At 42.9% G+C, this 72,089-nt stretch overlaps 1 protein-coding gene across 3 annotated transcripts; it reads left to right on the top strand.

The window, feature by feature from the left end:
• Positions 1–28,378: 28,378 nt before the first annotated feature.
• Positions 28,379–50,507, top strand: LOC139071706 (uncharacterized). Of its 3 annotated transcripts, XM_070554578.1 has the most exons (9): positions 28,379–28,444; positions 29,572–29,647; positions 29,731–29,779; positions 32,264–32,415; positions 32,831–33,901; positions 34,682–34,837; positions 34,921–35,013; positions 35,812–35,926; positions 50,378–50,507. In XM_070554578.1, exons 5-9 carry the CDS (start codon positions 32,849–32,851, stop codon positions 50,413–50,415), a joined length of 1,455 nt encoding a protein of 484 aa, XP_070410679.1. In that variant the 5' UTR covers positions 28,379–28,444; positions 29,572–29,647; positions 29,731–29,779; positions 32,264–32,415; positions 32,831–32,848; the 3' UTR covers positions 50,416–50,507. The 3 variants fall into 3 exon arrangements, with proteins under 3 accessions (XP_070410679.1, XP_070410677.1, XP_070410678.1); XM_070554576.1 differs by lacking the exon at positions 50,378–50,507 and having other exon boundaries at positions 35,812–36,207; XM_070554577.1 differs by lacking the exons at positions 28,379–28,444; positions 29,572–29,647; positions 29,731–29,779; positions 50,378–50,507 and having other exon boundaries at positions 32,222–32,415; positions 35,812–36,207.
• The last annotated feature ends 21,582 nt before the right edge of the window (positions 50,508–72,089 follow it).

Genomic DNA, 72,089 nt, shown 5'->3' with positions numbered 1-72,089 from the left:
TGCTGTCCTGACAATGTGCTTGCTAAAGGTTTTTTTAATTTGCTAGATTCATTCAATCTAACTCAATGGGTATTGTCCCCAACTCATGCCAGGGGTCACACCCTGGACCTGGTTCTCTCTTATGGTCTACCTGTCATGAACCTTGTGACTTTGCCTCCTGTGTTCTCTGACCACTCTCCAATACTCTGTGATGTTACGTTGCCATGTCCTGTCCCTGTGTGTGAAGCTCCAGCTACTAGGTTCAGAGCCCTGGATGCAGAAACTATTTCAAAGTTTGTGGACTGTATGTCTGTAAGGTTAGAGACCTTTAACCTGATCCGTCTAACGTTGATCACTATTCACAACACTTTGATGTACTTTGTAATCAGGTCCTGGACGTGGTTGCCCCTCTCAAACTGTGCAAGTCTCGGCCTAGGAGGGAGCCTTGGCTCTCTGATGTCACACGGGCTTGCAGGCGGGCGTGTAGATCCTCTGAGAGAAAATATATTATAAAATTATACGTTTTCTCCAGAACCAGAGAGGACACAACCTCAATACATCTCTTTTATTGTGAGGTAATAATTTCTCCGGGTTTTGCGGTTGCGGGCCGGAGTGTAACACACACATTGCGGTTGCGGACGATTGGTCAGCATGTGTAGCTGCGTGTCCAGACTGTCCACACACAGAGCAGTAGGGGCGGGGAAGAGGGAGGATCAGACTCAGACACACAGCAGAGCACATGTGGGAGGAGGGAGACGAGAGGGAATGAGGAGGAGCAAAAGAAGAGCGAGAGAGAGGAGATTGCGACAAAGACGGTGAGAAAATGAGCGCCAGCAGTCGGAAAGTTGAGATTTCTTAAAGTGTTCAGTTATTAAATCCATAGAAATGATAATAAATATTTGATATATTGCTTTTTTACATTAGTAAGTCATTTTATATATAGTTTAGCATTATTTTGGTTATAAATGTACTCGACGCAACAGAACATCTGAGGAGCCACTTGGGAGCCGAAAGAGCCGGCTCTCTAAAACAAGCCAGAATTCCCATCGCTAGTGCTTACATCAGGGTCAGAGTTTGCTCAAAGTTTTTCTTTGTAAATCACAACATTTTTCAAACCCTGTTTTTTTAAAGTCAATATCTGCTGCCTCTCATGATTTTAACTAAGCTAGCTTTAAGTAGCAAATAAAGAAAACTGTGTTTTCTTTATTAAGTCTTGAAAACAGCAGAGAGAGAGAGAGAGAGAGAGAGAGAGAGAGAGAGAGAGAGAGAGAGAGAGAGAGACAGAGAGAGAGAGAGAGAGAGAGAGAGAGAGAGAGAGAGAGAGAGAGAGAGAGAGAGAGAGAGAGAGAGACAGAGAGACAGAGAGAGAGAGAGAGAGAGAGAGAGAGAGAGAGAGAGAGAGAGAGAGAGAGAGAGAGAGAGAGAGAGAGAGAGAGAGAGAGAGAGAGAGAGAGAACTGCATGGTGGTCGTCTCATTTTGGGTTCACAAGGATTTTAGTTGTAGATAAATATCTGATCGTTATTTTACAAGGTTCCTTAAAATCAGTTAGATACGTATTAAGCTACCTGGTAAAAGTTCTTGTGTGGTCATTTGGTGCTCCAAGTATTTGTTGTGAGTGGGACTCAGCCACTGTAGCACCAAATTCTCACCCATCACCTCTCAAATGAGCTGAGTTCCAGTCGGTTGTGTGTAGGGGGGAGAACTGATACGCTTTTCTTTATCAGTGGCAACGGCATGGTCCATTCTAACCCTAACCCATAAATGTTCTCCTTTCTGCTCCTTGTGAAGGCAGAGTCATCTTCTGGTTTGGTGCAGTGTTGCTGTAGCTTTTGCAAGATGGTCAAAGTCTCACCACAGATCAGACGTTAGTCGCTGGTGTGGAGGTGTGTCTGAATGCCGCCAACATGATAGGCAGTAAGAGCTGATTCGTTACCTGCAGCATTAACAGGAGAGGACGTGCAAACACGACCACTACTGCTGCGTTGACTAGTCCGCCGTGGAACATTTACTTTAAATGATCACGTATTATGTGCGCCAATGCTTTAGCATATTTGTGGTGTTTCCTCCCTTTGATGGAATATGTACTTTGGAAGTATTGCAGGTCCCTGTTATCGCCCTTTCTCGTGAAGTATAACTACACCTTTGAGTCTTTGTGCCACTTAGACGCCATGTTTCCAGCTGAGGGAATACAGAAGCTCCGCAACGTCCATGGAGATGTCGCACGCACCGACTGGACTTGATCAGGGAATCGTTTGCAAAAATGGCGAACCACTCCTAGAAATGAAAACAGTGGGACCCAGTTCTAAACCAGAACTGGTTTTTGATTCCCACTCCTGGAAATGTGTTTGCTGATGTGGATCAGGCTGTTGGAGGTGCCACCACTTCCATTTTGGTGCTGCATCTTGATGAAACGCTTTAAAATATTGTTTAAGAATACCTGACTGAAATTTTAACTGAAGCGTCTGCAGAAGTTGTGACTTTGGTCAGATTTCTGTTTCCTTGCAGCCACTTGTGCTGCTGCATGCATACCGAGGTGTTTATCAACCCGTAAAGTTGATGGGAACCTGTGAATACATTCAGCTTATGGCGCCTGGTAAGTCCTCCAGAAAGCTGAATTAAAAAGGATTAAGGGCAGAGAGAGTGCCAGGGGGATTAAGGAGATGTTTCAGCTTCTCAGCCTAAATCCACAGTTAATGTGTGACTGGTGAGGGCTTCTGCAGCTCTATTAACACGGCCTCTGAGGTGTGGAGTCGGGCTCTTAGAGGAACCACCAACATGAACCCAGAAAGCAAACGGATCAGTTTACATTCTTGGTGTGTGTCCAGGGCCTCCTGTGAACCAGTAAAAACATTGAGATGACTTTTGAAACTTTAAGAACCAAAGTACAAAAACAAATCACAACCCGGGGCTGACATCCGGTACCGAGTTTAGAACAGGTGTGTAGTTTCCATCAGGAGGGAAGTTCTGGCATGTGTTTGGTTGCTGTGGAGACGGGGAATAACAGAAGTCTGGGTGTGTTCCTGGCAGCGCTGTGAGTGCCAGCCAGCTGTCCCAGGAAAGAGATCGGAGTTGGCGCCGGAATTACGGGTGGATTCATCCAAACTGGGCACTGCCTCGACGTCATGGACTCCATCTGACGTGCCTCAGCTTCAAACGCTCACACAAGCACAAACAACACAACTGGTTTCAAAGCTATTCCGGATGTCTTTGACCCCTTGTGCCCATCTCTGCCAGCATAGGTCACAGTAACCAGGGCGTCTTCAAGAGACACAGCGAGGGCTGTGCGGGGCTCCAGGAATGTGGGACAGACCCATAAATGACAGTAACAATAACGCACTTCCTGATTAATTCAAGAGAAAAACAACCCATAAGAGGTTTCTCCTGGTCGTAGCGACACCGTGAGATGTGGTAACAGACAGGCTAAACAGAAAGGACCATTTACACATAGAAGGAAAAGAGTTAAGTTTTCTGGATTTGGAGTAACAAAGGGGATATAATCATGTAAAATCGTAATGACATAAATACTATAGAATGTAAAAAATGTGTTTTACTAAAAAATCTCCATATTTGGAACATTTTCACTTTGGTAGTTTTAGAATTTCCTCCCTAGCTTCATGAAGCTGGCAAAGCTAGCCAACAGCTGTGTTTCCTCTGAGGGCTCAAGCAGGCAGGACTGGGGACCAAAGTCTCCAAGTCCTTCTTCAGACTTGTACTGGAGAGCACCCTGGCCTCGTGCATCACTGCGTGGTGTGGAGCCTGCCCTGCTGCAGACAGGAACGCTCTACAGTGTGTGGTCAAGAGCACACAGATGCTCAGCAGTCTGTCAGCACAGAAGGATGTCTACACCTCCAGGTGCCGGATCAGGGCTTCCAGCATCATGACAGACCCCATGCATCCAGCCCACGGCCAGTCCGAGCCCCTGCCAGCAGGTGGAAGGCTGCTTTGTTTAGTTACTTTAGTTGTGGAACCTCATTTCATTCCCGGACATGTAGAACGTGTCTATAATGATGATGTTTGAATCAGAGCACATTTGACTACAATAAGAACTGAAGCAGCAACCGTTTAGCGTGACAGGTAAAGGGTTAAACGTGGACAGCTTGGTCTGTGTTGAAGGGAAAAGGTCAAGCAAGTGAAAGAAAATGCTGAAAATGGTGAATGTGTGCAGCGCTGAGCATCGATCAGACCGACAGTTCATGAACCCTTAGAGATGCTGAATTAGCGTTGCTCTCCTCCCTCACTAATCAGCTGACTGGTCTGAACTGGATCTAATGATAATCGACACTGCAGCTGTGCCTTAAGCATCTCCTGATGGATTTATCTGCAATAAATGAGAAGAGCAATCCCTCGTCCATTACCTTTAATCACCCTCAGCACAATGACACGTTAAATGCTGCTGTGTGATGTCATCAGCAGAAACGGGGTGGATAGGACACACTGGTGTGATGTCAGCAGTTTCACTCTCACATGCTGCTTGTAATAACAGTCTAGCTAGTTTTATTTGCTAACATTCACACATTCTCCACGCTGCTCTGCATGCTCAGTCGTTTCTGGGAGCTTCTACTGCTGAGCCCGCCTCTTCCGTGCCACACTTAGTTCTGACCCTAGCGTGTCGACTCTGGCATTGGTCCTGAGCCAACACACTCTGCCACAAATAAACGGCTAACACATGTTGCATTTCATGAACACTAGGACCATCGTGAAATTGGGCTTGTAGAGATCGTAAAACCAGGCTCTGTTTCCATCTACACCAGGGGTATTCCATTCTGGGCCTGTAGGCCCGGTATCCAGCACGGTTTAGTTTTAACCCTGCCTCAACACACCTGGTTTCAATCAGCAGGTGATTAACATGCTTCTGCAGAGCTCGGTGAGCTGCTGCACAGGTGACTCAGCCAGGTGAATCAAGTGTTGGAGCAGATGAACCACTAAAACATGCTGGATACTGGTCCTCCGGGCCCTGATATGAATAATCCTGATCTACACCCTGCAACCTCAGCTCAAACGTTAGAAGAAGAAGAAGAAGAAGAAGAAGAAGAAGGAGATATCATTTCTATAGCGCCTCTCAAGATAAAAATCACGAGGCGCTTCACAAAAACAAAAAATATAAATATAAAAAAGCATTTTAGAAAATGTTTAAAAATATATTTAAAATGAGCAAAAATAGACAATTGTGATTAAAATGTAAAGAAAGAGAGAGAGAGAACAGGAAAGAGGGAAATCAGTGGATCCTGAGGAAGGTGGAATAGGTGGGAGAGCAGAATAAAGAGAGAGAGGTGAAGAAGGTCGTACAAAAGCCAGCTTGAACAAGTGAGTCTTCAGCTGCTTTTTAAAGGAGACCACTGAGTCCACTGGTCTCAGGCTCAGGGGGAGAGAGGTCCAGAGTCTGGGGGCCACAGCAGCAGATGATCTGTCACCTTTGACCTTTAGCCTGGTGCTGCACAACCAGTAGGCTTTGATCACTGGACCTCAGGGACCTGCTGGGGGTGTAGGGTCGCCACGGCTCCTCACCGCTCCCTCCCATCGCCTTTCTAACCTCCATCCACCCGAGAGTCCCAACACGATACTCTCATTTCCTCTTTTTAAGTTGACCTTTAGTATTATCCATGCCCTATGCTGAAGTCTGAGCTGTGCTCACACGGTCAGTGATCTAACATTTTCTGTCATCGTTCATGCCACATCTGTCCTCTCTCACATCAGATTAAAACTCCTCCTTCACCTTCAGTCACTTCGTTTTCAGCATTTCAGTTGGTCTGTCCTGTCTCAACAGTCAGAGTGGTGGCTGGGTGGAGGGTGTGGGTCATCAGGCTTTATCATCAACAATGAGATATCACCAAAGAAATTCAGGGACTTGAAAGAGTGTTTGTGTCATTTGGACGCAGGTGTTTGAAATGTTTTACGTGGTAAAATAAACCTGGCTAACTTTTCACGGTCTTCCTGCTTGGAGGCGTAACCACGGAGACCAAACATCGCCTCCTAGAGTTTCCCAGCCTTTGTGTGAGTGTGTTCTTTGCATTGTCCTTCTGGTAAGTTACAGATGTTATACGTTTCTTTTCAGTTAGGGTTGCACATACCGGGAGGCTCCTCTGCTACACTTCTCAGATGAGATGACAACTTAGATTATTTTACGATAAAAACCAGCAAAGGAAACGTTGACCTCTTATCTGGATGTTTACATCCGCTCACACCACAAACAAGGTACCCAAAAACGATTGTCATGCAGAGCTGCAGCAGCAACAAGTGTTCGTTGGTGCTCCAGTCTTGGTTTTTTTTTCATATGGATCCAAATAGTTGATAATGCTGATTTTGTCCACATACCAGTTCCTGCTTTCTTATTTAACAAATCCCTGTAAATCCTGTCCTTTCTGGTATTTTAACATGTTGTCTCCATTCTTGTTATATTCTTAGTGAAGCTTAAGTAAAATCATTAATAATCAGTAATAATAATAGTAAATCATTTACAAGGATTACGCTCTAATGTCCAGCCATCACATGCACACATTAGCACTGAGCTGGTAGCTGTCAGTTTGAGCTGCAGCATCATGTTATAGTTTTATTTTGATAAAAGCTCTGAGTGCATATGTGGTCTGAGGTTAACAGCAGAAGACAGCTGACACGACAGGCTAAAGCTCATCCTGTGGGGATTGTGAAGGTGTTGACGTTTGCACAAAGACACGCAGGAATGCTTCTTTGCAGTAATTATCTGGGTAGGCTTCAGCACGTTGCGGTTATTTTCATGTTGCTCTGTAATCTGGGCAGACCCTGGGTTACCGTCAGCACGGTTCATTTTCTTCAGTATTCATCTTTTTGCCTTTTTCCATTTTGTGTTCCCCGAACATGTTTCCTTTGCAGTGTCTGTCTAAGTCCTTAGGAATAAGATGAGGTCCAACATCGGGCAAGAGCTTAATGTAGAGCTGCTGCTCCTCCTCATCAAAATAGTCTACTGAGGTGCTTCAAGCATCCAGTTAGAATGCCTTCTCTAGATACTGGTGGGGTGACCAGACGCACCACTTTGTGCGGGACACTCTCACGTTTTCATTACTCTAAACACAGTCCCGCATTGTTGACAGTTCCTGTTTCGTGTCGAGATACGAGCATGTTGGAGAAAATGCTGTTACAATAAAGACTTGTGGGTTAAAGATGATGAGGGCGACTTGGACAGTCTTGTATTTGTCAGAGTAGTTTGTTCGTGTCATGGAGAGGAGTACGATATGAAACAGTGCAGAAAATCTGAGTCACAAAAACATGCAGGTTTCCTCATAGCCTAGAAATCTAGACAAACGATCGCAGAAGCTATAGTATTTTGCTCTGCATGTCAGTCTGGCCACGCCCCATTAGAGTCTCAGAAGGTCTACCATTGGCCCAGTCAGTTTTGGGTCTTGCCAATTACAGCGCTGTATCAGTTTGGTGGATGGAGAGGAACAACTCTGGCCCAGTCTCAGTTATTTTATTACTGTTTATGAAAATCATCATAAATGATCACTTGGTTCAGTATAAAGGTATTTTAATTACATGAAATGGATTATTATGCTTTGGATAATAATGATTAATTATAATAATGATTATGATGACAGTAAAAGATGTGTTCACCTTATCCATCTAACACAGAGTCCAGATAAACGATAACTGCAACACATGTTTTTGACGCATGACCAAAGCTTTCTTGGAGAGAGAGTGGGAGTGTCCTGAGAGCTTTGTAAACTGTAACCATCACCAGCTTCACGTCAGTTCTTGAACCAACACCACGGAGGAAGGGAACGGCCATCCTTAAACCTCCACCTGCTGTTTCTGTCACGCCGACAAGAAAAGCTAAGAACAAATGAAACTGTAACCAGCTAACGAAGACTCTACCCAGAGTCATTGATTTCTGAGTAAAGTTAAGACGAGAACACCTGTGTACCTGGCAACATCTCTGGACCAGATGATCGGACACTCGTGTCTCCCCTGCCGGACCGAGTGTCATCTTGGATGAACAACATCCTCCTGATCTCCGGACCCACAAGAGGGTCTCCATTTGGGTGAGGTAGAACACGGGAATGCGTTTGATGCTGTTTTTTCTAAGTTAAAAGACTCAGTTAGCCGCAAAACATCATTTTCATCCAGAACGCTTCCTCTCTCTCTGAAAGAAACCTTCTAATAATTTCATTCACGCATTCAAACTCGTATTTCCAATTCAGCTTCCATCCAGCCACAGGTTTGCTTTTAAAACAAGTTTAATATCAAAGCTGTTGTCATTAAATTGTCATCCATGATTTGTCGTTCATGAATGTCATTTCAAATCTTTAACTTTAACATTGTTAGTAATAAAATTCTTCATTTTTAAACTTGCCTCATTATTGAAACGAAACACAGAAAATGTATAATATTTCTGGTTATTAGAAAGCAAAGATCCTAGCTTCTGATTCAAAAATAAACTTTTGCTATAAATTTAATTATTGAAATTAAACATTAATCCTTGGATTAAAATTAGACCAATCAGGTTGGTGTATGAACTTAGATCATGTATAATTATCCGGGATAGTTAAACATGATCTAAGCCTCATAGCTTAATCTGATTGGTCATTTTCAGAATCTAACAACTGATAGCAAACAGAGTTGATTCTAGTGTGTAGTAATCTCTGAACTAGGATGTACCGTTTGGCGGGTCCGTAATTCATCACAACTTTCGTAGTGGTGTGTGTGTGTGTGTGTGTCAGGAGTTTGTACTGGTGTGTGTGTGTGTGTGTGTGTGCGTGTGTGTGTGTGTGTGTGTGTGTGTGTGTGTGTGTGTGTGTCAGGAGTTTGTAGTGGTGTGTGTGTGTGTGTGTGTGTGTGTGTGTGTCAGGAGTTTGTAGTGGTGTGTGTGTGTGTGTGTGTGTGTGTGTGTGTCAGGAGTTTGTAGTGGTGTGTGTGTGTGTGTCAGGAGTTTGTAGTGGTGTGTGTGTGTGTGTGTGTGTGTGTGTGTGTCAGGAGTTTGTACTGGTGTGTGTGTGTGTGTGTGTGTGTGTGTGTGTGTGTGTGTGTGTGTGTGTGTGTGTGTCAGGAGTTTGTACTGGTGTGTGTGTGTGTGTGTGTGTGTGTGTGTCAGGAGTTTGTAGTGGTGTGTGTGTGTGTGTGTGTGTGTGTGTGTGTGTGTGTGTGTGTGTGTGTGTGTGTGTGTGTGTGTGTGTGTGTGTGTGTGTGTGTGTAGGACTTGTTCGTCTACACGTATTATTCCGAAAAAGCACAAGAAAAAGTCGAAAGACTGGGACTACAAAGAACTACAATTTGCAGGAAAATGATGTCAAAGCAGGTGATTGGGTGGGTGATAATCATGTGACACTTTGCGTTGACAACGTGAGGACGTTTATTCAGGCATGTGAAGCCCTGTGAGCTGCGGATCAGAACGACAGCGTCAGTGTCTGAATGAAAACACTTTTGTTATTTACGCTTTTGGTTGTTTTTTGCTAAATCATTAGCAGAAATACGCAGCACTCTGCGACATATTCAGTGTGTGAACTATCCATATCCTTCGGTTTATTATGCAAAACAAATTCTATCCTATATAGTTTCAGTTCTACAAGCTTTTGAACACAGATATGCAAATGGGAGTGCCAGCACTCCCGCCGGTCTTAAAGGGTTAAATTAGGAATAATAAAAACCCTTCGGCTAGACAGATTACCCGTAGGTATCGTGGCTCTCGTCTTTAATTGCCGGTATAACGTGCGCTCACGGAACCAGACATTGTGGCTGCTCATCCAGATGTAAAGCTTGAATGCTGTTGTTAGCTTAGCTTTCACAGGTATAATGGCATGTGCCACTGGTCCGGTCCAACAGAACCAACAGAACCAGCATCAGATGGGAAGTCTGAAAGTCAAATCGTAAGATGAGTTCGCTTCACCGGAATTATGCATCAGCGGAATAACATGGCTCAGTTAGGATTTTAGCTTTTTGGTAACGTCAGATTTAGAGCTTCTCTTTATGACCAGTCACCAAACAGAAACAGAAACAAACACGTTCACTCCCTTTTGAAGGTAAAATAATCTTGTAAGCAAGGCATTTGGACCATGCCCATCTGGACCCGGGCCGACCCGGGTGATTCCTCACTTTCCTCACGTCCCTGCTCCGGAATGCGGGCGTGACTCTCATCAAACACTGGTCTAACCAACCAGACCAGCGTGTCCAGTAACATATTAATGTTAAACTTGTAGGCTAGGAACATTTCACCTGCCGTGGCCCGACCGCTTCTGCTCCACATAAACTTTGTGCGTGATCAAATGTCTCTACAGGTGCTTTCTGAGCTGAAGAGGCTATTCTGCCTCAGACTGGATGCGTCATGCGTCTCCATATTAGAGACGGGAACAAGCGCTGTTCAGCCAAAGTTTCATAATCAGAGAACATTTTTCCAGGTGACACATCCCTCAGAGAGACCGGGTTTCCAGACCGCTTCAGTGGGAGGAAATCTTATCGCATGCACCGTGGTTCTGCACTGCGCTGCGAACCCCTCTACAGATCTTCAGCTCACTGTCCACCGTGGGCGCTCCGAGCCGCGCTGAACACAGTGTCCAGTATTTGCCTTCTTGTGAAGATTGTTGCAAAGAGAAACAACTAAACCTGATTAACCCCAGAGCCACGCGCACTGCGCTGTACTTCTGACTGTAAATGAGGGGGAAACTATTTAATCGGATCTTTTTCTTTTCAACATGGTTTAATGTAAAGTTTCATTCAGTACAAACTTTAGTTACACCGATCTAACGAGACAGAGCCTGGATTTGTATTCTGAACAGTTTAAACATGTTTAAAACGGAGACATGCGTGACGCGTCTAAAATTCACACCTGCTCCGCTGTTATGGAAATTAAACTAACAAGGTGAATAACATCAAATTATTTTAGGCACAGACAACATCCCCCACACTTGTGAAAAGCTTGCAACGCGCCTGGTCGCTCGTGTACGTCAAAGTTATCTTTCATAAGACGATAATCAATAAAACGATTTATATAACATGGATCCAGAAGTTGTAGCCCGTCTCTGCCTTCAATTTTTGGTATTTTTCACCCTGTTGGTGGTTTTACTGAGCAGGTGCCACTTTTGTCCTACGTTTCTTTTTAAAACGCTGCGAGCACAAGCGTGACGCGTCAACCCGGTCTCACAGTAAGACCGGGTTGGACCTGTTCAGGTTTACACAGACAATCTTTACATTTAGAATTAGCTTACAGATGTAAAATTAATGCAGTAAAATATAAAGCATTTTATTTAAATATCCATTCATTATTTTACAAGCACAGAGAGCCGCATCAGATGGATGGAAGAGCCGCATGCGGTTCCAGAGCCGCGGGGTGCCGACCCCTGTGCTAGCCTACTTTATTGTCTCCAGCAATTTTTAAACCCCACTCAAGTGTATGGTTATTGTCCCCAGCAATTCTGACAACAAACTGATGCCCTTGGTCACAAGACTCACTGAAGACAGTTAAATGTTATAGGGAGCACAAGTCTCCCTCCCTAGCATAGCTGCTACTTACCTCACGGCCATATTTATGGTGGTTCTTTCCTCCCGAAGGAAGGATTTGTAGTTCACTGAACTTATAGCCATTTTCCCTCTCCATGTCTGTTCGATGACATCGCTTTCGTGGAGCGCATTTGTAGTCCTGGACTTATTTTCACACAAAACCTAAAATAGCATTTCCCCTCATTCGAAAATAAACACGTTCTTGGTGTCAAAATACATCTTTAAAATTCATGGGCATCAAATGTGAAATCCATGGCACATTACAAGAAGGATTCAAAAATAGCATTTTTTGCCCCATTGACTTGCATTTATGTTTTTGTTCTCCCAGGGACCCATGGTCTGGAAGTAGATGGGCATGACTTAGGCTCCCCATACCTTCATGAAAGAATCATATTCTCTTTTATACAATGATTTTCTCACTTTACAGATTAATTACAATCATAGACCAATGAATGTTTTATCTAAAGTGAATTCAAAACTTGTTTGCTTTACAGTAATGATGAATCAAAAAGAACTTTATTGTTGAAATGCATTCTTTCATATCTTAAATATACCAAACAAATCTACTTGATGAGTTAATGATGATTATTATCAGTCATATCACATTTTAATATCACTATATTAACAATGTATCATCAAGGAGCGGCTGCGTATTTAACAGATGATCAATCAGATGTGATAATTACATAAAAATTTGCCATATCGACCTAATTGATCTTTGAATGTTTAATCAGAAGATTATAGTTACTTTACTTATTCAGGGACCATAAACACACAAACACACTTTACTGCACGAACAATCACTAACCACAGCTCAACTTCTATCCTAACTACACATATGTATTTATGCCCATTGTGACTGCATCCATTCATCTACCACTTATCTAGGGTCAGGACGTGGGAGCAGCAGCCTAAGCAAGGAGGCCAGGACTTGCTAAGACTCTCCAGCCACTTAGGCCAGCTCCTCCCGGGGAACACTAAGACGTTCTCTGACCAGAAAAGAGAAATAATCATGTCTGGTCGTGTCCTGGTCTTCCTTCAGGTCTTTTCCTGGTTGGATGTGCCCAGAAAACTTTAACAGGGAGGAATCCAGGAGGCATCCTAACTACATGCCAGAGCCACCTCATCTGGCTCCCTCGATGAGGAGGAGCAGAGGGTCTACTCCAAGCCCCTCTTGGATGATCGAGCTTCTCATCCTATCTCTAAGGGAGAGTCCAGCCACCTTGCGGAGAAAACGCATGTTGGCTGCGCCTATCCACGATCTAATTCTTTTGGTCACTACACAAAACCCGGGACCATAGGTGAAGGTTGGAACACAGATCGACCAGTAAATTAGGAGCTTAGCCTTCCAGCTTATCTCTCTTCACCACAACAGATCAGTATTACACCCGCATCTCTACAGAAGAAGCACCATCACGTTACATCTTTACCCTGAGATACTTAAACTCCTACACTTGAGGCAGGACCTCATCCCTGACTTGGAGAAGGCATTCTAACGTTACCAACTCAAGACCATGGTCTAGGATTTAGAGGAGCTCATTCTCATCCCAGCTACTTCACACTTGTCTGCGAACCACTCCAGTGAAAGCCGGAATCAGAGGACTCCAAAGCGCTTCACACTACCGTGTATTACTCATTCATTCACACGCACATTCTGATGATCACTGATGGTGATGAGCTACAGTGTAGCCACAGCTGCCCTCGTGCACACTGACAGAACTGGAGTGGCTGAGCACAGGCACCATCAGTCCCTCTGACCACCACCAGCAGGCACAGTAGGTCTAGTGTCTTGACCAAGGACTGGGATCAAACCTGCATTCTTCTGATTACTGGACAACCTGCTCAACCTCCTGAGCTACTGCTGCCCCAAGAAGTGCCAGTGGGATTGAGGAGGTCTTTGAAGTACTCAGTCCACTGATCCACAACGTTCCTATTAACAATGTTGGTAGCACACTGCTTCCACCATCTGCGGCACCGGATGGTGGACCAGAATCTCATCAAAGCAGTATAGAAGTCTTGCTCCATGGCCTCACTGAACTCCTCCCACGCTTGGGATTTTGCCTTCCTGACCATCCGAGCCTCATTCCGCTTGGCCTGCCGTTACCCATCCCTTGCTTCTGGAGTCCCACAGGCCAAAAAAACCCAATATGACTCTTTCTTCAGCTTCACCACATCTCTAACCATCTGCGTACACCAGCAGGTTAGGGGATTGCCGCCACGACAGGCACCGACGACCTTAAGGCCGCAGCTCCAGTTGGCAGCCTTGACAATAGAAGCACGGAACATGGGCCACTCAAACTCAAAGTCCCCTGCATCCCTTGGAAAAATTTGGAAGTTCTGTCGAAGGTGGGAATTGAAACTTCTTCAGCCAAGAGTTTCAGTCAAATGTTCCCAGCAGACCGTCACAATACATTTGGGCCTGCCAGGTATGACGGGCATTCTCCCCCACCCTTGTATTGGTCAGTTGACAGCTTCGCCCTTCTCTTCACCCGAGCGTCCAAGACATGCGGCTGCAGATCAGATGAGATGACCAAAAAGTTGATCATCGAGCTGCAGCCTGAGGTATCCATGTGCCAAGAGCACATAAGGACACCTTTATGTCATGACTCCCATCCTTTACCCTCATCTGCCTTATCATTTCCTCCTCATTCAGCTCACCTTGTCCTCTCACCAAGCTCCAGCCAAGCCCTGCTTTCCCCAGCAACCTCTGTCAGCTTCAATCAGCTCCATTCATTCCACCTGCTCCTGTAATCAGCCTCATCCCATACACCTGCTTCCCCTGCTATAAAAGAACCAGCCATCCAGTCAACCGGTGCCAGATTATTACAGCCTTGCCAGTAGTTCTCCAGCCATCCACCCTGCCTGATCTTTGTCTCCAGACCTTGTTTTTTCTCCTGACCCCTGCCTTGCTCGCTGCCTGCCATTTGGACCTTGCCTGTCTCTGACCCTGCCTCAGCCTCGCCCTACGCTGGTAACTCTGCATCAAAATAAAGACTTTTAAAGGAGCTTTTCAGTGTTGGCGTCTTCACGGGTCCTTCTGAGTTCTGTTCATGACACTTTATGTCTGAACATGGTGTTCATTATGGACAATGGAGGTGGGGCATGTGAGAAAGTGCCTGATGGCCAGGTTTTCACCCATGGAGTCAGGCTGGGCACAGCCTAATGAGGAAATGTGAGTCCCCCTTCCCATGGGTTTACCACTAGTGGGAGGGGACACAGGGGTTGGGTCTAATGTGTGATGGGTGGTAGCCAAAGGCGGGGACCTAGGTGGTCTAATCCTCGGCTATAGAAGCTGTTTCTTGGTACGTGGAATGTCACCTATCTGGTAGGGAAGGAGCCGGAGTGATGTGCGAGGTTGAGAGGATTCGACTAGATGAAATTCCAGTGCCATATCTATGAAATTCACCCCACTTGCTCGCCCTCATGGGAGATGCACAGAAGCTAAACGGTCGCCAAGGAGACATTCCACCCTATCGCCACTGAAGCGATGGAAGACTAAATACAGAATGTATTTCTATGATCGGGCATGTTTCTCTTTAAGGATAAAACTGAGCTCACACATAATTGATTTTATGCTACTAAAATTCCTTTCTGCAAAAGGAACAGCTGGAGTTTGTTTTTTCTCTTAAGAGTCTGGATTTTGTAGTTCAGGTTACTCTTGGTCAAAGCTTCAAGGATCAAAGGTCACAGGTAGGACGGGAGTTGGTGACCCCTGCACTAGAGGGTCCTTCTGGGCTAGAAACACCTTGGGATACCCCAAAGACCTGTTACCCCTCCTGATTAAAATCAAGTGTGTTAAAGCAGTGAGAACATGCAAGACTGTGGTGTTAGAGGACCAGGATCGAACACCACCGGGTTAAAGCAATACTGTTGCTGGAGTCCGAGTCGAAACAGTCTGAGAACAGCTTTAATGCTTTTCTTTAAAAGATGACAGTTGTGACCTGCCATCTTTCCTTTAAACACAAAGGTAAACGTGACTGCACCTATATCAAAATCTTTCACAGCCAAGTGGCTGTAGGTGAGAGGGGATCCATCATAGCCTGAGCACGTTGGGCCGCGTAGATCATACGGATGTTGAATTTATGGTCATCACCCTCTCTGTGCTTCCGCTCTCCACTTCCTCTTTCCTCTCTGACCAGTAGCACTGCAAAGCAGAATGCCAGCGTGTGTGTGTGTGTGTGGGAAGGAGGGGGGTCCGTGCATTAGCCTGTAAGATGAATGATCCATTCACCTACTAATCTTATTACATTGTCTCATTACATTTTGGTTTTAACTCATTAAAAAATAATGTATAATACTACTAATAATAATAATGATAAAACTGACCTGTGCCACCTACAGCTCCTCCACCAGGGGGCAGTAGACACATATAGAAGTGGCTTTGGCAACTTTCTTATGAAAGTGCTAATCCTAATGCTCAGGTAGTCTGATGACAACTTTTAATATTAGTCCTCAATAGTAACGTCTTATAAAACGTTTACTTGTATTCATTTTAATTTAACTAAAACATAAAGCAAGGTTGCTAATTATGTTTACATTGAATTTTTTTCTATGTGCTCTCTTGCTTTATTTATTTATTTATTTACATCAAACTGGTTGTATAATTTGTTATGACTGTTATCTAGATCCCACATTTTAATTCCTATGTGTCACTGAATGTGAAGGAAGTAACAGAAGCAGACAAAATGGACGGTAACCTCCTTGTGAGACGAGCCAGCGTAAAGAAAAACAATGGCCTACAGTTTATAGAGTTGGTGTCTGATGAAGGAATCAGTGTCGTTGTTAATGTCTTGTGTCTGATGTGGTTCAACTGAAGACAGTAATGCTGTTAAATGTTTTTATTTTCAAACGGATTTTTTCAATCAGTTAGAAAATCCACCCGGAGTTATTTTGATTCAACACTGTAAACACGAGTCACCATTTTTCTGGACCTGGCCTCCCATCGGCAGCTGCCTGGATGATCTACTGGCTTGGCTTTGTGAGTGAGCTGTTTTTAGATGGAGGGTGTGTTACTGGATTCATGTGGCCAATGCCAAAACAGCTGCTGCCACGAATAGCTGAATGAACCGTCATAGTTAATGTCCACATCCAGATCAGTGTCAACAGGAATTGCTGGAGGCCGAGGGTCACACAGGAGAAAGTGCACACAGATTGTATTAAGGACAGGATACAGTTGTCATCTTGACACTCTTAAAAATCAGATATTCAGATTTTATCCCGATAACACGTCCAACACACACATTCAGATACACACATCACTTTCCTCTGCATGCAAACTGGCGTTGATCCCATTTGACTTCGTTGTGAGACCAATCCCAGTTCTGCCACAGGCTTCCACTTAATTGTGTGTGTGTGTGTGTGTGTGTGTGTGTGTGTGTGTGTGTGTGTGTGTGTGTGTGTGTGTGTGTGTGTTCTCCAATGGGAGCGTCTTCCTGTGGAGGACCAGCTTCTTGGCACAGTTGCTTACATTTCCACATTCAGCTCCATCCACACACCTCCCAGTTTCCCATTCACACCACCAAAGTACCTCAGACACATTTACAGGTTAGTGTGTCAGTGGGAGCTGCTGCCACTAGAAGGTGGCTGAGGGTGGAGCTGGTGGGTGAGGCGTGGAAGAGAACATGATGTGTGTACACTGTGTGTATGCCTCTTTGTGAATACGCTTTGTGTCACTGAAAAGAAAAAACAAAAACATAAAAAACAAAATTAGAAAAGGCAACTTGACATTCAACTTACCTTAAGCACGTGTTGCCAAACCTAAAAATTGACTGGAAAAAATATCCCTATCCCATAAAACTACTTTTTCCACACTTGCAATGATCTTATTAACCATAGCAGACAAAAGCAAATCACCCCCAAATCAATGTTTTTGCTGATAAACTGATAAAACCGTGCCAGGAGGCATAGAGTGGCATGGCCAAGTGTGGGAAATTTCCATCCTGGGAGTTAAGGGGGAGTGGGAGGAGACTGTGCCAATGACCTGAAATTGTTCCAGCCCCAGTCAGTCACAAATTTAAAATGCAGTAGCCACTGTTCTGCCACAAGGGGCAGCACTAAGACGTCTTTAGGCCTAGATTCTAGATTAAATCAAGTTTACGCAAACATGTCAAAAATGCACACAAACAGAAAGACTGCATTTGTAAAGACTCAATAATATAGTTTAAAAGCCAAAAAAAGTTATTTTGGGGTTTAGTTACTCTTTAATAAAGGTTTTTGAAAAAAGTATCACAGCGACCAGAATAACGGCATGTGTTGCAATCGATGAGGCATTGCTCCCTGTGTCAATTCTGCAATTATTTGCACTTGTGTACTACGCACTCAAGCCTTACAGCGCACTTTCTCCAAGTGCACTTTGCTGAAGTCCACAGGGCGCAGTGTGAGTACTGAGATTGGGCCATAGGGAGAGAGGCCTGCTGCAAGCTGCTCCAGCTGCAGATCATCTAGCAACACTGGTGTCTTCTTCAGGAGGAGTTTCCCAAACAATCAGGGGAAGGCTATCGACTTAACATTAGTGTCGGAAGATATTGCAGATGTTTGTTCTTGGGAAATTGATAATGAGTCCACGATGGGTAGTGATCACTACCCGATTTTAATTAAATTGGGACTTCGTTGGGAGGAACAGTATGTAGATGGTGTTGGGAAATGGTTTTATGATGAAGTTAATTGGGATACATTTGGATTTGTTTGTGAAAGAGAAATGGAAAATGCATAATGAGGCAACCAAAGACAAAACATTTACAGTGGGGGTTCAGCTATGTCACAAGTGGCGGGGAAAAGTATTCCAACTGACTCATTAAGTGTGTTTCCGTTCACAGACTCAATTCACTTTACTTCAAATGTGTTCAGAAAAGCACCAGTGAAGTGTAACTGTGTACTATCCAGTTTAAAATTTGGGCCATACAATTAAAATCTGGATAAATATTCATAGTTTCGTGATTACTGTGGTCATTTTCTGTATTAATGTATATAAATCACACAAATACAAGTTGTGGCTTAGAACTCCAGAAATATATTGCTGCTTTTCTGAGATTCTGCTTAGAAAAAAAGAATATATACAATTTGAATAATTTCTGTTATTTTTAAACTATAGTCTACAACTTTTAAAATACTCATCAACTTAGCCAATTACCATGTTTCAAAAAATACTTAACTGTTGATAACTGGTCTGGGTTAGGTTTAACTCATCACATTTACTCTAGCCAACACTGAAGAATGGAGACGTCAAATGAAATGAGATGTTAAATTATTATAATATAGTTATAAATATCACTCAATATAATTTTGACTAGTTGATATCTTTATTTTTCTAAATGAACCTTCTTTCACTGGATTGTTCTAATATTACTGTAAAGTTACTCCTGTCACTAACATAATCTGACTTGTTTACTTCTCTGCATTTGGATCTCAGACTTGATGATTGAACCAGATTTAAACCTTTGGCTGCAAATTATTTCCTACCAGTTCTGCAGATGGGCGAGCCTATGTCCTGAATGAATATCTCCTGTAGCATCTCTGGGGATTTACAGTATTCCCTCACATGTGACTTTGAACACCATAGGCAATAACAAAGCAGTCGCCTGTTGCCTCTGCCGTGATTAGCATGCGTTCGTTGCTGTCGCGCTTCTGTTTTTGTGTGTGTGGGTCGCGTGCTATCTTTGCTTTTAGCGGTGTTTAAGTAGTCTAATGGTGGGTTTAACTATGGTGTGACGCTGCTAGCCTAGAATCTAGATCGTTTTTGTCGACAAGATGGCTTGCCATGGTAACTGCAGTTAACCCGGTTAAATGCTTTAAAGTTGCACCAAAAACGTTTTTACTATAAATCTTGCAAAAGTCTAGTCACATTTCAAGAAAGAAATGTTACGAAATCACTTACATGAAGGAAAAATGTTCAAATATTGTTCATTGTGTCACACCCTGTCCTGTCTCCTGTTTAATTCAGCTCTGTCTCGTTAGTTTTGTGTCCGGTGTGGAGTCATTGTTTCAGTGTCCAGCGTGTGTGTTTAATAAATCGATGTCCGAAATCCTCACCTGTCTGCCTGTCTTCCTCCCCGCGTGTGGATCCTTGCCTCACCTCCGCTCACCTCGCCACACGTCGTGACAGAATGACTCCACCTCCCAGTAGTGGATCCAGCGGGGAGATTCTCCCGTGGAGTTGCCTTCTCCAGTGGCTCACGTCCGACCACCGGCCAGCTTCACCATCTCCTTCTGCTCCAGATCCGCCTCACCGCAGACGACGGCACCGACCTGCACCTTCGGCTATCCTCGCCGCCCTCCCGGAACCGGATGGGAGTTTGGACTGGGATACACTCCAGGATCGCTACAGCTATGAGGGCACGAGGCTGGCTATCTGCTCCCCCGGAGTCGGTCCACGGCGTGGAGAAAGACGCCGGACTCCACCACCATCCGGGGTCTCCAGACGGAGCTGTGAGCTCGCTTTTGCCCCTGCCCGGCACGGCTGTTCGGATACGCCCACGGCCAGACCACCAGTCCTGTCTCCTGCCGAACCGGCACCTCCGTTGTCTGCAGGGGGAGGAGCAGCAATCGCAGCCCCGGCTGATAGAGCTCCAGGCAGAGCTCGGCCGGTTCCGCGAGCTCATCAGCCGCCAGGAGTCTCACCTGGACGCTCTATCCTCCTCGTCTGAGGGCCAGAGGAGCGAGCCCGGGGTTCACCCAGCGGAGCTCGCCGGTCAGCGGGCTGAGCTGGTCCAGCTCCGTCGGACACTCAGCCTCAGGGAGCTACAGCTGGACGAGCTGACCTCCCTCCTCTCCTCATCGTTCCAAGCTCTCCCAGCAGCGGCTCTGCCACTGGCCCAGAAGCTGACGGTTTGGGTCCAGAAGCAGACGGTACCGGCCCAGAAGCCGACGGAGCGGGCCCAGAGGCAGAGGGTACCGACCCGGAAGCAGACGTTACCGGATCCGGTCCAAAAGTCGGCGGTCCAGAAGTCGAGGGACCAGAAGCCTACTCCTCCGGGCCAGAAGCAGACGGTTCCGGTTCCGGTCCAGGGACCAGCGGTCCAGAGGTCGACGGTCCGAAAATCGAAGGGCCAGAAGTCGACACCCCCGGACCAGAAGTCGATGGTGGTCGACGCCCGATCCGGTCCTGTGGTTGATGCCCCTTCCTGTTCTGAAGTCGACGCCAGTTCCTGTTCCGAAGTCGTCTCCTCTGAAGTCGACGTGTCTGAAGTCGTCTCCTCTGAAGTCGACGTGTCCGACGTCGGCTCGTCTGATGACGTCGCCTCCTCCTCTGAAGTCGGCTCGTCTGATGACGTCGCCTCCTCCTCTGAAGTCGGCTCGTCTGACGACGTCGCCTCCTCCTCCGAAGACTGCTCGTCTGACGACGTCGCCTCCTCCCCCGAAGTCGGCTCGTCTGACGACGTCGCCGCCCCCTCCGAAGTCGGCTCCTCTGACGCCGTCGCCGCCCCCTCCGAAGTCGGCTCGTCTGACGACGTCGCCGCCCCCTCCGAAGTCGGCTCGTCTGACGACGTCGCCTCCCCTCCGAAGTCGGCTCGTCTGACGACGTCGCCTCCTCCTCTGAAGTCGGCTCGTCTGACGACGTCGCCTCCTCCTCTGAAGTCGGCTCGTCTGACGACGTCGCCTCCTCCTCCGAAGTCGGCTCGTCTGACGACGTCGCCTCCTCCTCCGAAGTCGGCTCGTCTGACGACGTCGCCTCCTCCTCCGAAGTCGGCTCGTCTGACGACGTCGCCGCCCCCTCTGAAGTCGGCTCCTCTGACGCCGTCCCCTCCGAAGTCGGCTCGTCTGACGACGTCGCCGCCCCCTCCGAAGTCGGCTCGTCTGACGACGTCACCGCCCCCTCCGAAGTCGGCTCGTCTGACGACGTCCCCGCCCCCTCCGAAGTCGGCTCGTCTGACGACGTCGCCTCCCCTCCGAAATCGGCTCGTCTGACGACGTCGCCTCCCCCTCCGAAGTCGGCTTGTCTGACAACGTCGCCTCCTCCTCCGAAGTCGGCTCGTCTGACGACGTCGCCTCCTCTTCCGAAGTCGGCTCGTCTGAGGATGCTCTCTGCACTCAAGAGGTCGACGCTTCGTCCAGTCCAACGTCTCCACAGTCTCCGGTTCCGATGGTGGTTTTGAGGGCCGCTCCAGCCCAGCCTGCGGGGACTTTGTCGCCGGCCCAGCCTGCGGGGACTTTGTCGCCGGCCCAGCCTGCAGAGACTTTGTCGCCGGCCCAGCCTGCAGAGACTATGTCACCGGCCCAGCTTGCAGAGCTCCTGTATCGTGGACGCAGGCCCCCAAGGGTCCTTCCTCGTCTCCTCCTCTGCCGCAAGCGCTGGCCTCCAGAGGTCCGTCGCCTCCTCTTCTGCCGCAGGCGCCGGCCTCCAAGGGCCTGTCGCCCCCTCATCTGCCGCGGGCGCCGGCCTCCAGAGACCCGTCGCCCCCTCATCTGCCGCGGGCGCGGGCCTCCAGAGGCCCGTCGCCTCCTCATCTGCCGCGGGCGCCGGCCTCCAAGGGCCCGTCGCCTCCTCATCTGCCGCGGGCGCCGGCCTCCAAGGGCCCGTCGCCTCCTCATCTGCCGCAGGCGCCGGCCTCCAAGGGCCCGTCGCCTCATCTGCCACAGGCGCAGGCCCCCGGACTCTGCTGATCCCTGCCGCCTCTCCATCAGTCCCTCGGTTCCTCTGGGCCCTCCCTCCGGGCCCCCCTCCTCCCGCCCTGCTCCTTGTTCCTGTGGGCATCTGGGATCCGCCCTTTGGGGGGGGGGGGGGGTACTGTCACACCCTGTCCTGTCTCCCTGTTTAATTCAGCTCTGTCTCGTTAATTACCCCCACCTGCCTCTTGTTTCCCAATCACCTTAGCTCCCGGTCCTCCTGTATTTAAACCCCGTCTGTTTTGTGTCCTGTGTGGCGTCATTGTTTCAGTGTCCAGCGTGTGTGTTTAATAAATCGATGTCCGAAATCCTCACCTGTCTGCCTGTCTTCCTCCCCGCGTGTGGATCCTTGCCTCACCTCCGCTCACTTCGCCACACGTCGTGACACATTGAGTGTATGTTATCCACAGTTATCCACTAGCTCGTCTTCTCCAGGAACCTTCTTCTTTGGGTAATCTGTAGGCCTCCTCGTCCTCCTTCTTCTTCTTAGAACTCTACTGTAGCAGGTGGTCATCCACTTCTTGGCTAATTACCGCCACCAACTGGAATGAAGTGGGAATGAACCAGGACTCCAAATACAATTAATTTTAAAAATACAAGATAGTAAAGAATAATAAAATAAAATTAATAAGATAATGTTGAATATGCATGCTGCATCTTACTCTTTTGGAATTTATAATTCAAAAACGTTTGTGGAAAATGTAAAGTCAAGTTAAATGGAGCTCAGTGTTGGTGGCACTTGGGGTGGCCAATCAGATTCCGGGGTGGCATGTGCCACCTCAGGTCACGCCCTGGACACGCCCCTACTGCAGTTCTGTCAGCAGACATCTGAGCAACCCGTTCTCTGTCTTCCTCACTAATGCGTCCTGCTCTAGCTCTTCTTCCTTTAGCCTGGCTTCTTTCTAGTAAACACACCTCCTCCGCTTGGCATTTCCAGAACATGTTTGATTTTGTCCCTCTTTTATGTTGAATTTATTTCACAGTTTTCATTGGTTCACTCTATCCATTGTTTCACACATTTGTCCTGTACCAGAATGTTTCACCTATTTTGTAATTTGTATTTTGTAATTTGAATTTCTTTTATTTTTAATTTATTCAATATATTTACCTTCAACTGTACCATGTTCAGCGCTTTGGGCTTCCTGACAGGGTTGCGGAAGGTGCTTTATAAATAAAGCTTTGATTGATTGATTGATTGATAAATGGCCTGTACTTGTCAATTAGCAACCAGTAATGTGCTTATTAGCTACCAGTGGAATTATTTTGTTATTACAATAGGGCCAACGTTTATGCATACTAAGTGCACTAGTATTTTTTCCTCCATCAAACATAATTTATTCATATATTGGTATTATTTAGCTTCCTCACTCTACTCATTTTGCTATGCATGCACCTATCACAACCTGGAAAATATGCAGTCCAAATTGATTTGGTCTAAATATATTATATTACATTTATTACCTCTGTCGAAGTCATGCCGGCAAACCTGTAAATTACACCGTTACCGGACTGACTCAGCTGTTTTTGTTCAGGAGTGTGCACATACAGCATGCGCGCCTCGCGCCTACTATTGAAGCTGCAGTTATGCTTTTGGCCTGAGGGGGCAATCGCGAGCATAAAAATTCAAAAGTCTGAAAAGTCCCTTTAAGGAGGGAAACAAACAAGTCACTTGGTAAAATTTACGTTCCTGGGAGAAAATGTAGGAGATAGCCAGATGTTCGAACTGCAGGCCAGTTTCAATTTCCCCTTTTTGTTTTCTTCTGCTAAATGTGAGAGGAAAAACTTTGTGAAAATAATTATGTTCTACTCCGTGTAAATCCTAACAAAGTTAATCTGAGGATATAAAATTTGGATTTCCGCTACATATCCCCCCCGTTGGAGATATTTCCAGATGAAAGATGGGGAATATTTCCAAAATGATGATAATCCACTATTGTAGGAGATCAGGTTCCTACCATTAGTTGGATATGGTAAGGCAGGGATCCCCTAAGTGTGGGTGCGCGAGCTGCTGCTAGGGGGTGCGCGAGGTGAAAAGTGTAATGGCTGCGGAGCTCAGAGAAGTCTGTCATATGTCACCATTAGCGTAGCCAGAAACTCATTTGTGGGTGGGCCTAAGAAAAAGTAAGTGGGCCCAATAAATGTAATTGAAAACAAGTATATTTTGCTTGTGTGTGTGTGTGTGTGTGTCTTCCGCATGTGCCCTAGCTTCATAATAATAATGCGCTCCGAGCTTCAGCACTCTGGCCTGCGCACGCTGTCAACAGCAAGATGTGTTCCGTATTTGATCATTTTTAACGGTGTTGGAGAAATCTGAAGGTGGCGAGTCATTCTGGCAGATTGTACTTAACACCTGTCTCATGCAGGTGTTCTGACATTGTAAACCTCACACACAGAACATTGTGGATGTAACTAAATAAATCAAGAAATGATTCCCATCTGAGCATTTTAGCATTATTATTATATTAGCACACTGACTAATTCCTTACCAGCTTGGTGGGCTTCCAAACGCAAGGTTTTGAAAAGCGAGAAGGACATGATAGTAATATCTGAAGCATTGTCCAATAACGCTTCATGCGTTAACGCATTCTCGAGTTTATTTTTTTAGATATTTCATTTTTCATTTATTGACATTAAAATAAAAATACAGAAAAAAATTGCTACAAGCCAAAATGAAAAAGGGGACAGAAAGAAGAAAAACTTATGTTATCTGCCCCTTTTAACTAAAATAACATTAATACAAATGAAACAATCATATGATTCTTAAAAAAAAAAAAAAAAAAAAAACATTGAACAATATAGTTCCTGGACTGGTTGGCCCTAACAATCTCAACCCATGAATCGAAAAAAAGAGAAAACGAGTTACACAGAGAGAAGCATAAAGTTATAGACCTCTTATACATACATATATACACAAATGAATACATAGACTTGTTTCCTTTTTTTTTTCATCCCCCCAACCCCCTTCCCTCACACATTTATGAAACAGATCTATAAAGGTTAATCATTTCTTTTTTTTATCTCTTTTTGAAAGTCAATATTGTTTTTGCATTTTTGATTTCAGTATTTAATTTATTCCACAATTTAACTCCATATATGGACACACAACGTTCCTTTATGAGTATCCGATGTCTAGGTATGTTAAATAATTCATGTCCTTTTAGATCATATTTGCTATGTCTTTTTGAAAATCTTTTGATTAATCCTGCAGGTACGTTCCTTTTGTTTGCATTTTACATAAATTTTAAAATATTGTAGTCCACCAGATCATAGAATTTTAGTTTTTTTAATTTAATAAATAATGGATTGGACGGATCTCTGTAGTTGCTCCTTGTGATTATTCTTATTGCTTTTTTCTGTAAGATGTAAATGGAATTTGTGTAAGTTTTATATGTTGTTCCCCAGATTTCAATGCAGTAGTTCAGGTATGGTATGATCAGTGAGTTATATAACAAATATAGGGAATTATTATCAAGCAACCCTTTTGCTCTATGTAACAGTGCAACAGTTTTAGATATATTAGTTTTGACACTGTTTATATGCAGTTTCCATGACATTTTTTCATCAATGATGACTCCCAGATACTTGACTTCTTTAACTCTTTTAATATTAATCTCATCTATATTTAATAAAATTTCATCATTTGAATATGTATTACTAAATATCATAAAACAGGATTTATCACTGTTTAATGATAGTTTGTTTCCATCAAACCACAGTTTAATATTTTTCATCTCTGTTTGTATCACTTCTATCATCTGCTCAACATTATCTCCTGAATAGTAAAAAGTTGTATCATCTGCAAATAAGGTGCATTTTAATATATTGGATGCCTCAACAATGTCATTTATATGAATGATAAATAGTTTAGGGCCCAATACCGACCCTTGTGGTACACCACAAGTAATGTTATTTATATGTGATTTTGTGTTGTTTATTTGAACATATTGCTGCCTATCGGTAAGATAACCTATTATCCATTTTAGGGCCATCCCTGTGATGTCATATTTACAAAGTTTTTTAATAAGAATGTTATGATCCACTGTATCGAATGCTTTTTTTAAATCAATAAAGATACTTATGAGATGAGTTTTTTTGTCAATGGCTTCCGATATTTCTTCTGTTAATTCCATTAATGCCATGGATGTTGAATGATTTGTTCTAAAACCATACTGACTGTCATTTAATATCTCTTCTTTGTCCAGGAATCGGTCCAGCCAAGCAATATATAATTTTTCTAATATTTTTGAGAATTGTGACAATAAAGATATTGGTCTATAGTTGGAAAATATATGTTTGTCTGCACTTTTATGAAGTGGTATGACTTTTGCAATTTTCATCCCGTTAGGAAATGTTCCTGTTGCAAAAGATAAAGTACATATGTAAGTCAATGGATGAATAATACTTTCTATAGTATTTTTTTAATGTTACCACCTAACCATCACAGTCAGTACTTCTTTTGTTGATGCATTTATTGGTAATATTTCTTATTTCATCACTAGTTACTGGACTTAAATATATACTGTTTTTATTGCTTTTGATATTCTCGCCTATACTATAATTTGTTCTTTTTGGAATGTTTTTTGCCAGGTCAGGTCCCACATTAGTAAAAAAAAAATTGTTAAATTTTTTTACTATTTTACTGGTTTCGCTAATTTCAGACTGTACGTTTTCAAAATAATTTGGAACAGTTGAAGCTATTTTATTTCTTTTTATGACATTATTTATTATTTCCCAAGTTGCTCTAATATTATTTTTGTTTTCTTCTAATAAATTGATATAATAATCCTTTTTTTGTCTTTTTATTATAGAAACTAATTTATTCTTATATTTTTTGTATTTCCTTTCTGCTTCACTTGTTCTTAGTTTTAAAAAACATCTATATAATGTATTTTTTTCTTACAGGCGTTCAGCAGCCCTTTTGTCATCCATGATTTGTTCATCCTCCCTCTTTGTGTTTGAGTTTTTGTTTTACAGTTTTTGTCATATTGACTACATAATATTCCTATAAAAGAATTGTAGGCCAAGTTTACATCATCAACATATACTTCTTCCCAGTTTTGTTGTTCCAGATCTCTTTTTAGTGCGTCTATACACTCAAAAAACAGATTCAGGTCCTTCTTTCAAAGAACACATACAAATTTTGTTAGTTGTTCATAAATGTAATTAAAAAATACCAAATTAATTTGATTTTCTTTGTGCAAACCTAAAATTATTCTAAACCAGCAGAGGCTGATTCTGAACACAAAATGAATGAGTTTGTTGGGGCACTGGCAGTAGGGGGAGTACATTTTTGCACTTGGGCATTTGTAAACTCAAAGAAAAAAATTCGAGCCCCTCTTTAAGCTTAAACATTTTTTTTAATCGCACTCAACTCAAATGTAGCACTCCAGCTTTACTGCAATTATTATTCGCGTGGTGAACCTAAATTATTTTCTCTCAAAGCAGTCTTTGTTACAAGAACACAAAGTTATTGAGTTACACAACGGTCCGCCCTCTTCGAACATTTTGCGCTCTTTCAGGATCACCTAAATGAATGCAGCTGCTCTTGGCCTCTGTACTTTTTGGATAAAACTACACTTTCAGGTAAGGTAACATATTATTTTTTTCATATATCCAATTGTGTACTTCTTTATGAGCTGAATGTATGGCAATGCTATTTATCATAGAAGCTTGTAACAGTTGTTTTTTGAACTTTGGGTGGTGCTACCATTCTCTTCTCTGCTTGAATACTACTTTTTTGACAATATAGACAGGTCTTTTCAAAAGTGCCTTGTTTTAGAGGAGAAATTGTGTAGCTGCCAACTTTATTTACTCGGAGCCTGTGCTTGTAGCTGCCAACTTTATTTACTCGGAGCCTGTGCTAGCTTATTAGCAGCTAGCAAGCGGCCATGTGCTCAATGAAAGATGATGTCCTATAGCTAACTTCTTTCTTACTGTTTTCTTTTTATAATCTAGTAATGTGGTATTCTGCGTTATTATTATATAATGCCATTTTCTAGTAGAAAGTATTGTTTTGAGGTGTCTTTAAAAGCACTGCATAGTTTACTGAGGGTGCTAACCATGTGGCCGGAAGTGTAACTGCAGCCAGCACAATGCGCACTCCCGGGAGGTTCAAACCTATGTATTATTATATAAGATTACGGCTACGGCCACACTTATGGGTAGTTTTGAAAACGGAGATTTTCCGTTTTCATTTAAAAAATAATCCCGTTCACAGGTAAACGCAAAAATGAAGTAAAACGCTGCTAGGAACATCCCAAAGCAACAGGTGGCGATATATTCCTAACCGTGTAGAAATGTTGGCCAATCAGAAGTCTAGAAGACTCGGCTTGAAATAGTAAACAAAGATGGCGAATAGCAGTAGAACCGAGTCGTATGTGTGGAGGGACAGTAACTGTATATGTAAGCATTTAAACACTGCATAGAGTACACAGAGTAACAGTATTTTGTGCCCCATTGTAGGAATTCATTTAACCGAAACAATAACGTGGCGCACAGTGTGATGTCAAAAAACGCGCACACCTTTGATGCTGCGTTTCCTCCGTTTTCCTCGTCCACACGTAAATGCAAAAACTGAGTGGCATTTTTAAAAATCTCCGTTTTCAGTGACCGAAAACGCCGTTTACGTGTGGACGAAAGGTGCAAACGCATAGAAAAATCTCCGTTTTCAAAAATACCCGGGTACGTGTGGACGTAGCCTTCATTATTTATTACTTGATACCGCCTAGATTATCAGAAAATGCTGTGTCAGGGGGAAGCGTTGGAAGGAGAGGCGGATGACAGTTTGTAGGGGAGAGCACTGTAGAACCAGTGAAGTATGGCGGGCCATCGCGGAAAGTTATTCCCCAGGACAGTGAGCCCATATCGGATTGCCCTCGGAAGTTTCCCCCGCTCCTTATACTGGTGCTCAAAAAGATGGCTATGCAGGCCGGTATTATTGAACGACTCAGTGTAGAACTACGATGACGTGCCGCCTAACAAATGCAGAGAGAAGGAGCGTTTATGGTCAGAAACGTTTCCAGCCCCTAACTTAACTTATAGCTAATTGAAGAAAAACACGGCTTCGTGAACGCGCATATGTCGCGGCATGCGCTCTCATAAGGTGAAATAAATCTAACTGATACCTCTTCATGGATAATTACTGCCTTTTTTACCCACCTTTTTTGTTGAAATTGTTGCATTCCAAACGTAACCTTTCATGAAAAAGGTAACGTAGGGGGATATATTTGTTTTAATTACATATGTTTCTCATTTACACATTATCATTAGTGAAACCTTTCACAAATCGCCACTTGTTGACATTCTTCTCATGGTCTCTTTAAACTAGAAAATCTAAACATGCCTACTAATAACTGTTCTGTCTGACTGTATTGAACCTCTGCCACTTCTATCTGTGTCCAAAGCTTTTATTGTTGCCTATATTAGGGAAATATTCATGATGTTATTATGGGAACACTGTAAGGGACAAGTAAAAAAAATCATGAAATTATTCTTTTACCAATTAAAATGTTTTCTGATTTATTTTACAGCGTGATCTATTTTGAAGCGTGACCATCATTTTTACATCATTAAGTCACCAAGTTATCTGGCAACTTTTAATTGTTGGTAAGTAACACATTTCCCTTGTGTAAAACAGTTTTGGAATTGTATAAACTTATTTTTCACTGATATCATCTTTTTTCTTTCAGGTACTTGGATGTGGACATGTAAAAGCTGCAGTTTAGAATTATCTAGCAGGTATTTGTTGTTGAAACATTTTAGACAGGCTCATGGGCATATAAGAGGTGTTAATCGCTTTCCCTGTCCGTACTCCGATTGTCCATGTAGCTTTACTACATGGACTAAATTGTTAAATCACACGTACAAAAATCATTCAGAACAAACAACACAAAACAAATCAGAACAATCTATTTTTCAGTGTCCTATTTGCTCACGCAGAGAATATATTTCAGAGAGAAATTTTTTCCAACACATAAATACACATCTCAGGCGTCACCAAACTGTCCAATGTTTGTTTAAAAATTGTGAATTTGAAACTAATATATACAGTACATTTCAGACACACAAATACAGAAAACACAACAAATACTCCCTTCATGATTTTAGAGATAATATTTGTATACGTAATCATTTGATTCAGTCAGGGAGTTCTGAAGATGATTTGTTTAAGGCTGGGACAACAGATACTCTTCAAGAAAAAGTAGATTGTCATGAACCGGTAGAATTAGTTACTTCAGATTACTTTGAAGAAAGAATTGCTTGCCTTTTACTGAAGTTAGAAAATGTCATTCATGTCCCAACAACAGTTGTTGATGAACTGTTGTCTGACCTCGATTTCTTATTGAGTACGGCATCTTTACATGCCACAAAAACAGTTATTTCTGGTGTATTTCAAAATAATCAGCTACAAATTGAAGAGTCTTTAATTGATGAGATTTCCTCTATTGTTTGCAGATCTAGTCCTGTTTGCGTAGCCATTGCAAGTGACGGCCCTCTTGCTACTGCATATAAAAGAAAACAGTATTACTGTTCACATTTTGGTATTATAGAGCCAATAGAGTACATACTAGATGCTCAGAGGAATCGGACCTATCAGTACATTCCTTTATTACGATCTCTGCAGCAGTTGCTTTCTCAGAAAGATGTTCTTGAACTTCTTGTAGCCCAGAAGGGTCAAAACACGCAATTGACTTCTAAAGAATACAGAACAGTTAGAGATGGTGAGTACTACAAGCAGAACAGTTTTTTCTGTGGTGAAGAGTTAAGAATTGCTGTAAATCTTTACATTGATGATTTTGAGATTTGTAACCCGCTTGGGACATCTCGTAAAAAGCATAAACTCTGTGGTGTCTATTGGGTTTTGGGGAATTTACCACCAGGTTCCCATTCAGCACTAACTTCAATTTATTTAGCTGTACTTTGCAAGTCAGATGACACAAAAGCTTTTGGTTTCGTGAAAGTATTGGAGCCTCTCATTCAAGACTTGACCATTTTAGAAAAGCATGGTGTCTTTGTGTCTCAGCTTGGTAAATTTGTAAAAGGCTCTGTCCAATGTGTAATAGCAGACAATCTTTCAGCTCATGGTATTGGTGGATTTGTTGAAAGTTTTTCTGGTGGATCCATTTGTAGGTTTTGTACTGGAGACAAATCAGAATTTCAGAATCAGGATGTAATGTCAGGGATTTTCCAACTTCGAACCAAAGAGGTCCATGAAATTCATGTCCGCTGTGCTCAAGAAAAGGCAGCTGCTGTTTGTGTTGTAAAAAAACAGTGTGTGTTGACAGAGAATCTCTCACATTTTCATGTCAGCACTGGATATCCCCCAGATATTGTCCACGATATCTTTGAAGGTATTGTTCCCACGGAACTGGCACGTTGTATTAGCTTATTAATCACCAAAAAATACTTCACACTTGACAAACTTAACACCTTGATCCAGAAATTTCCATACAAATTTGGTGACAAAACAAATCGACCTCATGCCATACCACATACTTATTCTTCAAAAAACACAATAGGGGGCAATGCTCATGAAAATTGGTCCTTGCTGAGGTTGCTTCCTTTAATCATAGGGCCACTTTTGCCAGTTGATGAGCCAGCATGGCAGGTAATTCTACATCTTAAAGATATAGTTGAGTTGGTTGTTGCCCATGTCCACACAGATGAAACCATAGCTTATCTTGAGGCCAAGATCTGTGATCATAGGCAGCTCTATCTTGATCTCTTTCCACATGTAAATCTGTTGCCAAAGCATCATTATTTGGAGCACTATCCACAAATGATTAAATGCTTTGGACCTCTCATTTCTCTATGGACCATGCGATTCGAGGCAAAGCATAGTTTTTTCAAGCAGGTTGCACGACATACAAACTGCTTCAAAAACATACCTTTCTCATTAGCTGTTAAACATCAGTTCATGATTGCCCATCAGACACATTCCTCTAATTACAAGAAGTCTTCCTTGGAAGTTAGAAATGCCTCTGTTATGCCCATTGAGGTTCTTAATGACAGAGTAGTGTCTGCTTTGATGGAAAGATACCCATCTATTTCTGAAGTTGCTCTGTTGAAGAAGGTATCCTGCAATGGTATGCATTACAGTCAAGGCATGCTTATTGTTCACGGAACTGTAAATGGGCTGCCAAAATTTAATGAGATCATTCAGCTGTGCATAGTTGAGAAGAAACTGTGTTTCATAGTTAGGGAACTATGTTCTTGGTACAGGGAGCATTATGGTGGATTTGAGCTGTCTACCCCATCCACTAGAGAGCTGGCCATAATTGAGCTTGGTGACTTGGAAGACCCATATCCCCTTGCGGACTACATTGTGGAGGGACTACGCTTGGTGATGTTAAAGAGATTCATCATCGTGAAGGGTAAGTTTTCTTCAATAACATAGCTTTTAAGATTTCTTAAATTTAGATTGTAAAGATTCTTAAAAGAACAACCCCTCTGCTGGAGGATGCCTGACAATAAGCTCTGGAAAGCAAACTCTTTGAAGGTTTTGCTTATAGTTGTGTCCGGCATGAAACAGCCAGACTCTCCATTGTCGTCCTGGAAGCTTCTTTCAGCTCTGGGAGACCCAGCAGCACACTTTCTTAGGTGACACTGAAAAGTTAATAAAAATAACACTGCTGGGTTAGCATACCAGAAGAATCATATAAAGGTTTTAGAAATGTATGTGGTTTCAGAGCGTGATGTTAATAAACCTAACTGGAATAAAAATCCCTCTAGAGCTGTATTTATGTTGATTAAACATGCCATCATTTGGCTGTGCTTTTTCCGTTCCAGAGTAAAGGTTGTCCCATAATGGCAAGCCCTGTTCTCAGAATCATCTTTGGGGATGTGTCAGACTCCAGGAAAATGCATCTGGACTCTGGAATTCCAGCAACATTATCAGAACTCCATATGTTGGTAAAGACATTCTTCGATTTGAAAGAAGACTTCCGTTTGCAGTACATGGATGAAGACTTTAATGCATTTATGAACTTAACTTCAGTGTCTGATGTAAAAGATAAAGGCACACTGAAAGTGATATACAATCCTAAACCCACACTTGAGGAACAATTCATCACTTTGTACCCAGTTGAGACATCCACAAACAGCAGTGTTTACACTTGCCAAGGAACTTCCAGCCCTGGGCCTTCTTTAGTTTCATCCTGCAGTGATGATACCCTATACACATCAACCCCTCATTCATCACCAGATGTTCAACCGACAAGACAGTTTTCCTGGCCCAATGTGTTTGTGGTCCCTAAATTCACATATGACGTGGAATTGGAACTCCAGCAGAAAAATGCAGAATATGAAGCAAATGGCACACTCTTCAAGCCTGGCATAAAACTGAAGGGAGTCATCCTTGATGGATTAGCTCAAGAAATGCTGAAATACACAAAATATCCTAAAGACTATCAATGTGAAGAGGTGGCAGCAGCACTGACAAGGACCCATCCTTGTTTAGGGCAGCTAGGATCTAAGACTGGATTTTGGGGATGGAAACAATCTCTGAAGTACAAAATGCAAAACTATCGAACAAAGCTTGGGCGGCTTGGTGATCCTGAAATCCGTGTGAATTCCTTAAAGCACAAACGGGAAGGCCAAGGAAAAACTGCTGCCAACATCAAAAAACCAAGAAAGGCAGAGGTCTATTATGTCCCTTTACCCCCAAAAGGTGAAAGCACTGAAAGCTTGGAAACTGAAAGAGTGGCTCTACTCTCAGAAATCAAAAAGCGAGACAATGAAGCAGTGATAAAAGCAAAAATGGAAAGAACCTTCTCCCATAGACGACTAGAGATTGTGGAACAGAGGCCGATGATCAGAGATTTCATGAACAGATGGCCTGCCCTTTTCAAGGAAAGTGAAGTAAGTTAAATGCTTGTGTATCAACAAATTTAAGTATTGTTTGTTTTGTAAGTGCTTTTAACTATATTACTGAATATTTTTCTGTAGATGGACTGAAGATTTGAGCAAAAAAACCTTTTGTCTGTATTTTAGCCAAATTATAATAAATTTAAACTAAACTTTAGTGAAAAACGTAGTGGTCCTAGTGGTAAGGGTGGTGACTTGAAGCCCTTTTTCCAGCAGCACTACTCAGCCAAAACAGCTCAGTACAGTGTGGGTTAACACAGCTCACATCAGTATAGTTGGTTTTCCCTGACAAATCTGTGAAGAAAAAAAAAACACTAGTTAAGTGACATTAGTTGCAGTCATTATCTTTATTGGAGACAGAAGTAACACTAGGTAAACAGTAAACAGTGTGAAGTATAATTTAGGAGCACTACAGCACAATAATGGGGGTGATGTTCAACATGAACCACAATGAAGCAGGTACTAAAAATTTTGGGGAAAATAGCGAATTATGCAGTTGGAAAAGGCTGTCTAACCAAACCACAACCATTTGAGTCATGCTGAGTAGTGCTGTTGGGAAACCCCTATAACAGTATTGTAAGAAAAGGTTAAATTAACTTTGAATGCTGTTGTCATGAAAAAGGACACATGTCAAACTTAGAACTCCGCTACAATCAGTTTAGGTCTTGACAAACTTCACTGATGGTTCAAATGTTTAGCAACTTTCAGTTTGTTGATTCAGCAGTCTGTATTTAAATATAGTAAACAAGAAGTTTATGTATGTTTTATTTCCAGGTGAATGCAGAGTTCCTGCGGATCACTACAAAACCCCTGCAGGCAAAGTTCTTGGCTCAGCTGGACAATTTAACAGACAAGCTGATGAAAATTTTTGAGGGGAGCAAAGGATCAAAGGGCCAAAAGATCAAGGATATCATGGCGATCAGTAGTTTGGTCAGTACTAATAATAAACCCATCAATTAAATACAATCAATCAATTACATTTTTTTCAGCCTTTTTTTTCACCCTTGCATTAGTGTGATGACATCGACATAAAGAGGGAGCATACTCTTAAAAGCCTGGTGATCTACTTTAATGAAGACCCAGACCTACTGTTCAAGGAGTATCTGGTACGCTTATCACACTTTATTTTATAGCTTCAATTTGAGTTAGGTTCATCGCACGCAAAATGCTCATATATTCAAATAAGACAATATAATTGTGAAATATGTATTATTCTTAATAGTCATTGTTGAAACATGTACTGGAGAGCACCTTTTAAGGGGACAGATTATGTCTACTGCCTCTATAAACGGTAAATGTGAAGAAAACATTCATCCATTTTCTGTCAGTGTTTAAATTCAGTTTATTTATATAGCGGTATATCACAACAACAGTCATCTCAAGGCACTTAATAAAGTAAACACTCCAATGAAGTCTTCTATATAAGGAACCCAGCAGATTGCATCGAGACACTGACTAGTGTCACTGGCGTTACAGCAATCTTCTGGTTTCCAGAATAATGTGCCTAAAACAAGCTGTTTCAAAAGGTTCCCACTTGTCATGAAATAAGGGAAATTGACCCAGCACACACACACACACACACACACACACACACACACACACACACACACACACACACACACACACACACACACACACACACACACACACACACACACACACACACCTATAGACACTTAAGAAGCTGCTGCTCTTATTTCAAGCCCCTCCCAAGGGGAGGCACATAATACCTAAACCCAAACTATTGATAGAAAAAAGATTGATGGGTTTTATTCATGTTTGGAGTGTTTATAGAGGCAGTAGAGACCCATGTTTCAGCACAAAAGGATACAAAGCTGAGTTTTGCATAATATGTCCCCTTCCAAGTGACAGAGCCCTTAAACCTGAAACATCCTGTTTTTCAGACCTCCTCCACTGAGGATGAACGGTTGCGATCCACTGCAGCAACTGTCATGGGCATTTACACCATCCGAAGAGAAGGCGTTCAGGAGCCAGAGGATGTTGGAGTTGTCATTGAAGGTACTACAGTTATGAACAACCTCGGTAGTGTCATCATGGCATTCATCGTCCTCAGGGCTGGACTGGGACAAAAATTCAGCCCGGGCATTTTGACTGGAGACCGGCCCATCACCTGTTTTTTTTGGAAAAGACATTAAGCCTTACGCTGTTTCTGACACACACCAACGTACACTTTCTTATTGGTAATATTTATGTATCAATCTAATAAACGTAAACCTACACCATCCTTCCTATCCTGGTATTCTAAAAAAGTAGGGTTGGGGGTAAATGATTATTTTTAAAATGATTATTCTGACGATTATTTTATCGAATAGTCAACTATTCTAATGACTATTTAGATGATTAATCTAGCGATTATTTTTCTATTGCACAATTAATAAAAACCAAAAAATCTTAAATAAATTCCTCCAAAAAATTGATAAGTTGTTACTGTAAGAGAATAAACACTACAGGCCTTCCATTTTGTATAACACTGCTTTTATTGTGTTGCGGTTGTTTATGTTCTGGTGATGTGTAGAACTTGGGAGTGCAGGCTGCTGCCTGAGAGGTGGTTGGAGACGGAGTGTCTCCATGCTGCTTTGATTTGGTCACTTATGTGCATGAGGCAAGTGGTGTTACGACCCTTCCTGGGGAGTCACGTGTAAAGGGTTAAATTTACCTAAATATTGCCTTATTTATTATCTCTTGATGTTATTAGTCCCTATTTCTGTGGTTAATTGACAATAGTTTCCTGAAATGTTTCTCCTATTTTAACTGTAAATCCTTCTAGCTGTTATATTTATAACAAGAAACAGATATTCGGACGGAATATTTTCATGTTTATTCGAATATGATTGTGGAACACACCCAGCATCATAATAAATGAAGTAATATTTATGCCAATTTAAGCCTTTATGGGTGACCAGGACACTGATCAATTTTTGGCAAGGGAAATGATCATTTGTTGCCATTTTTGAGGTGTTTATGAATGTGGAAGACACCCAGCATCCTGTGATGGCACTAATAACATCAAGAGATAATAAATAAGGTAATATTTAGGTAAATGTAACCCTTTACAGGTGACCAGGACACTGTAATGAATTTTTGGCAAGGGAAATGATCATTTGTTACCATTTTTGAGGTGTTTATGGAGACCCAGCAACCTGTGATGGCACTAATAACATCAAGAGATAATAAATAAGGTAATATTTAGGTAAATGTAACCCTTTACACGTGACCAGGACACTGTAATCAATTTTTGGCAAGGGAAATTATCTTTTTTTTTTTTGTGTGCCATTTTTGGGGTGTTTATGATGACACAGTAGGCAGTATGAGTACAGTAACATCAACAGATAATACATAAAACCCTTATTTGGTCAATTTTAGCCTCCATGAAAATCTGAGCGATTCAATCACTTTTTGGCAAGTAAAATGCCATTTTAGTTGTCTACAATTAAATCATCAATAAAGAATTTAAAGATATTTTGAGGCATTTCTTATAGGTAAACGGGAGGGTGTAGTCTATTTGGCAAGTGACAATCTTAATTTTATGTGCTGAAGTGCTTTTATCTTGTTACTTTTAAATAGAGCAACGTAATGTATAGATAGTAACCTACACAGTGTCATTAAAGCCAAAGCTTGATCAGTTTAAATACTATTTTTCAAGTAAAAATGTGCCCCAAACTAGTTAACTGTGGCTCCATGTCAAGTGGACTAAAGAAAGGAAGGGGAAAAAATTAAATCGCTGGAGAATTGTTTATTTACATTTATACAACGTTTACATTCAATACAGGGTGCCATTTTACATTGTTTATTTATTTTTTTAGTATCAAGGCTGTAACATAAAGAAAGCCAGTTCTTACCACAAACCATCTTTCAATCGCAAATATTGCAAAAAGGATTAATATATCCTCATTGTGAACGTTTAAGACAAATAGCAACACTTAAAACAACTTCCGAACTGGAAAAACTAATGTGGCAAGGTGGATAAACGACGGCCCGGATTGTATTCGATCCCTAGACTTTCGGGGTGAGAGTCATACGCTCTAACCAGTCAGCCAAAGGAACATCCCCTTGACCAACTATACAGGGTGCAAGATCAATCAAGACATTGTGACAGGATGCTCACGCAGCCACATCTTCCTCCCTCTTTCCACAAGCACGTCCTCGTGCTCCCGCGCAGGGTGCCACCAACACTGCCACACTAATATCCGCGATAAACATCTGTTTAAGTACCGGAAGAGGTTATCTTTGCTTTCTGAATGTCCATATTGCTAGATATGCTGAGTTTTAGGGCGAAATCCTGGGGAATTTTGTCTAGAAATGCAATTACCTAACCGTGCGCGATCCCGCGGTGGCTAATCATTTTTTGGCAGCGAGTCAATTTATGGCACAACACCGGCTCGGGTTTCTCCTCCTCCTCCCTCTTCTTCTCCAACCTGTCGCTGGGCTGAGGCTCCATCACTTCCTAAATTGATTTTACTTGAACCTTCACTACCAAACAACTGTGAGATTTTAACACATGTGCCAGCATCAGCCTGAAGGGCCAGTTTCTTTTTTAGTCGAATTTTCTCCGCTCCTCCTTTCCGTTTTTTGTTCTCCATTTTGTTAAGCTCGTCTGTCTGTTTACTGAGATTCACAAACAACTGGCGGGTGCATCAGACCTCTGGCTATTGGTCCAGCCCAGAGTGTATTATTACCAATTGGCCAATCCACCAACTTTTACGAGGCGTCGCGTGGGGCGGCGCGGACAAGTTGTCTGCAACAACTAGAGACTAGGAAAAAAAACAGACACCGGCCCATAAAAGATGAAAGGGTCGGCCCAGCGGGCAGTTGCCCGCTATGCCCTATGGTCAGTCCAGCAGTGATCGTCCTCTTTGGACTGATTTATGCACTTGATCTGAGCTATCCAAATGACCTCAAGTACACTTTCGAGTTTTGTCAGAAGATTTTAATGAATCTGGATGGACAAAGGCTCAGTACAAAGATGCAGCAAATGAAATTGAAGATGCTTGCTTAGGCAAACAAGACCCCAGCACAAAAGTTGATTTTGGCCTTTGTATCTCTTTTGTTCAAACTGTGACCTTTTTTTTTTCTTTTTTGAAAAATGGAAGTTGTCTATTTTTGTCTGATGTTCTGTTGTGAGTGATGTAACCCTTAATCTATACTACTATAGATAGATAAAAGGACTGTGGGAATTTAGCTCCAAAAAAGTTTAATGGTTTTAACCAGCATTTTCTTTTTAATTGCTTTTGGGATTTTCAAAGAGACAAAACAAATGTTGACGAGTTTGTCTTCCAGTGTTTTAAAGTTGGTGTTCCTGTTCTTATAAGCTTGTAAAAGTTTGAATGTAATTGGTTTTAGAGAAGTAAAGTTGAAAGTTTTTTTTTTTTTATTATTAAAATACCTCCCCTTTGGTAACACAAATGTTCTTAATGGAAAAATAAATAAATATATATATATATATTTGTATTTAAGTATTTTTGGGTTATTTAAAATGTTCAGTGGCATAATATGGTGTGGATTGCAATGTTTATTATAGGTTATCATTGTGAATTTGCTGAAAACCTACCTGCAAGTGACACTATAAATATATACACAATGATTCTTATGTGAAATCGGATTTTACAAATTCCAGTTTGTTTTCAGTCTTACCTAGTAATACAAAAGGTGTGTGCTATTCAGATTTGATATTCATTTCAAATGTAAGGCACTTTTTTGTGAGCACTTTGATTTTGTTAATGTTAATGTGACCATGTGACATGTATGTTTATTCACAAAATATTCTGTTTCTGCTTTTAATTCAAGTGAATAAAACTGAGTTGAAAAAACAAATTTATTTTGTCATTATTTTAATAATTAAATTAGTTTTCGGGTGATTAAAATTATGATTTAGTTGAACTTAACATAATCATTTCAATTCGAAAGAAAATCTAGCTCAAATGAATGACACTGTATTGAGTTGAACCAACAAAAACCTTTCACATCTTATTAATGTAATATTTTTCCTTTTAAATGTGTTTAAAAAATTGTGTTTTACTGACTCAATTTAATTAAATTGTCTTGATGTATGTAGATTTGGCTGAACCAAAATAAATGTATTATGTGGAAAACCTGCCATCAATCAAATTGAGTTCATTCAATGACTAATTTTTATGAGTGTAGCGTTTTGTGACCTGTCCCTTATAAGTTTTTCCATTTTTTGTAGATTTTTGATCTGGTGATTTTTATAGACTGTGAAAATCGGCAGATGATCACTGATATCAGTCGTCACTATTCCACTTCTCTCTATCCCCTCTGAAGCATTAGTAAATATATTATCTATAATTGTTGAGCTATGCGCATCAATTCTTGTTGGTTTGGTTATCAGTGGAAACAGACCTAGTAGATACATTGAATTTATGAAGTCGGTTGCTGTCTTTGAATTGTTTACATTTTCCAGATCAACATTAAAGTCCCCACAGAGAAATACATCCTACCCAACATCTCAGTAATTGTATTTGTACATGTTTCTACACAAGATCCAGGCGCTCTATAGATACAACTTATTATTATGTTTTTTGTCTTTTCAGAGATTATTTCAATAGTGATCATTTCCATGACATCTTGGATGGCTGTTGACATGTTATGAATGACTTTACTTTTTAAATTGTGACATACATACAGTGCAACACCACCTCCTCTTTTATTATTCCGATTCATAAAGTACATTTCATACCCCTCTATTTGTACCTCCTCCTCATCTCCTTCTTTTAACCATGTTTCTGTTATAGCAATGATTTGAAATGGTTTTTTATTTTGTGTTAAATAATCCAATATTCTAGAGTAATTGCAATACAAACTTCTACTATTGAAGTGAATGATCGAGAGGGTACCTTCTGTCAAAACTGAATCACGTAGTTCTTGTTCACTAAAATATTCACATTTATTATTCCTATGTGTGTACAAATTATTTTCTAGTTCCTTTCCAGGGTCATATGTCTTGTATTCTAGTTCCTCATAAGTATTTGTTGTTATGTCCATATGCTTGTGTTGTGGTTTACTTGTATCTTATTTATGTGATGTTGTATGAGATTTTACTTTATTCCCTCTTCCAATTTTCAGTGTTTATTAAATTTTTCCAGTTCTCCCAGTTCCTTTATTATCTTACCCTGAGACCCTTCTTGTTCTCTGATCCATACACTCCCGTTCCTCGTCCATGTAGCTACAATTTTTTTCTGCTTTTTTAGCATCCGTGCCCCTCTGGCTATTGTCCCATTATTTTTGGTTAAATGTTCATTTATGTACACATTGGTGCCTCTAAGCTTGTTTCCTTGTAACAGAACGCTGTTTCTTTGTTTTCTGCTGGTGAACCTTACGATAATAGTTGGTTTAGCTTTCTCATTTTTTTTAGGCAGTGCATGACATATTGAAATAGCATCTCTTTGAATGATTATGTTCTTGCTGTGCAGAAAAGTAACAACTTGCTGTTCTAGTGTCTCAAGTTCTTGGTCTGAAGCCTCTTCTGCTGCGTTGTGAGTTGCTACTGCTTTTGCGTAGCTTCTGTATCGGGTTTCTAGTCCCATTATCACCAAATCCTCTTGTCTTGTATATTGTTCAAGTTCATCAACTCCTTGCTCTAAGGCCGAAATCTTCTTATCTTTTTCGGTTAACAGTATTTTAAGCTCTTTCACCTCCTCCATCAGTCTCAGTAACCGATCCTGCTGTAATGTTACTTTTGACAGTTCACCTGACATAAAGTTCAGAGATCGTTTGATCTCCTCCAGGTCTTCTGTGGCCATTTCTTTACCTCGTCCACCAGCTCTTCCGCCGGGCATCTCTTCCACTCATCTGCAACCGCCGTCCTCTGGTTCCGTGGTCACCGCGACGCGATGAATGTTGTTGGGCCTGGCTCAGCAGGACCCCTCCGGAGTCTGTGTTGCTAGGCCCCGCGGCGGAACTATGCCTGGTTCGGTGCTGTTGGGCCGGGCCAACGGAAGCGCGCTGGGCTCTGTACCGCTGGGCCGGGCCGATGGAACCACGTCAGGCTCGGTGCCGCAGGGCTGGGCCGGCGTAACCACGCCGGGTTCGGCGCTGCCGTGCCAGGCGGCTGGAACCACGCCGGGGCCCGGTGCCGCTGGGTCGGGCCGATGGAACCACTTCGGGTCCGGTGCCGCTGGGCCGGCTGATATAACCACACCAGGTTCGGCGCTATCGGGCCCGGTACCGCTAGGTCGGGCCAATGAGACCACGCAAAGTTCGGCGCTCCTTGCTTCACCTCAGCAACCGGCAATTCACTTGTCTGCAGTTTAGCTCAAAAATGTTCATCAAAATCCAGAAGCTGGAGAGCTCATCTCTAACTAGCTGACAAACTGTTGTTCCAGGCAGTTAAATGCACATAGGGTTTCTTGGCCCCACCTTTCTCTGTGAGGTTGCAGAGAAACTTTGGAACTGGGGGCTCAACGTGACTCATTTCCTTCACTTTCTCAGATTCTCTGTGATCTGACTCCAACTGCAATGCCAGGGTGGCGTTGTAGGTATATTCCTCTAACGGGTGTGTAATAGGAGGTGGATATAGGAGGTGGACACTGAGATTGCATTCACTTCTTTTGGATTGGAAGTCCTCTCCTCAACCAGCTGCATGGGAGGAGTCATTTCCTCAACCATCAAAGTGGAAGGACTCACTACGATCGAGGCCGCATCTTTTCACTGAGGGGCCGGAGCTTCCTGCAAGATTGGATCAGGTGCACGGGTTGAAACAGAAAGCACGTCCACCTTCTTTTTGTCTTTCCTTTTAATTGCGTCAAGAATCCTCTGGATGATTTCTAAGTCACCTGACTTAATGTTCATGATTTCATCTGTTTTGCTGTCCATATCCCTTTTCTTAGGGTTCTCCCGAGGGGATGAGGACCTGTGGTTAGTTGGGGATCGACGCCCTGGCTGATAGGATTGCTCCTGATAAGGATGTTGGTTCTGAAACCATTAATCTGATTCACGTCTTGGACCCTGGTTGTATCTCCGACTCTGAGGGTGGCGACCATCTACCTCGGAAGAATTGCTCCTGGTGTCTTGTTATGTCCCTCGGCTCACTAGGAGAGATGTGCTGGAGGGAGTAAAAGATGTCGTGTGTAGGTTTAATAATAACTGAGTAAATGTGTCCCCACAAAGGATTTTATTAAACAAACACAAAGAGCCTACACATACAAAAGGGAAAAAAGGTTAACATAAAGCGCCCAGTCAAAAGGGCTGGGAGGAGGGAAACTAACTAACTGAAATATTCCTTTACAAACAAAACACTAAAGTAACAAGAGCCGTCCTGTTAAGCAGAGACGCTCGGGGGAAAGTCAAAAGCGGAGTCGAAGGCCAGTCCAAAGTCAAAGTTTACCAGAAATCCTAACGAACGAGAGTCTAAATCACCAAAGTACCATGAAGCTAAACACACAAGCACACGAGGAGAAGAGAGAAGCCTGAACACGTTCGTGCCCACACTTCCCTGTACATTGCCTCTCCTACATAATCTCTCCTGCCTCTCCTACAGCCTCCATCCACTCTGTTGCAGACTGTGAGAACTTTCTGTCTTTCTTTGTGGACAAAGTCAATAAGGTTAGATCTAGCATCTCTCCTTCAGCCTTATCGCCGCCTCTCCCGACTCCAACCAGGCCCATCATCCTAGATAGCTTTGCTCCTGTTTCTTTGCCTGAGTTAACCAAACTAGTTAACTCTATGAAGACCTCTGCATGCCCCCTCCACATCTTACCCTCATCTTTGTTTAAAAGTGCTTTTCAGTCCATCGGTCCCAGCGTGCTCTCTATAATTAATGCTTCTCTGGTCTCTGGTCAGGTCCCTGCTTACTTTAAGAACGCTGTAATCCACCCGCTTCTTAAAAAACCGAGTCTCGACCCCTCTCTCCATAGCAGCTTCAGACCCATCTCTAAACTTCCGTTCATCTCCAAGATCTTGGAAAAGGTTGTGGCTAAACAACTCACAGCACCACCCCACTTACACCCTCAGCCCTCGGTGTCTAAGTGCGGTTTAAAATTGGAAGTGGGCACCGGCACCCGGGAGGAGGCTGAGATATCCCCCTGCCAAATGACGTTGAATGTGCTCACTCCCAAGGCCCTAAGTGTGTGTTTGTGTGGAATGTTGTCAGTGGAAGTGTATAAGGTGCAAATAAAATTGGGGGGCAGGTTGCCACAGGAATGCGGAAATGGGGTCCATACCCGCACTCCCTGACTTGCCCACCCCCCAAAGTCCTATGTGTATGTTTGTGTGATGATGTGAGGGAGCAGGAGGAGAGAAATATGCGAGGATGGGGAGGAATGGCTGGTTGGGCTAAGCCCTCCAGGGAGCCAGCTCCCCTACTGGCCCCAATAGGCACCTCTGTTGTCAACCGGAACCCAGGGCATGGAGACCCCAGCCCATTCTGCCAGGGCCCAAAGCAGCAGCATTACAGAGCCTCACGGAGCCCGAGGGCACCAACCCAGCCCCACCCCAGCAGAATATCTATGCCCATCCCTGCATTTGCACAACTTCCAGAATATATAAGACATGGGACATCCAGGTAAGGTTGGGTCCTCCCCCTCCAGGACCTCCCCCTCCACTGTGATGGAACGGCATAGGAGTAGCAACCATTTTTCATTCGGACTTATTAATCAGTCCCTTACAGATTAATAGTTACAGTTCGTTTGAACATCTTATTTTTAGTTTTCCTAATCCAGATTGCAAAACTGTGAAACCACTCTTGTTTGTAGTTTTATATCGTCCACCAGGCCCTTACTCTGAGTTTTTGGATCAGTTATCTGATTTTTTATCTGATTTGGTGCTAAATACTGATAAGGTCATTATAGTGGGGGATTTCAACATTCATGTGGACATCGAAAATGATAGCCTCAATGTAGCCTTTAGTAATATCTTAGACTCAACTGGTTTTACTCAAAGAAAACATAGCTCCACCCACTCCTGCCATCATACATTGGACCTTGTGCTGACTTATGGCATAGAGTGTGAGGAAATAACAATCTTTCCACATAATCCAGTCCTCTCGGACCACTTTCTGATAACCTTTGAGTTGTTTATAACTGAGTTCTCGAGACATGAAAGTAATTTTTTTGTCTGTCTCTATCTGACAACGCAGTTGCATCTTTTAAATCAACTGTTCCATCTTTACTGTCCTCAGCATCTCAGAGGCATGTAGCAGAGGGCAATATTTTCAGTTCTAGCCCCTCACAAATTGATGCCTTAGTTCATCATGTTAATTCCTCTTTACGTGTGGCATTAGATGATGTTGCCCCTTTAAAAAAAGAAGGTAATTAGGGGCATGAAGCTGGCTCCCTGGTTTAATTCTCATTTACGAGCCTTTAAACAAAACTCTGAAAATTGGAGAGAACATGGCGCTCTACGCACCATGAGGAGGCCTACCTATCCTGGAAAAATAGTCTTGTGCTTTATAAAAATAAGCTTCGACAAACTAGAACTGCTTATTTCTCAGCATTAATTGAGGAGAATAAGCATAATCCTAAATTTCTTTTCAGTACAGTTGCTAAACTTACACAGAATCATAGCTCTGAGCCATCTATTCCCTTAGCCCTCAGCAGCAATGACTTCATGGGATTTTTCACAAGTAAAATTAATTCTATCACAAACAAAATCTTTAGCATCCTCCCTAATGCGATTTCTTCTTCCTCAGTAAGTGAGGCAGCTTCAGAGGTGACTGTAGAACCTCATCTGTGCTTGAACCATTTTGATCCAGTTGAGCTTTCAGAGTTATCAAAAATATTAGCTTCATCTAAACCTTCAACTTGCATTTTGGATCCAATTCCAACCAAATTATATAAAGATGCATTTCCTTTGGTTACTGCCCCCATTCTAGATATAATCAATCAATCCTTAGTAAATGGATATGTACCACAGAATTTTAAGGTTGCTGTAATCAAACCTTCACTTAAGAAGCCTTCTCTGGATCCAGATGACCCAATGAATTATAGACCAATATCTAACCTTCCATTTTTATCTAAAGTCCTGGAGAAAATAGTGGCCATCCAAGTATGTGAGCATTTAAACACTAATGCTCTGTTTGAGGAATTTCAGTCTGGTTTTAGAGAGTATCACAGCACTGAAACTGCATTACCCCAAAATTCCACTACCTCCGCTCTGCTCTGGCACAAACACCGCAGCAAAATCGGTCCCATTGTAGTCAAACAGAGCTGTTCCACTACTGCGGCCGTGCGGCGCAGTGCGCCGCCCGCTGTTCCGCCATTTGGCATAAATAGGATTGATTCTATTTTTGCCGGACGCCGGAGCACCTCCGCAGTCAATGGACAGAAATCACAACTGCCCAACAGGAAAAGGAGCAAGCACAACTTCCGTTATTTCACAATAAATCGATAAACAAAATACGTTTTTTGTTTCATATGCACAGGTTTAACAACTTTTAACAACTATCAATGGTGGCTGAAGTTTAAATGCACAAAAGTAAGCCATAAATACAGTTTCCACTATCAAAGTAGACACACTTTGTTGATCCAAACACTGCTGATCTCTCTACACAAATGATGGGCAGATTAAACAGTTCATTTCGATGCTTCTCCCACACAACGGGTGTTTGGATCGAACTTCTGCGTTTATTGCTCGGACTGTATCGCAAGATCTCGAAAATCCTGTGCATGCCTGTTTGCGCACCTCAGGTCTCCACACCGGAGCGGAGCCGTTGTAGAGCGGATACCAGTAAAAATTGAGTTCGGAAGTGAGTGGCTGCGGAAGGCGGGGGCGGGGCGGAGTGGAGCGGAGGCAGTGGAATTTTGGGGTTAGTGAGAGATGATATTCTCATGGCCTCAGATAAGAATCTTGTGTCTGTTCTAGTCTTGTTAGATCTTAGTGCTGCTTTTGACACAGTAGATCACAATGTTCTTGTAGAAAGACTTGAACATGTTGTAGGGATCAAAGGAACAGCGTTAGGCTGGTTTAAATCCTACCTGTCTGACAGATTTCATTTTGTAAACGTACATGACAAATCGTCTTCATACTCCAGGGTTACTTCTGGAGTACCACAGGGTTCAGTGCTTGGACCAATTATTTTTACTATATATATGCTCCCAATTGGTAAAATCATTAGACAGCATGGGATAAACTTCCACTGTTATGCTGACGATACTCAGTTATATTTATCCATTAACCCTGATGAACCTAATCGGTTAGGTAGATTACAGGCTTGTCTTAAGGACATAAAAAATTGGATGACTCTAAACTTTTTGCTTTTAAATCAAGACAAGACGGAAGTTCTCATCTTTGGACCAGAAATCCAGAAAAGGAAATTGCTTAGTCAATCACCTGACCTGAATGGCATTAAATTAGTCTCTGAGAACAAAGTAAGGAACCTTGGTGTTATTTTTGACCAGGACATGTTTTTCAAATCCCAGATTAAACAGGTTTGTAGGATTTCCTTTTTCCACCTTCGGAATATTGCTAAGATTAGAAGCATCCTTTCCAGGAGTGATGCTGAAAAACTAGTTCATGCATTTATTACATCAAGACTGGATTACTGTAATTCATTACCAGTGTTGGGACTAACGCGTTATTAAATAACGCGTTACAGTAACTACGTTATTATTGTGGTAACGTCCACGGTAACTAGTTAGTTTGCCGAAATCAGGAACGCGTTTATTGTTGCTGGGATTTAAATAGGCTCGTTATTCGGTACCTTACGTGCCAAGCTACGGACCGCAGTTTCCGTGTTGGACTTTTTTTAAACAAACTTTATTGAAAAGGATTGTACACCGACCACCGACATGCCAGTAAACAAAGTTACGTTTCCGAAAAAGAAAAAAAAAGGTTACGTTTCCGTGGTGGACGTAAAAGTGCAGGTGACGCTGTGATGCAACGCACGGAGGCTAGAACTATGGCGGCAGATGAAGACAGTCCGGGAGCAGGATTTCTCTCGTGGAAGTATGCTCATTATTTTTCCTTTCTGTCGGTAAAAGACAAGAATTTTGTGGTGAACTGTACTCTCTGTGGAGGTTCGAAAACTCTATCCACATCAAAGACCAGCAATTCTAATCTGATGAAACATCTTCAGAAACAGCACGCATCTACCAAGCTAGTTGAAAAAGACCCCAAACGTAGCATTGTTGTCGGTGACACTAGCTCTGCTGACGCTTCTCCAGCAAAACAACGAAAGCTTGATTTCACAAAGCCTGCTTCACAGTCTATAACCCAGCCACAGCTACACAGGCTGATTGCCAGGTATGTTGTGGAAGACATGAAACCTATTTCAACAGGTGAGTCCCATGCTTTCAGAGGACTGATTAGCCATATACCTGTGCGAGGAAGAGCCGGGCAGGCACCATGCAGAAAGACATTTTCCAGTTACCTAGACCAAGAATATGTCAAAATGGAGTCAGAGCTCAAAACAACATTTGACGAGTTAGAACATGTCTCTACAACAGCAGACATTTGGACTCGGCATAATAAAAGTTTTCTTGGTGTAACTGCTCATTAGATAAGTCCACAAAACATGAAACGTGAGAAAGCAGCGCTGGCATGCAGGAGATTTTTGGGTCGACATACATCTGACACCATTGCAAGTGAGCTGGACAACATTAACTCTTCTCATGGCCTGTCGTTTAAAATCACATCAACTGTAACAGATAATGGCTCCAATTTTGTCAAGGCTTTTCAAGTGTACCGGCCACCACCTGAGTCTGATGACGAAGATGAGGAGGATGAGGTGACTTTTGTTTCCATTGGGGATGTGCTGCAGAATGGTGCTGCTGATGATGCTGATGACACAGTTTCTTTACCTCCACATCGGAGATGTGCGTCGCACACAATGAATCTCATCTCTTGCACTGATGTGGAGAAGTGGCTATTGTCTGAAGCTGCGACGAAAACCACCTACAGGAGTTCCACCACAAAATGTGCTGGCCTGTGGAACAAGGCCATTCGTTCCACAATGGCTGCTGAGATCGTGGACGACATTATTGCAAAGAAGCTACTAGTACCTTGTACAACCAGGTGGAACTCGTTCTATGATGCTCTGGAGAGGATTTCAAAGATACCTTTGGTGGAGCTGAACACAATCTCATCCACACTACAGTTGAAATGTTTCAATGAGAGGGAGCATCAGTGTATCAGAGAGTACTGTGCTATCATGCAACCACTTACTGTGGCACTGGACATTCTTCAGGGAGAAGACCATTGTTTTTACGGCACACTCCTACCCACACTGGAATCACTGATAACCAAGACTCTGGGGGAAAAAATGGCCTACAAATCCTTGATGGGCTACCAGATGCAGTCGTCAAGGTAAGAGATGGTATTTTGTTTTGTGTTTACCTTTAAAAGGATATTCTACCCCTAAGTAAAATTGTGTCTGTTGTTATATTCCTCAGAGTTAAATAAGAGGAAAAAAAGCATTTTGTAAACAGCTCAGTCATTCTCCTGATCTGGCAGCAGTCAGTTTGCTTTAATTTAGGATAAAACAAGTGAATGGGAAAAACCAAATGCTAGTTTCCTCTCACTTACATTGTTTTATGCTAAACTAAAGCAAACTGACTGCTGCCAGATCAGGAGAATGACTGGGCTGTTTACAAAATGCCTTTATTTTCCAGGGTGGTGTTCCCCCCTATCTGGCCACTCTCCTGAACAGACACTCCCCATCACGCGCTCTGCGCTCCTCTGGCCAAGGCCTGCTCGCTGTCCCTCGGTCTAGGTGTCGTACCCGTGGGGACCGGGCTTTCTCAGTCCTAGCACCGTTACTCTGGAACCAGTTGCCACCCTCAGTTAGGCTGTCCCCTTCTCTGCCAGTCTTTAAGAATCACCTAAAAACACACCTCCTCTGCTTGGCGTTTCCAGAACATGTTTGATTTTGGCCCTCTACTATGTTGAATCCATTCCACAGTTTTCATTGGTACACTCAATCCATCCACTCAATCCAATTGTGTTTCACACATTTGTATTTTACCGGAATCTATCTTGTAATTTCCATTTTGTATTTTGTAATTTCCATTTTGTATTTTGTAATTTGTATTTTGTAATTTGAATTTCTTTTATTGTTGATTTATTCAATATAATTACTTACAACTGTACCATGTTCAGCGCTTTGGGCTTCCTGACAGGGTTGCGGAAGGCGCTTTATAAATAAAGCTTTGTTTGTTGTTTGTTTGTTTGTTTGTTTATTCCTCTTATCTAACTCCGGGGAAGATACATTTTAATTAGGGGTGGAATATCCCTTTAATGAACTTAACTCAATTGCTTTTATATTGTGTCGTTAGTGTTGTGGGTGTATAAAGGCTATGCACGATTGATCAATAAATAAATGATGATCAATAAATAAAATATATATACAACATGTAGTAAAATACATGTTATTTACAAAATAAAATACATTCTACATAAAACTACAGCATGGTGTTAATGTTTAATTCATTTATTGTTGAGACAATGCATACTTTCTCATGCAATAATGCTTTTTGCACTCTTGCTGTGTCATTATTACAGGCAGTCAAGACAAGGTTTGCACATGTTCTTGGAAGTGAAGATGCTCTCCTGGCTGCTGTGACACTAACAAAATTTAAGCTTCGTTGGTTACATGACCAGGCACGGAAGGACCTCGCAAAGACACGTCTGCTGGCAGAGTGTCGAAAACTTCTCCCCAAACATGATCAGCTACAACCAGGTACCTGCGCCACCGACACAGCACAGCGCCCAGGTTCTAGCAAAGAGGATGAGTTCTTCTCCTTTGCAGAGAGTGATGACACCTATGCCACTGCTGAAGCTGAGGTAGCCGAGTACCTCACATCAGGAGCTACAGGGTTAGACTCTCTGAAGCATTTCCCACTGATAAAGAAACTATCTCTTAAACTTAATGCAGCCACGCCCTCGAGTGCCCCGGTTGAAAGGCTTTTCAGCCTGGGAAACCTGATTCTCACTCCAAAGAGGAACAAGTTGTCTGATCGCAAGTTTGAGAAGCTTCTTCTCATGAGGTACAATTGTTGGTTTGAGGGAACAAGTGTGGACCAGCACTGATATGATGACGTGTTTCCTCCAATGGTGAAGCAGGTTAACATTTCCAAGTGAAACATAGACAACTGAAGCATATAATCCATTATTTATTTCAGCAGTTGTTTAATTTATTTACATGGCCTGACTGCAGGAAATATTATTTTGTTTAAACATTGACTGTTTATGGAGCAAAAATACGTTTTGTTATTTATTTACTTTCTCTTACTGAGGCTAAAAATACTTTAAATTTGCCCATCATTACTGAAGATGAGGTCTGGTGCAGTTCAGCTATTTTCTGTTAAGTTTACAAAGAATGGATAAACCTCAATGTGTTTATGTTGAATAATTTTTGCACTGTTATTGATACGTTCCTAAATGGTCTGAGGAACAATTTAATGTTGGCAATGCTAAAAGTACACTTTCTACCCATTTCAATGGCAAAAATAAATATACCTATCAAGGTTTCAACATACTGTATGTCGTGTTTTGTGTGATCCACTGCTTTTTTGTAGTGATAGCCTAATAGGTACAATGATTAGATTTATAGCACTGTGTGACATCAACCACAAAATTATGTGTTTGCATTTGTAGAGGGTTAAAACAATAGAAATAGATTAAAACGGACGGATAAAAAGTGACACATAAAACAGACATTGTCCTTTCTAATTTAGTTTCATTCATTTCATCATTCACTTGCACTCACAGTACTACACTGCCATTTTATGTTCAGACCACTAGGTGGCGCAGTGAACTTGTGGCAGGATAGGGCTACCATGTAAGCAAGCAAGACCAGCAACCTTGCTGGCTATCCAGTTAAGGAAGTAATACATTTTAATAAGAAAAATCTGAATAAAAACAGTTAATTTCCCTAGTAACTAGTTACTTAGAAACTAATGAGTAACTTAAAGTAACTGAGTTACTCTTGAAAGAAGTAACTAGTAATGTAACTACATTACTAATTTAAAGTAACTTTCCCAACACTGTTCATTACTCTCAGGAAGTCCACAGAATGTAGTTAAAAGTCTTCAGCTTGTCCAAAATGCTGCAGCTAGAGTTCTGATGAGAATTAAAAAGAGAGATCATATCTCTCCTGTCTTAGCTTCCCTACATTGGCTACCTGTTAAATTCAGAATAGATTTTAAGATCCTTCTTCTCACATATAAAGCTCTTAATAATCAAGCTCCATCATACATCAGTGATCTGATTGTTCCATACGTTCCTAACCGAGCACTTCGCTCCCAGACTGCAGGTCTACTGGTGGTTCCCAGAATATCTAAAATTAGGATGGGAGGCAGATCTTTTCGTTATCAGGCTCCTCTCCTGTGGAACCAGCTCCCAGCTTTAGTCCGTGAGGCAGACACTTTGTCTACTTTTAAGACTCGGCTTAAAACATTTTTATTTGATAGGGCCTATGGTTAAAATCTAACGTTAGCCTAAATCTGGACAAGTGGGGGAGTAGAGCAAGGTGGAGTGTACAGTCGGTAAAGACGGCTCTCCCTTGCCCTGCCTCCATGTAAAAGGCTAGGTTATCCAGAGTTATCTCTGTAGTTATGCTGCTATAGGCTTAGACTGCTGGAGGACACACTGACCACTTTCCACACTCTACTGCTTTCTTCTACAATCTGCTCTTTAACTGTATTATTTCCTGCTATTTCAGCTGTTAACTTTATTTTCTCTCTAAGTGTTTTTCTCCCCAGAAGAAGCTACAACGATGTTCTGCTGAGCTGTGGTGGCCTCATGGAGGGGGCCATCGACTAGCACACTGCTGCTAACCACTTAAACATTCTCCCTCTCCTGATAATAACTTTTTACTTTCCTTGACGTTGGATGTGCTACTACTAGTTTACCCGTTTAATTATAGATCCACTAGGATAAATACAATAAAGTTTATCTCTCACCAAATAGAATATTTACTAAGACATCACAATATAACTGTAGACACATTACTTTGTCTGTGTGTGTGTGTGTGTGTGTGTGTGTGTGTGTGTGTGTGTGTGTGTGTGTGTGTGTGTGTGTGTGTGTGTGTGTGTGTGTGATAGATAGGGTGTATATCTATCTATCTATCTATCTATCTATCTATCTATGTATCATCTATCTATCTATCTATCTATCTATCTATCTATCTATCATCTATCTATCATCTATCTATCTATCTATCTATCTATCTATCTATCTATTTATCTATCTATCTATCTATCTATCTATCTATCTATCTATCTATCTATCTATCTATCTATCTATCTATCTATCTATCGTTTAACTAGCTCTATTGTGATGAATTAAACTAGCACCTCACTGTTAAAAGCTCCTTTTAAACTCAAGCTTGTTTAAGTATTTATGGACATGAACAAAAACAGGAAATATATCAATTGAGATTTAATTAATTAATATATTTTTGTGATTTTGTAACATAAATGAACACATTACAGAATAATTTTCTCCTGGGGTATTTTCATAACTTTCTATGCAGCAGATTGTAACTTGAGCCCAGGACTCCTGGAGAGCTGCTATCCAGCACGTTTCAGTGGTTTTCCTGCTTTAACAGGTTAGATTAGCTGTTAAGCAGCTCAGCTATTTGTTGCTGATTACAACCAGGTGTGCTGAAGCAGATAAACCTCTAAAACATGCTGAATACTAGCTTTTTAGGGCCGTGGAGCCAAACCCTGCAGCTAATCTAATGCTATGGCTAACGGCTACTTACCATTCAGAGCTGGTTCTGTTGGGTCGGTTCTGGGAGTTTCAGGCAACTCACAAGCTCAAAACAATAAGGCTCATGTCCGCTTGTCTCCTCCAAATAGACTTGGTCCCTTTCTTCTCGAGTGTCTGGGTAAGGAGGGGGAGAAACGTCCTCCACTTCTAATGACTGCTCAGAGTGAAGAGAGCTAGCATCGTCTAGTTAGCCATCGTCTTCGTCACTGCCGCGGCTCCGCCCTCTCGGTCCTCCAGGCAACGCCTACTAATGTTGCAGTTTTCAAAATTGATACGTGGGTGGAGAAGGACTCCGAGGCAGGGTTGACGACCCCTTTAAAAGAAATGCTTAAATCCAACATTATCCTTGACAAGTAGAACATTTCAAACATAAATCTGAAATATTTACTAATCCTCACACACTGTACTAATTTACACACACGCACGCACACTCAGCAGCATTTCACAATCATTTGAATTACTAATCGAACTGCTTTTGGAATAATTTAATCTCTTATTCTGGAGTAAAATAAAGAAACAGGCTAAATCATCGCATGTCTGTGGTATCAAGGAGCAACTTCTGAGCTCGCACACACAGGGATGGAGCACATAATGTTTACAACTGAATTAGCTTCTGTCTAAAATGTTGATTTGCACAAACAAGATGTTTAAACCCACAGGGGATGCAGGTCTCCTGTTATGTGAGCAAAGCGGTGGGAATCAGTTGGCAAGGAGCGCTAAACATTCTTTTGCCGCTGCCGTGCAGAGCAGTTGGAGAATCGAGTCTTGCTACCGTACTGAGCAGAATACTGATGTAGCATCGATGCGAGAAAGCGTGGGTTTCAACCAATGAGAGGGAAGGAGGGAGGGGGTAAACAGCAAGTGCATCAGATGGACCACACAGATTTTTTTGAGTAAAACTACGGGAACAGGGTGGACGTCCTGGAGGCGTCAGTAGAGAATGCCCAGAAGACGTTGAAAAAAGAAGTCATCTGCCATCACAGTGTGCACTTTCAGTGGACCAAAACTGGACATCCAGAAATGACCTGGGAAATATGTCACTACGACGCGTCTTTGAGCAGTAAGCAATGCAACGAATACAAGGCCTGCTTCATCAGTGTGCCACCCATGACCAGGACAAGCAATAATGAAATTCCTCCTGTGTTGAGGGTCTACAAACCTAAAGTCCCAAAGGAGACGGGACTTTACTCTTTTAATAAAATGACTTTTATTTTGTTTCATAAAGTGATTTCCTAACTTTACAAGTTATTTACAATCATGTTGTTTATCTAAAGAGTTTTAATAATGTCCTGACTGCTTCACAGTAATGAATGAATCATCATCATTGCTTATTCTGGAAATATTGCTTCATTTCAGATCTAAATACACCAAATTAGTAGACTTGTTGAATTTAATAATGATTTATTATCAGTATTTTCACATATTAATACTAAATTGATAACTGACTGTTTAACAGACTGACTTTACATTAAGTGGAATAAGCCTCTAGTGAGTGTTTAAGGAAGCAGTGGTGTCTGGGGGGGGGGGGGGGGGTTTGATAACACTATTTCACGTTCTAGATTCTGGTTTGTCTAAATTTGTAAACAACCAATTTTATAAAAGAGGTATCACTTCCTCATTTTTTATGTGTAGCACTCCAGTTAGGCCAGCTGGGTCAGCAGCGTAGGGAACCATCCTTTTCTTTGCACAACTGCCAAATTCCATCAGAGAAATGACTCATCAGACGTAAAACGTCTCGCCAGCAGACCCGGGATGTTTGTCACCAGCCAGTCGTGCAAATTCAAAGAAGCTATGACCTTTCATATTCCAGAAGTCAACTCCTCTCAGCAGCACGCCGACTCGACTTCCTTGCCACCAGGACCTATCGAGAACTCCCATCACGAGGGTAACTGCAGTCTCTCACCTGGTGTCAGGATGGTTTTTATTATTAGTTTAATAACTTAAACCTAAGCCAGACTTATTTTACAACCCAAACATCACAATTTTAATCAGGTTTTTCATAACATCTAAGTTCATATTTCATCATTGCTCATTCAGTGTCTCGCCTCAGCATGTATCATCATTTGTCCAGCATCATCTTAGTTGTAGAAACATAGTATTAAATAGAGTTTTATAAACTATATTGTTGCTTCTGTGTCAAATTATTATAAAGTGGTGGTTCCATGGCATAAGTTAACTAAACCCTCTGAAATAAAGGGTTAGAGTTTAGTGGTACCATATCAGCCAGAAGGATGAGAGGACTGGTTGTAAATAAATAAGAAGCAGAAGAGAGAAGAGCCAGAATGGCTGTGTTCAAGGACACATCGTGCCTTTTGTCACTCGTCCAAACGTCTTCCCTTAAGAGCATAAGTGGGAATAAATCAGCCGACTGCTCTGTGTGTGGATGAGGATCAGCGCTGTTTGTGTGTGTGATAGCTAGAGAAGGACTCACGCTCATTTATTACCTGTGGGCAAGGCAGACTGGACAAAACCATTTGTCACTTCCTGTAACAGAAAACCCTCAGCTAGATGACGATGGCATCACCTTCATTTGTTAGTTTGTCCAACTTTTTGTCTTTCTGTGAACATCGATTTGAAGTAAATCTTTTCATTTCTCCTTCCTGTCACTCCATCTATCACACTCTCCGGATTGTCCTCCTCGGTCCGTCTCAGATGTCCCCTGATCTTACGTTTTCATTTAGCTCTGTGCCCCAGTGCATTGTGGTGAATGCTAATGGGTTCCCACGCTCACAAACTACAGTACAGCAGAGTAAATGACCCTGTGTGTGTGTGTGTGTGTGTGTGTGTGTGTGTGTGTGTGTGTGTGTGTGTGTGTGTGTGTGTGTGTGTGTGTGTGTGTGTGTGTGTGTGTGTGTGTGTGTGTGTGTGTGTGTGTGTGTGTGTGTAGGAGGCTGGACCACAGTTCCATTAGCCTGATGGAGTTTATATTAAATTAGAAAGCCTCCCTGTTTCTATCTCTGTCTCTCTCTCCCTCTCTCTCAATCACATTAGCACTCTTATCTCATTTGTGGAGGCTATTCAGGGGGAGGAGGGACATAGGGTGGGGCTGGGGACGGGGGGGGGGTGGAACGTCTGATCCAGAAGTGGACACAGAGAAGGACAAGTCCAGGGCGGTTGGCTGTTACGCGTGTTTGGATGTCCTGGTGGTTCAGACCTGTGTGCATCATTAGCCTCCGTGCTGCTGCTCTTTTATCAGCTTCCTGATGCAGAAGGAAGCAGTCTGATGATTCATGAGGTTGCTCTGAAGAACAACTATAAATAAGGATCATTTACAATTTTCCACAAAGCTGGGAAAGGACTATTCTCAGCACCTCTGGTGATTCCTTGTACATGACATGTGTTTAATACAGACAGGTACAATTTGCTGAGGCATGAACTTGGCTTCAGAATAAAGAAAGGTGATTTCAGGGACTTTGAATTTGGCATGATTGTTGTTAGCAGACGAGCTGGTCTAAGAACTTCAGAACCTGCTGATCTACTGGGATTTGAACCCACAACCATATCTAGGGTTTACAGAGACTGGACAGACTGGTTCTAGATTACAGAAAGGCAACAGCAGGTCTAATAACCACTGGTTCCTACCAAGGATCTCTGAACCACAGCATGATGAACCGTGAGGCAGATGGAGTCCAGCAGTGTATGAGCACAACGGGCGTCTCGCCTGTGTAACGTCCAGAAAGGGTCAACTGTGACCTACATATTGACCTGCATAGGGGCCGGTCATCTACAGACACAATCCCACTATCGAGGTGGATTTTCTATTCTATCTTCTAACATCCAGAAGATCCTGCAGTGCTTGCTGACGGTCCATGAAGATAAGATTGTCACTAGGTCTCCAAACAAAGGCTGTCCTCTTATCTCAGACTGCTGGACTCCACACTCTGAATGAAAAGTGAACTTTAACAACTCACAAGTTAAATAATCATAAATAATCCTATGGTTGAATGAACCGGATGTTGTGTGAAATGTTTGAATAATCTGTGCCTAATTCAGTGAAGTTGAAATGAATGTTGTGCTTATAATGATCCATTTATATCTTGTGATCAGTACTGTTAGATTTAACAAGTTAATCATTCTCTACACTCATACACCATGTTCATTATGTAGCGTGGTTAAACCACATAGAAGAATTAACGCTGTTTGCTATCAGCTTTGTTAGATTCTGAAGAGATCAAAAGAGTTAGCAAATGAAGCTTCTATCATATGTGAGTATCCAGGATATTGATATATTCGATAGAAGTTCGTAAGCCAATGAGCTTGGTCTATAATTAATCCAAAGATTCATTTTTAATTTTAAGATAATTCAATTTCAGCAAAGGTTTATTTATTGAATCAGAAGCTTAAAGGAATCTTTGCTTATTCAGGAACCAAATATACCGTTCTGTGTTTCATTTCAAAGAAGAGTCAGGTTTTAAAAAGTTAAGAATTTATTACTAACACTTTTAAAGATGACAGTTAATAACAGCATGATATTAAAACTTGTTATTAAACAAACCTGTGTCTGGATGGAAACTAAGGTGGAATGCGAGGTTCGGGACGCGTGAATGAATCTCAGAAGGTTTCTTTCAGAGAGAGAAGCGCGTTCTGGGTGGGAGACGTTGTTTTGCAGCTAACTCACTTGTTTCTTAGAGAGAACAGCATCGGACACAATCTGTGTGCTACCTCACCCCTCAGACGACCCTCTGTGTGGATCCGGAGGTCAAAGGAGGATGTTGTCAGCCTCAGGGTACTCGGTCAGGTAGTGAAGACCCAAGTGAATCCGACTCTCTGGTCCAAAGTTGTTGCAGGGTACACGGTGTTGAGCTCGCGTCTGGCTTACCTCTGAAGGAGTTTTTGCGTCAGCTGGTTACAGGTGTGTTTATTCGGAGCAATTCTATCGGCGTGACAGAATGCTTAGTGAGGAGTCAGGCAGCCGACCCTCGTCCTCTGGTTGGTCCAAGAACTGAACCTCAGCTGCGGAGATTTGGTTTTAACAAAACCTCAGAACACGCCCTCTCAGCGTCAGAAAGCTCGTTGTTATGGAGTAAAGACATGCGAGGCGGTTACCCTTACCCTGGATCCAGTCCTGCATGAGGCGTACACGTGCCAGCGACCTTCTGGTTGATGATCACACATTACTGACTATTATAAATAATAATTATTATTAACCTAAAGAATAATAAGTAATTTCAGTAATTAAATACATTCCTACTGAGCCAAGATGATTATTTATGATGATTATTATATGATTGTAATAAACAGTAAAACTGTTGGGGCAAGACCTCGTCCCTGACCTTAGAAGGCATTCTACCCTTTTCCGATTCAAGACCATGGTCTTGGACTTCCTTCGGACGCACAACATCCCAGATCATATGGCGAAACCACTGGGCTCCCCGTGGATTGTTATCAGGACTAAGCGGAGGTGCAGATGGAGGGAAAGGAAGCAAAAGCGCGGCCGTAGGTCCGGCATCATGCTGAGGCTAAAAAACAAACCGCACAAGCGACCTCTGCCGAGCCTCTATCTCTCCAACGCTAGATCCCTCGTGCAAAAAATGGACGACCAGGAATTACAACTAGTGGGAAATCACTATTTTCGTGACTGCTGTGCCTTGATTATTACGGAAACCTGGCTTCACCCGGGAATACCCGATGCTAGCGTTCAGCTAGCAGGCCGCACTCTGCTTCGCTGGGACAGAACAAAAGACTCCAGTAAGAGCAGAGGGGGAGGGCTCTGTATTTACATGCATGAAAGCTGGTGTAACAACGGGACAAGTATAAACAGTCACTGCTCCCCGAACCTCGAGTACATGTCGGTGAGATGCCGGCCTTTTTTTCTATTGAGAGAGCTAACAGTGGTGATCATCACGGCTGTGTACGTCCCACCCGATGCCAACGTAAACACGGCGCTCTCTGTCCTGCTGGGCACCGTTAACGAACAGCAGCGGGCCCACCCAGATGGGGTTCACATTATTGCAGGTGATTTTAACAAGGCCAACATAAAGACTGTACTCCCAAAGCTCTATCAGCATGTCAAATGTCCCACCAGAGGAGAGAACACTCTAGATCATGTTTACTCCAACATCAAGCATGCAAATAGAGCCATACCCCTCCCCCACCTCGGTCAGTCCGACCTTCTCTCTCTCCTGCTCTCCCCAGCCTACACCCCCCTCAGGCGCAGTGCCAGGCCCACCACAAGGACTGTTACAACCTGGCCAGAAAATGCTCTCCACAAATTACAAGAGTGCTTCACAGAGACAGACTGGGACATATTTGAACACCAGGACCTAGAAACTTTCACAGGATCAGTACTGGACTACATCAAGTTCTGTACTGCAAATGTGACAGTGGACAATAGCATTCGGGTTTTTCCAAATCAAAAACCCTGGATGACCAGCGAGGTCCGCTCACTCCTCAAAGCCTGTGATGCCGCCTTCAGGTCAGGTGACAGAGCTCTGTACAGGGCTGCTCGAGCTGACCTGACAAGGGGGATTAAAAAAGCCAAGTCAGACCACAAAAGGAATATCGAGTCCCACCTGTCCAGCAACAACACACGAGAGGTATGGCAGGGAATGCGAGACATCACCAACCACAGAAGCAGCACTGCGAGAACAGAAAACCTGAGTGTGCAGCTGGCAGAGGACATAAACAGCTTCTTTGTCCGCTTTGAAACACCACAGCAGCAACACTCATCTGCTTCAGCCCTGCTGCCATCCTCATCCTCACCTGGTTCTTACTCCGCTCCACTCACTGTAACGGAGCACGATGTCAGACGTGTGCTCCTAGCAGTGAACCCCAGGAAGGCGGCCGGTCCAGACGGAGTACCTGGTAAAGTACTAAGAGCATGCGCACACCAGGTCAGCCTCGTCTTCACCAGACTCTTCAACCTCTCACTGGAACAGGCAGCCATCCCGTCCGTCTAAAATCAGCCACAATCATCCCAGTACCGAAGAAGTCTTCCATCTCCAGCTTAAATGATTACCGCCCTGTGGCCCTCACACCGGTAATCATGAAATGCTTTGAGAGACTACTCCTTCAGCACATAAAGGATCACCTCCCCACAGAATTCGACCCCCACCAGTTTGTATACCGTGCAAACAGATCCACAGAAGACGCCATCGCCACAGCCCTCCATGCTGTGCTGAGTCACCTGGAGCAGCGGCAGAGCTACGTCCGAATGCTCTTTGTGGACTACAGCTCAGCCTTTAATACAATCATCCCGGACATCCTCATCAACAAACTGGTCACTCTTGGCCTCCCTCCTCTCACATGTGCCTGGATAAAGGATTTTCTCACAAACCGGCCCCAGACTGTGAGACTCGGCCCTCATGTCTCCTCCACTCGCACACTGAGCAGCGGCTCCCCGCAGGGCTGCGTGCTGAGCCCCCTCCTGTATTCTCTGTACACCCACGACTGCAGTCCGACCCACAATAACACTCTCATCATCAAGTTTGCTGATGACACCATGGTGGTCGGACTCGTCTCGAAGGGAGACGAGGCAGAGTACAGAGAGGAAGTCCTGAAGTTGGCAGCATGGTGTTCAGAAAACAACCTGTCCCTGAACACCAAGAAAACCAAAGAGCTCATTGTCGACTTCAGGAGACACAGCACCGACTTGGCCCCCCTCTACATCAACGGGGAGTGTGTGGAGAGGGTCCACACCTTCCGGTTCCTTGGTGTCCTCATTTCTGCTGACATCTCCTGGGCAGAAAACATCTCAGCGTTCATCAAGAAGGCCCAACAGCGGCTGCACTTCCTGAGAGTCCTCAGGAAGTACAAACTGAACTCCGACCTGCTGCTGACCTTCTACCGCTCGTCCATTGAGAGCCTGCTAACCTACTGCATCACGGTATGGTATGGCAGCTGCACCAAGGCAGATAGTGTGAGGCTTCAGAGTGTGGTAAATACAGCACAGAAGATCATCGGCTGCCCTCTCCCCTCCATGATGGACGTTTATTCCTCCCGCTGCCTCAGTAGGGCAGCAAACATCATCAAGAACAGTTCCCACCCTGGCTTCAACATGTTCAGACTGCTTCCCTCAGGGAAGCGCTACAGGTGCATTAATGCAAAAACCCACAGACTCAAAAACAATTTCTTCCCCAAAACAATAACCACCCTGAACTCACACATGCACCGACAACACAGACCCCCCACTTCCCACTTCCTCCATTGACCACCACTATCTATTGATACCAAATTCCATTTGAAATAATTGTATATACATGACATTACTGTCCATATGAACATAGCGCTGCAGAACTGTAACAATACAGTGCAATAATTTGTATATAACACTTACTTTCCATATGTACATAGTGCTGCAGAACTGTACCCCCCCCCCCCCAAGTATGTTTGTTTTACACTGAGTAGGAGATACTCTGTATCTCACTTTACACCTCTATAGTGACAACAAAGGCATTCTATTCTATTATATATATATATATATATATATATATATATATATATATATATATATATATATATATATATATATATATATATATATATATATATATATATCCAAGACCATGGTCTTGAATCGGAAAAGGGTAGAATGCCTTCTAAGGTCAGGGACGAGGTCTTGCCCCAAGTGGAGGAGTTTTTGTATCTTGGGGTCTTGTTCACAAGTGAGGGGAAAATAGAGCGTGAGATCGATAGGTGGATTGGTGCTGCATCTGCAGTGAAGCGGGCGTTGTACCGGTCTGATGTGATGGAGAAAGCCGAGCCAAAAGGCAAAGCTCTCGATTTACCGGTTGATCTACGTTCCTACCCTCATCTATGGTCACGAGCTTTGGGTAGTGACCGAAAGAACGAGAATGCAGATACAAGCGGCCAAAATGAATTTTCTCCATAAGGTGGCTGGGCTCTCCCTTGGAGATAGGGTGAGAAGCTGGGTTATCCAGGAAGGGCTCGGAGTAGACCCGATGTTCCTCCACAATGAGAGAAGCCAGCTGAGGTGGCTCTGGCATCTGGTCAGGAGGCCTCCTGGACACCTCCCTGATGAGGTTTTTCAGGCACATCCAAATGGGAGGAGACCCAAAGGAAGACCCAGGACACGCTAGAGGGACTATGTCTCTCAGCTGGCCCGGGAACGTCTTGGGATTCCCTCAGAAGAGCTGGCCCTAGTAGCTGGGGAGGGGGAAGTCTGTGCCCCTTGGCTTAGGCTGCTGCCTCCATGACCTGACTCTGGATAGGTGGTAGAGAATGGATGGATGGATGGATGGATGGATGATGGATGGATGGATGGATGACGCATCAAAAAGCGACATGGTAGGCCCACCCACATTGCTGCGGCTGCTGTAGCTCCCAGTGTTTTCTTTACTGTGGGAAATGGGTAATAATGGGTATTTGATTGGAAAACGTTGCCGACCCCTGAACTAAGAGTTTCAATAATCAAATAACCAAAGATGTCCCACTAAAACTGGGAAAAGATTACTAGGTTCTTATGGACCAAAATAAAGATTTAAAAAAGGTACAAACTTAAAACTGGGTGGTTAAATCAAACTCAAGGTGATATTTTAAACTTAACTAGACCAGCCTTGGGGTCAGAGTGGATGCAGGTCTCTCAATGGTTCCCCAGATAAATGCTGTGGTTAAGTCTTGTTACTCCAACTTCGTTGTTTAGTTTGCCTAGAGCCCATCCTGAAGCGGCCGCCCTTGGAATCTGTTATCTTGCTTGGATTACACTAACTCAATCCGCTTTGGTGACCCTGCCTCAGTTTTGAATAGATTACAAGTGGTTCAGCACACTGCAGCCAGGTTCTTGACTAATTCTAGCAGGCGTAGTCACATCACTCCTGTCCTGGCTCTTCCTCACTGGCTGCCAGTGAGCTTCTGCATCAATTTGAAGATCTGACTCTTTTTTTAAGATTCTGAATGGCCTTGCCCCAACATTTCTTTCTGACATGATTAAACCCTGCCTACCGAACCAGACTTTGAGGTCTGCCGACTGTCTGCTGCTCCAATGAAACATAAATGTTGTGGTGAGTGCACTTTTATGTTTGCTGCCCCACTCTCTGGAATACACTCCTCTCTGTCAGGCAGGCCCCCTCTCTCCCTTGTTTGAAGTCCGTTTAAAAGACCTACTTTTATGACTTGGAATTTTCCTATTTTTAATGTTTTGAATGTTTTAGTCTATTGCGTGCTGTTTCATTGTTGCTTTTATTATTTGTTTCACTTACTGTGCTTTATCTTTGTAACTGTACAGCACTTTCATCAGCACTCTAAATGTAACTGAAAGGGAAATCTACTCCACAAAACAGATCAACTCTAACCCAAAATGGAACAGCTTATCCAAACACAAGAAGCTACTAATTGCTTTAGCAATGTCAAGCTCAAGTTACCAAGTTTAAATATACCAAAAAGACCCAGCAAACTAACCAGTGTGAAGGAGAGACTACTACCACAAAAACATCTCTCCTTGAATGTCTGAAAGAAGCTCCTTTGTGAAGTGGAAAATGCTAATCCTGGTGGTTTTCTTCAGCTGCGATAGAGGGGAAGCAACAGAATCCTTCCTACACTATTTATGAACACCTGGGGACGTATCAAGTGGGAGTGGTGCGTCGTCTACCGTATTTGACATTAATGATTTTTTAGGTCCAAGTCATCGACTGCATTTCTAGTTTTGGGTCATTTGTTTGCGTGGTATATTTATTAAACTTCAGCTACTGAGCTTCACTGAAAACATGTCCTTCTAATGGTAAAGCATGATGGTGGCAGCATCATGGTATGGGGGTACAGGTAAAACCTAAACAAGATCTTTTCTGAAGTTAGTAAAACCTAGCCTGGCAAGCCAGACTAAATAAATGTATTATTAGTCTGGCCACGCTCCATTGACGGCTCTCGGTTGTGGGGCGGGTTCTACCGTTGTCTTTCAAATGATCTCCGCATGCTACTGGACAATGAATGTGACATACTCTTGTTTCACTCTGTTGCATCATCCCACCCACCAGGCATATAGAGTGCCCTGATTGGCCCACAAAGCGGATAAAGCTCTGTGATTTGTTCACTAAGCAGATAGAGCACTAGGATTGGCCCACCATTATGGACCAATCACAGCTCTTTATGTGTTTGAAACCCCTCTAGAGAGCTGTGATTGGCTAGCCAGAGTCCTGGTAGGAGCTGCTGAGGTTCCAATGGAGCATGCCTAGACCAAACTTTGCAAAGCAAGAATTTGGTCTAGTTCACTAGGCTAAGTAAAACCAGGATTGATGGCCACATTATGCCAAACTTTATAAATGAAGACCAGTAACAACATCAGTTCATTGAAGTTTTGAAGTTTCTGGAGTTTCTGGATCTCTGTGTGCATTCCAGCTACTGTTGTGACCTGGAGACATCTCAAGACTGGATGGGTTGTATGGGAAATCCAGGTGCCATGAGGTCCATCTGACTTCTGACAGTCCAGATCTGCTGGGGCTCTCCGCCAGGGTTTGCAGACACAACAAATCACGTCTGATGCTGTTTTATTAATAATCAACTCTGTAGTTTATGGCAGACAACAAAGTCTTTTACACCCAGATTTCACCATTTCTTTCTGATACAAAGATTCTGATAAACATCTAACTAACATCACACCACCTACACATCACACTCCATCACATCTCATTATTCATATCTTGTCATGTATAATTAGATTTCAGATTCAGATTTCAGATTTATTGGCCAAGTAAAATTACATTTACAAGGAATTTGTCTTCGGTAGATGTTCACTCTCTAAAAACATACAACAACCACAATAAATGAGAATAAAAATACCTAAAAACACATAAGAACATGTATACCCACACACATGTTCATTTACACACACACACCTATATACATATATACATACACACACACACACACACACACACACACACACACACACACATCCATAAGCATACTGAATAAGTATTAAAAACTATAGTAAAAGGATGGTAAAAGAATCTACAGATTCAGGAGAGAAATGGCTGAAGGAAAGAAACTGTTCTTGTGTCTGGTGGTTTTTGTGTACAGCGATCTATCGCGTCTGCCAGATGGGAGGAGATGGAAGAGAGTAGATGCAGGATGTGTGGCATCTTGGACAATATTCGCTGCCTTTTTCCTGCTCCTGCTGATGTACAGTTCCTGGACAGAGGGCAGCTGGGCACCAATGATTGTTCCTGCTGTTTTAATAATACGCTGTAGTCTGCATTTGTCCATTTCTGTGGCTGACCCAAACCAGACAGTGATGGATGAGCAAAGTATGGATTCGACTGCAGCAGTGTAGAAGATGATCAGCAGCTCTTGTGGTAGGCCGTACTTCCTTAGTTGCCGTAAGAAATACATCCTCTGCTGAGCCTTTTTGAGGATGGAGTTGATGTTTGTCTCCCACTTCAGATCCCTGGAAATGATAGTTCCCAAGAACTTGAATGAGTCCACCATTGACACTGGGCTGTTGGATAATGTGAGGGGGGGCAGCACTGTGGTAAGCTTCCTAAAATCCACGACCATCTCCACAGTCTTAAGGGTGTTAAGCTCAAGATTGTGCTGACTACACCAGACCACCAGCCTCTCAACTTCTCGCTGATAAGCAGACTCATCACCATCCTGGATGAGCCCAATGACAGTGGTGTCATCTGCAAATTTCAGGATTTTTACAGCTGAGTCATTAGACGTGCAGTCATTGGTGTACAATGAAAAGAGCAGTGGAGAAAGGACACACCCCTGTGGTGTACCGGTGCTGATCAGCCTTGTGCCAGATGTAACATTGTTCAACCACACATGCTGGCTCCTATTTGTCAGGAAGCTGGAAATCCACTGACACATAGCAGGGGAAACAGTGAGCTGAGAGAGCTTTGAGGTGAGGATTTCTGGTATAACAGTGTTAAAAGCAGAGCTAAAATCAACAATATCCTTGCGTAGGTCCTTGGTTGATCAAGATGTTCCAGGATGAAGTGCAGCCCCATGTTAATTGCATCATCCACTGACCTGTTTGCCCTATATGCAAACTGCAGGGGATCCAGCTGGTGGCCTGTGGTGCTTTTAAGATGGGACAGCACCAAGCGCTCAAAGGACTTCATGACTACTGATGTCAAAGCCACGGGTCTGTAGTCATTCAATTCTGTAGGGGAGGATTTCTTCGGTACTGGGATGATAGTGGAGCTTTTGAAGCATGATGGGACCTCACACAGCTCCAGCGATCTGTTGAATATCGTTGTGAAGACAGGTGCTAGTTGGACAGCACATGTCCTGAGGCAGGAAGGAGTTACTCCATCTGGGCCTGGTGCCTTCCGTACGTTCTGTCTCCTAAAGATGTTGCAGACATCCTCTTCCTTCACAAGGAACGTAGCTTGTGGTTTAGAGGAAAGAGGATTAAAGCCGGGCGGACACTGTGCAACTTTTTCACTCATAGCACTCAGCTTCAGCTCAAACTGTACCACTTCCTCGCAGGGTAGATCTCACGAGCCAGGTGCTCACACTGTACGATCCAATTCTCGGATACGACCCGACTGCTCACGCTGTACGTCTGGTAGCAACACGTCGGCCCTAAAAATATGCTAAAAATAGCAGTTTTTACTCAACACGTCAGACTTTTTTGTCTTGTCTTGCCTGTTGTCCTTCGGGAGTGCTGCAGGAGGACACACAGGGATTTATGGGGTTGGATGAGGAAAACCAAATAAAGAAAGTAAATCTGTGTTTTGTGATCAGTTTAATTTGACATGAACACGACAAACACGCTTTCTTGACAATCTTTGTGAGTAAAAAAACGTGTAGAAATAAAAACGAACAGCGTGTGTTATTAGGGAAATAGCAGGCGAGCGGCGTTGATGCAGGATTGCGCATGTGCCGTGAGCGGTTCTGGTACTTTTTGGGTCGCAGCTGCTCGCAGCGCCGCTTCAACAGTGCGATACCCTCACGAGGGACGAGCACAATTTCAAACACGCCAGAAGTCCGTGCGAGCTCACGACTGCTGATCGGTAGCTGGTCACGTGGTGTTAATCGCCTCTCGTAACCCCCTGTACACTACACGACGCTCAGCGCAAAACTCGCCCCAATGTCGTGGATTCTCGCACGACTGGAAAATCGGCTCAAAAAAGTGAAAAAGTCGCACAGTGTCCGCCCGGCTTTACAGTTTCCAGGTGAGGGGTGGCGGCTGCCGCTATGCTGGAGTGGAGGAGGGGTGTGACATTCCTTTCCTCAAAGCGACAGTAAAAGCCATTTAGCTCCTCAGCAAGGCCATGATTAGCATCAGAAATGGAGGATGGTCTCCTGTAGTTGGTAATTTGCTGAATGTTTCTCCACACTAATGTGGGGTTGTTGGCTGTAAACTGGTTTTTCAGCTTTGCTGCATACTTAATTTTAGCAGCTCTGATCTCCTTGTTCAACATGTTCCTGAGTGATTTGTACATAGGCCTGTCTCCTGCCCTGTAAGCCTGCTCCTTTGCCCGTCTCAACTGGCTCAGTGTTGCTGTAAACCATGGCTTGTTGTTATTAAAGGTGCGAAAAGTCTTTGTTGGCACACACACTTCCTCACAGAAGCTGATGTAGGATGTCACAGTGTCCGTTAGCTCGTTCAGATCACCTGTGGCATCTGCAAATACTCTCCAGTCCGTACAAGCAAAACAGTCCTGTAACTCCTCTTTTGCTTCATTTGTCCATTTCCTCACTGTCCTGATGGCTGGCTTTACAGATTTTAGTTTTTGTTTATAAGTGGGGATAAGATGAATCAAATTATGGTCAGAGAGGCCGAGAGCTGCACGAGGGACAGAGTGGTATGCCCCTTTAAGAACTGTGTAGCAATGATCCAGTATGTTTTTGCCTCTAGTCGGACATCTGATGTGCTGTCTGTATTTCGGTAGTTCGGTATTAAGTTTAGCCTGATTGAAATCACCCAAAATAATGAGCACTGAGTCTGGGTACTTGTTCTCTGTGGAGGTAACTTGATCGGCGAGAGTCTGCAATGCAACACTCACATCTGCTTGAGGATGTATGTACACTCCAATCAAAATGAATGATGATATTTCCCGCGGGGAGTAAAACGGCTTACAGTTCAGAAATATTGTCTCCAAGTTTGAGCTACAGTGTTTACTGAGAACTGTAGCGTCTGTACACCAACATTCATTAATGCAGAAGCAGATTCCACCTCCTGTCGTCTTCCCTGGTGGCTCTTTTTCCCGGTCTGCGCGATGTAAACAAAACCCGGGCAGGTGTAAGCCATTATCAGGAGTCAAGTCACTGAGCCACGTTTCAGTAAAGCAGAGGGCAGCGGAGTGTGCAACGTCTCGGTTGGTCCTGTTCAGAAGGAGCAGCTCGTCCATTTTATTAGGTAGGGATCGGACGTTCGCTAGGTGCATTGCTGGGAGAGGCATACGAAATCCCCGTTGGCGGAGTCTCACCAGCGATCCTGCTCGTTTACCCCTCCTGCGCTTCCTTCTCCAACAAACAGCAGTTCCTCCGATCAAAACTTCCAATAAACTCCCCGGGTCCTCAAATTTTTGAAAATCCGTCTCTGTGGTTTGTTGCCTGATACCCAGTAGTTCATCTCTACTGAAAGTAATCCGTTTTGCATCGCTGATTTCCAAAAAATATACAAAAACAACACAAACAAAAGAGAGCAATGTACCGAGGCTGCCATCTGCGGCGCCATCCTGCACGCATAGAATAAAGAATAGAATAGAAAAGAATAAAAATGTTTAACTGTATACTTGACTCTGTCTGAATTAATACAAAGTGTGTTTATGGTCCGTGAACAAGCAAAGGACCCTAGATTGTTCTGATTAAACATTCAAAGATCAATCAGTTTGATATTTCATATTTTTATGGAATAATCACATCTTATTGGTCATAATTAATTTGCAGTTGTCACGTAATAAAGTGTGACGCTACAGTAAGCTGCACACCAATAGGATTTAAGTCTTTTAGAAATTAACTTAACATTTTGTCATCCATCTAATGAGTCTGCAGAGATTGCAAACATGATTTAAATGCAACTGAAAGCTAATTTTCATGGTGTTGAACTAATAACACAAATCCACCATTACCAGCGGTGACGTCTCACACAGAAGATTAGAAAGGTACAAGATGAGTCTGGAGGGTTTGTCTGCAGGACTTCCAGCAGCTCACTGTCTGTCCTGAGTGGCTGACTTCCGCTGCAAAGTCAGAAATAACAAAGTAACCCAATTAGAGAGATTTGTGTTATCAGAGGCAGGAAACTGTTTAATGCTTTCCTCCTGTTCCAGTAGCTTACAGGCCGGGGTACTCAGCCTCAGAGCTCTGATGGGGAGATTGGAAGGAAATAACTGGCAGAAAACACAAGTAAATGTACTTGTGTCAGAGCAGTCCTCTGCAACAGAGGCCTTTGGGATCCACATAACCAGCTTCCAGCGTTCCCCTGACTCATTTCCCAGCTGGTATGACTGGATGATATGAGGCCATTGACAATTCCTTTGGGATCATGACAATGAGCTCTGCATGGCACACTATCATGAAGGCACAGAAAGAAGTGAATCATTAAAGAAAACAAGCATCTTTAGTTGAAATTTGAGCAGAAGAATAAAGACATATGTAACATGAAATAATGCTTTCAATTAATAACATTTAACCCAATAACCAGTGGCGGTTCTACATGGAATTACTCCCCGGGCGAGGCCCCCCTTGAGCGCCCCCCCCCACCCCCACCACCACCCCACCTGCACGAACACACGCATGTTTTCTACAATCAGGCATGTTTTATTAGAGCTACTATTGAACATTCATTTTTCTAAGTTGCACATATTTACATTAATTACTATGAAGTTGTCAGAATGTAAAGCAATATACATTATATACTGTATCAAAATATATAGAATCAAATATACAAAAACAAACAATAACTAAATATTAAGAATATATGAACATAATAAATAATAAATATCCTAAATGGAAAAATATTTCACACATAACAAACTAAAGATAATCACTACAGCATTGCACTAAGAACAGAAAACACAAACTAAACTTAAAACCTAACCTTGATGCAACGTCATCAATGATGTCATCATATGAAATCTGCTCCCCTACTGAGTGATTGATACTAATCAGAGCCAGGTGAGTGAGCCGCCCCTGAAACATAGGTGACCTCAGGTATGACTTGATCAAGTTTTGAAAAGCTCCTCTCAGCTGGAGCCACAGTGACTGGCAGAGCAGTCCAAAAGTTGGGGTAGATCTCCAATAGATCTCATGATCCATGATATTTTAGAATTGCCTCTGAAATTGTAATTTAAACTGACATAAAAAACTGTAGACTAACAAAAACGCCAACTTTTACAGAACAAATCATGTAAAAAATAATCAGTGCAGCCATCTGCAATAAATAAACAGGATAGTTAGTGGTGACTGGGGTGTTTTCTTCTGCTTGTACAGTTGTTTTATTTATTATTATGTGAACATGATCAACATGTGTTTGTTGTTGTTCAGGCAGGCCACGGGCTGCAGCGAGCATTTAACAAATCCTAGTTTGAATCAGTAAAAAACCATTCAAGGAATTATTCGAACCATTTGAATATCCGTTTCAATATTTCAGCCCTATTACCTCTGTTAGCAACTAGCTGACCGAATGTAACCGTTAAAATCCCAGTTAACTGGTTCAAAAAACTGAAAACATGCATCATGAGAGCTACATACCTTTATCTTTCTCCTCTTTTTTCTTTTTTTCCCCCTGAATCAGGCACCTGGTGGTTTTAGCCTTTTTATGTTCATCTCTTCTGTTTAGCTCCTGACTCAGTAAGTTTCCTTTAGTCAGGACTAAACAACTAACTAACCCTAACCCCTACCCGCTCATTTCATTTGGGAAAGACCCAGAGGTGAATTCCCCCGCCGCACCCCTCCCCTTCCTCTTCCTCATACACACATGGTGCACCTGAACCCTCAGCAGGAGCGCCTGCAGCTGCAGGGGGCGCCAACTTGCCGTTTCCATTCCAGACACTGTCATATGACAGATAATAGAAAACCTCGGTGCGGCGCAGATTTCTTTCTTTTTTATTTTTTACTCAGCGCTTGTGCGCCCCTTTTGTGTCATGAAAAAATGCCGCCCCAGGCAACTGCCCTGTCTGCCCATGCCTAAAACCGCTACTGCCAATAACTAGTGGTTTTATTGGCTAATTACTTGAAACAAATTCCCAGAGGCAAGTTCATTCTGTCCATAATTAATCTTGTCTAATCTGTTCAAACCCAACACAGATGTTGAGAAGGTGGACATATGCACTTTGGTCTTAGCTGCTTTAAAACTCATCCAGGAGTGACAACCTCATTAGAAGTGGCACGTTTACAGTAAAAAAAACAGCATCCTCGTCAGTAGGACAGCTAATTTGTTCAGCAAATACTGGTTACACTTGGTTACTACTGATTCATCAGAAATGTAAAAGCCCAGATAGCAACAAAAATAAATAAAAAAGAATAAACGAGCAAATCAAATCCACATAATTGTTATATTATTAGTAACTGAGGCTGAAAGGATCATTGTGACATGTGGAGGCCTGCAGATCAACATATGTTTGCTGATCAAATAACAGAAACCATCTGTGTG

The sequence above is a fragment of the Nothobranchius furzeri genome, chromosome 9 (genome assembly GCF_043380555.1).
Source record: "Nothobranchius furzeri strain GRZ-AD chromosome 9, NfurGRZ-RIMD1, whole genome shotgun sequence".
NCBI lineage: Eukaryota > Metazoa > Chordata > Actinopteri > Cyprinodontiformes > Nothobranchiidae > Nothobranchius > Nothobranchius furzeri.
This window is presented reverse-complemented; position numbering and strand designations above follow the sequence as displayed.

Excerpts from the sequence above, each read along its gene's own strand:
- LOC139071706 (XM_070554576.1), top strand. The coding sequence starts at position 32,849 with ATGGCAAGCCCTGTTCTCAGAATCATCTTTGGGGATGTGTCAGACTCC. Across the intron at positions 33,902-34,681 it reads CCCTTTTCAAGGAAAGTGAA|GTGAATGCAGAGTTCCTGCG; the intron begins GTAAGTTAAATG and ends TTTTATTTCCAG. Across the intron at positions 34,838-34,920 it reads TCATGGCGATCAGTAGTTTG|TGTGATGACATCGACATAAA; the intron begins GTCAGTACTAAT and ends CCCTTGCATTAG.